Source organism: Passer montanus, unplaced genomic scaffold (genome assembly GCF_014805655.1).
Source record: "Passer montanus isolate IOZ18808 unplaced genomic scaffold, ASM1480565v1 scaffold6, whole genome shotgun sequence".
Lineage (NCBI taxonomy): Eukaryota > Metazoa > Chordata > Aves > Passeriformes > Passeridae > Passer > Passer montanus.
The window spans coordinates 9,373,253-9,445,341 of record NW_024371037.1 but is presented as its reverse complement, the minus strand read 5'-3'; the positions used below and the strand labels follow the sequence as shown (position 1 = coordinate 9,445,341).

Below are 72,089 nucleotides of genomic sequence, written 5' to 3'. Positions count from 1 at the left end.
TTCAATATGACTGATTTATAAACAGATAGCAACCTAGTTCTTGTTAGAAACTCCCAAGAGGTGCTGCTGCAACAGATGCTGGGGTTTAACTGCTGAGTCATTGTGTCGTATGATTATGTAAAAAGCTACTTCCAAATTTACAGTTTTATATCAAAATTAAAACAAAATCACTAGATACTTGTCAAATGCTTTATTCTGGATCTATATTTGTACAATAAAGCACTCAGGATTAAGAAAATATGCTCCAGACCTTTACAGAGAAGTGGAATATTTAGTAGGACGAAGTGTCTCAGCATCCTAGCCACTACTTGATGGGACTGTGTGTGCCTGTCTCTCCAGAAGAGACCTTATGCTAGGAAAGAGCATTCCTACAACTTAAGAAGGAAGAAAATTCTAGATGTGTAGCCTCAACTAACAGTCCTCAATGTAGAGAACACAGGTGATACAACATTTTTTGGCACTGCTTTCATTAGAAATGTATTGAGACAGATTTGCTTATTCAAAACCATACATTTTTAAATCAAATGCATGATAAGGACAGCAAATAGAATAATCAAAATAAATAGAAGAAAAAAATTATTACCAAGACAAAGAGATTATCAAAGTATCCATGACCTCTGTCCCTCCAAAATTACCTGAAAGAACACAGAAACTCCATAAAAACCCTGAAGGCTGGGTGCTGCCACAGGCTCTGTTTTCAGGACAGACAGGCAGAGGGGAATGTAAGATAGAGAGCACCTCCCCAGCACTTCCTGGAGATTGCCTCTCTAGAGAATAAAGAGAGGCAGGAATACAGCCTGCAATAGCTGGACATTTCCAGTATGTACCTACCAGTCCACGCTGATTATGTGCCTGCCTTAAGTAAACTATCTGTCCCACTTTTTCCTTCAAAGATGGAAACCTAATTTTCACCTTTGAATTTTCAACCTAATTTCCAATCAAGGAAATTCTAAGCCTGATGTCCTGTATTAGTTCCCTTGACTAATACATGCTCCATATGCCTCTTCTTAAAAAAAAAAAATTCTATGTGCTCTCCATTGATTTCTAAATTATCCTAGTCTAGGAGGAGAAGGAACAAGAATTATAAGAGAATAATTAGCCATGTTGCACTCAGTCAATTCTATCTTTGATCATGTATTGACAAGGAAATGACAAATTAATCACAAATAAGTTCCTTCTTGATGATAAATAACTGCATGTCATACTAGAATAGGAAAAATAACTACTTTTTGAGATTGCTGGAGTGAAACTTATACAGTGACATTCATGTTATCCTATTATTGGCTTGCAATGTTATTCATAAGGCTTATCATATAGCTAAAGTACAAAAATTATTCCTGCAAATTCATGTAGCTGAAATACAGCTGTAAACAAACCGCCCACTTCACCACACCTTCCTTCCAGGTGAAGATATGGAAGAGCATTAGACACAAGAATGTATTTCTATGACCAGTGTGAAGTCCATGATTCTTTCCTGTCTCTGAGTGTATTTAATATGGGCCATATGTGGTAAGATTTTGGCAGCTTTACCCTAGAGACAGCAGACTCTACTGCTCCCTAACACCACTGTCCTCAGCAGGCACAACCAGCTGCAATGAAGAACACACTGAAAATACTGGGTGTAAAGGCTTAGGGTTCTGGCTTCAGTGGGAGCTCACACAGGGAGTGAGGGGTGAGGCACCCAGGGATATTTAGGAGCAATCGTGCAGCAGTGCGCGCTGGGCTCAGCACGGCCAGCAGCCCTGCCCTAGCCCGCAGTCTGCCACTAGAGGGAACACGGGCATGCTGGAATTGGGAACGCAGGAAAATCAAACGTTTGCATTTTCATTCTTATATCCCTTTTTAGAATTCTTTTATCAAAATTGTCGCCTACATAATGTTTCTGAAATGTCCCCTACTGGTCCATTTCAAGCCAGAAAAATACAGTAATGAGGTTTTAAAAGAAAGTGATAGGGAAATCGTTTGAAGTGAAAAGAAGTCACCTGCAATTCAACTTTTTGCATTCTTAAAAAAAAAAAATTCTATGTGCTCTCCATTGATTTCTAAATTATCCTAGTCTAGGAGGAGAAGGAACAAGAATTATAAGAGAATAATTAGCCATGTTGCACTCAGTCAATTCTATCTTTGGAAATGACAAATTAATCACAAATAAGTTCCTTCTTGATGATAAATAACTGCATGTCATACTAGAATAGGAAAAATAACTACTTTTTGAGATTGCTGGAGTGAAACTTATACAGTGACATTCATGTTATCCTATTATTGGCTTGCAATGTTATTCATAAGGCTTATCATATAGCTAAAGTACAAAAATTATTCCTGCAAATTCATGTAGCTGAAATACAGCTGTAAACAAACCACCCACTTCACCACACCTTCCAGGTGAAGATATGGAAGAGCATTAGACACAAGAATGTATTTCTATGACCAGTGTGAAGTCCATGATTCTTTCCTGTCTCTGAGTGTATTTAATATGGGCCATATGTGGTAAGATTTTGGCAGCTTTACCCTAGAGACAGCAGACTCTACTGCTCCCTAACACCACTGTCCTCAGCAGGCACAACCAGCTGCAATGAAGAACACACTGAAAATACTGGGTGTAAAGGCTTAGGGTTCTGGCTTCAGTGGGAGCTCACACAGGGAGTGAGGGGTGAGGCACCCAGGGATATTTAGGAGCAATCGTGCAGCAGTGCGCGCTGGGCTCAGCACGGCCAGCAGCCCTGCCCTAGCCCGCAGTCTGCCACTAGAGGGAACACGGGCATGCTGGAATTGGGAACACAGGAAAATCAAACGTTTGCATTTTCATTCTTATATCCCTTTTTAGAATTCTTTTATCAAAATTGTCGCCTACATAATGTTTCTGAAATGTCCCCTACTGGTCCATTTCAAGCCAGAAAAATACAGTAATGAGGTTTTAAAAGAAAGTGATAGGGAAATCGTTTGAAGTGAAAAGAAGTCATCTGCAATTCAACTTTTTATAACCCAATCTACTCCATTTTCTTTCAGATTTGCGGAAAAGCCCAGCAATATCACAAACTTGTTTGTAAATTAATCTGGATGAGGACTTTTCAAGGAAAGCAGCCCAACAGAAAATACTCACTAGAAAATACTCACTACATTTTTTTTTTCCCGAAAGAAACTCATATTTAGACACAGTAGGTTCTTAATTTCAGCTTCCATGAAATTTCTGTGCAAAGAAAAGTGTAAATTGCAATACCAGAGAAGCCTTCCTTTCAAACATTCTTGCATCCCAGGTGAGAAGAAGTGCTCGCACATTGACTTGAACTATCTTACAGAAGCTGTTTCTGCTTCCATAAACAAATGAAAAAACCTGTTGAAGCAGGAGTTCTTTCCATATGAGTTCAATGCACTACACTAGAAGCATATTTACTGTTCTGGAATCTCTTTCTACAAAATATTTCTACCTTCTGGTCTATTCTAAGACAACACAGAGCACTAAAAGATCAGAAAATTCTGTATAACAGAAAATCTTTTCCATATTCAGATCAACACCCCCCAACAGCTGTCAAAAACAGTACCATATCTGGGGTTCACTGTCTAATGGGAAGCATACTTACAGAAATACAAAAATTCAGCTCTGCTTATAGTTGATCTTTCCTCCCTTGCACTTAAAAAGTCTGTAGCTTTAAGTCTTAGATTGTTTGATTCTACTGGATTTCTACTGGGCCAGTTACTGATATGTTGAAAGACATAGAGAACCTTACTATTTAATACGAGGATTTGTTTATAATGTGAAAAAAGTTTTACATGATCTTGACCCCTGCTGAAAGAGAAGGGCATTCCCTATGTATGGCAGCCCAGAGTACATGGCAAGACCAATATATCTTCAGAAGATATAGAAGCCATCAACAGATAAGCCTACATGTGTAAAGCAGTATAGTGGTAGGGAAGTTAAAAGCCTGTCATCCAGATTGCTAATGGGGTTTTAAAAATATTAATTTAGGATACTTAAATAATTTCCACAAAATAATTAATGTTTTCATAACATACAAAAAATATACATAATTGAAATTAATAAAAGTTAAAATTATGTCATTTGGGGTGTTAATACTTTCTGAGAAAAAGCACCAAATTAATCAGTTTTTAATTAAAAAGAATTTAGACTTTAAAATTTAAAAAAAAAAAAAAAACCTTGAAAAAAACCTTAGACAGGACAGACTTTTTCATCATCTACAGATTAGGGAAAATAATTTAAAGAATTTGCATAATAGTGCTGCACTACTTTTAGGAAAATAAATACTTCACAAGCCCATAAGGTGGCAGCAAACTCCTTTTTAATTGAAAACCGTAACTGTCCGCTCTTTTGCACAGTTGATGCAAGTGATGTGTTTTAATACCACCTCTTCATCGTCCAATTAACATTAAAATTAGTACACCAGTAGCATATGTATTCCTCTTATTTAAAAAGCTTTATTTCTCACTGTGTAAACCAGATGCTTTAATATTTAATAAAGTAAAACTAAACGATCTTTAGAACCTTGGGGAAAAAAAACAAACAATAAAACCTCCCACAATGAAGGGACAGAATGTGCCCCACTGTGAACTGACTGGTAGCTTCTTTTCATGATACATCAGCTGACCACAGTGCTCTGGCTATTGAATAAGCAGAACGAACAACATGGCTTATGTAACAGCTCATTGCAACAAAATCCCCTTCCCTAAGTTTTCACATTACTTAGCCCCATGCCTCATTAATACTCAGTGTCTCCAGAAAGCATATATTTTCAAGCAGCTTGGAAAATATGTTACTTTTCACAGACATGTTTACAGCTAAGAAATCTGTCCATCTGTGTGCTAGAAGTTCACTGTCAGAAATGAACAAGCTGAATTGTATACGAAATATTATCATTGTCATTGCATCTACAAGTCTATGTTTGAAACATGATATCTGTGGGGCTGACAAGTCTGAACGAGTGTCTTCTACCAGCCCTGTCCTGTTTTTCAAATCTGGTTGATGCCGGAAACAAGATGCCATATGTTTGGGGGTTCCCAGCTATATTTAATCTTTTTCCACTGAAAACATGTCCAGGCAGAGTCAGTGGTACTGTACATTTGTAAAGGATTGCAAATCACAGAGTAATGGCTACATGTCTAGCCTCACACACATCCCAGGTACTTATAGAATCACAAAAACATTTAGGTTGGAAAAGACTTTTAAGGTCACTGAGTCCAACCATTAAACCAGCACCCAAGTCCTCTACTAAACCAGGTCTCCAAGCAGCACATCCACATGTGTTTTGAACATTTCCAGAGACAGTGATTCCACTGCTCCACTGGGAAGCCTGTTCCAATGCCTGACCTCCCTTTCAGTAAAGGAATTTCTTCTGATGTTCAATCTAAACCTTCCCTGGTGTAACTTGAGGCCATTTTCTCTTGTTCTGGCCCTTTTTACTTGGGAGAAGAGACCAACCCCAATCTGCCCATAATATTCTTTCAGGCAGTTGTAGGGAAAAATAGAGCTCCTTCAAAAAGGTATTTCCCCCTCTGCACAGACATTCCTAAACTCAGTACACATACAATTCACCTGGTACTTCTGCAAGTGTTTGATTCACTGAATCTACATTTCACTGATATTTCCATCATTTCATCATACTTTCTGATCCTGTACAAATACTAGCCCATAGCACCCACTGTTCATAGACCACACTAACACACACACAGACAGACACACACAAAACTTAAGTGCTTATAGCAGACATTTAATTTTGGTCATAGCATACGCTAGCCTAACCACATTACTGGATTCTATATTTAACGATATAGACAAGCAAGAGCTTGTTTCTTCAGTTTCCAAATAAAGATGATTTTTATGCCTGCTACCTACAATCTGAACCTGGAGTTTTGCAAATCAAACTGTGTTAAAAGCTGCTCCCCTTGTAAAACAAAGCAAGGCAGAAGACTTGCTTTTATGAGTTGCCAGAGCCTTCCTTGGCTTCATCAACAAACTAATGAATGAACAAGTTGTGGACATCCATTAACAGTAAGACGAAGAAGACAGTGGAAGCAAACCCGAACTAGATCACATTGTCTCAGTCCACAGGGTTTACAGATGCAACTTTAACAACTATCACCATTCCCTTGCCAGTGAATGAGCAAGGAGCATTGAATTTACTGTTTCCTGACTTTCTCACAGGTGTTTCCTATTCCCAGGCCTCTCCTTAGTTCTTGTACATTTCAGTAGGCACTGTTTTCCCTGCTTCTGCTTCCATAAACAATGACTGAACATTGCATTTTGTCAGCTGAGACAAAAGAGATCAATGAACACTATGTTGATAAAGAAACCCCCAGTGTCAGGATATTCCTTTGACCTTCCAAAAAACATTCTTTTTATATGCATTTCATGTATTACTGTGAGCTGTCTGGTTTTACAATTTCCTGATCAAATAAGACTGTAGCTTACTTTGTCATAATTAATGCACCAATATTAATGACTATACATTACTTTAAATTAAAATAGTACAAGAAATTAAACAAGTCCCACATCAGCTCATTAAATACAATACCAGAAACTTGTCAGAGAACTGAGCTGATTTAGTCAAGAAGATTTATCGACAGAGCTTCCACATGGAAGAACTCTGACCTTTAGCTAGCACTATAATTTTTTCTTTGGAGTTTGATCAAAAGATAAACTAACCTTGTCTCTCATGGCAATGCAAAATAAGCAATAAAATGTCTTCTCTATATAACCAAGAATTCAGGCAACTGGAAGATATTCATGCTTTAACACATTCACATTTAGGGAATGGTTTAATAAAACCTAAAGAAATTCAGTGGTCTGAATTGTTTTATAAATTGAATACAGAAATACTTATACATGTAATAAAATTCATGGCATGAGAAAGATATGTCTTTATTCAGCACTTCTATGAATCAATGACAGAAATAAATTCTATGATGTCATGCAGTTTCTTCAGAGCTAGAAACAGATCTTTGGATTGCCTTTTTAGGAATAGAAAACGTGTTTTTTTCATAGTACTACATCTTGTATCAGTGGTTCCCTCATACCTCTCCCTTCTTCCCACGTGAGATGTAACATACTCAAGCTGTTTACATAATAAAGCTTTAGGAAAATTGAGCTTTTTAAGCAAGGCACCTCTTGGAGCTTTCATATGTATGCAATTTCAAATGAAATGGATAGTACACTTCTAGAACAGAGAACAGCACTGCCAGAGCTGCCCAATACCCTTTTGAGAAGTTACCATCCTCACTCTTTCATTCCATTTTGCTTTCTAGATACCTGTTGACTGGTGCCAATTACCTTGTTTTCAGAGCCACATGATAAACAAGCTTGTTGGGATCCACCCATGTGGGACATCCATCCTTGGAGATGTTCAAGTCCCAAGAGGACAAAGCCCTGAGCAATCCTCTGGCCAAGAGGCTGGAGTAGATGAGCAGGAGCACCCTTCCAATCTGAATGACTCTGTGAAATACTCTTTTCCCCTCCATCAATTGTATGCTGTGACAAATCATGGGTAATGTCTCCATGAATGAGAGTGAACACAACTGCAAATCCCACTCTGCAACTCCAAATCCATGCAGCATCAGCTCTGGAAATCTGATTTGGCTTTGAAAGTAAGAATTTCAAATTCAATTCTTACTTTCTTTATAGGCGAGAACCTTAAAAATTCTTACCAAAAAAATTTCTTTTTAGAACAGTTTCACTTCCCCTTGGCTGACCCCCAAATTATGCCCAGATTACAATCTGTGTAATTCTAAGATTACACTGTAGTTGGTAGTTGCATGATGTGCTACTCACCAGGTTCACTTACCCTTCAAAAAAGAAACAATCATTAATTAATACTCAAAAAAAAATCAAAAAAAACCCCAAAAATAAAACAAAACAACAAAAAAAAACCAAACCAAAAAAAAAAACAAACACCCAAAACCAAAACCAAACAAAACAAACCCAACAAAACCAAAAAAACAAAACCCCCCCCCCCCCCCCACAAAAAAAAAAAAAAAAAAAAACACAAAAAAATAAAAACCCCTGAAATTGTGATGGCAGTCTTGGTAGAATTTTATCCTTAGCTACATTAGAATCTCAAAGCAGAAGGTTTTTTCAGGCTATACTACACGAAGTAATGCAGAGTTTACAATTTAAATAATAATTATCTCTGAAAGCTAATTTAAAATCACTGGCATTTCATAATGATCATCCAAAAACACAGAAGTCTGCAAAGCAGCTACAGCTTTCTCAGGCTTTATAGCAAGACTACTTTTAATGTAATTACAGCAATTAAAACCCTTCTATTAATAACTTTCTTTTCAGATTAATAAGCCACTTATGTAGTACAATATAAAGAGGCTTCTAATTACAGTGACAACATTGTGATTTCTGAAAACTGCTTAATAATGTGTGATAAGCGACTGCCAACTTGCGTTAAGATGTTTTAGGAATCCTGCATGAACCTGATGTTTGATAATCCTGTTTTGAAGACATGATTTGAATTGCAAATTGAATTTAAAGGAAAATTCAGCATTCTCCTGCCAAAAGCAGTAGAATCTTTATTTTCAGGGCGGAAGAGAACTTTAAAAACATAGCAATGCTTGATAAAACAATTAGTTGTTGTTTGGTGTAGTTGGCCACCAGAAGCAAGGCACACTGGTGACAGAAAAACTTCGGTTAAAAGTATCAGTGAATCAAAATCTGAAGTGAATGATCTGGTTTAAACAAGGCACCCCTCAATAGGAAAGATAAGGTAATTCATAAGAAATTAATAAATATAAGTTATTTGACTTAACTAAAATCAGAAAACAGTAAGATGTTGAAACTGAATCTCTATTTAATTGCTCCAGAGCAAGGTATCTATTTCAGGTATTAATTAAGTTTGTCCCTTGCTGCATATAAAGCTCTTGGATTCTTGTTTTTTTAAATCCTTTTTTTTTTTCAACAGTCATATGGATCTAAGGAAGACTTATTTTTCATATTTTAGACATGAATACTGAGATACAGATTTTTCAAGAAATTAACTTAGCTGACTCTACTTCTGAAATTTTTGTCCCCAATACATTATTCAGAGTCATGTATCCTTTTCAGGTTACTGAGCTTAGAGTGAATGGTTGCTAAACTACATGGTATTGATAGGTTTCAAACCGTGACACGTTTTTGAGAACACAATTTTCCAAATGCTAATATTATTATTATTATAAGAGACTTAAAAATTATAATTGCCTTAAACGCTGTTAAGACCACCAAAGGACATTGCCCACTGCAGCAAACTGTGCAAAGAAGAAACTGCTCATCTACAACCACTGACGCCCAACACTCCAGATACACGCCTTCTGACGTCAGGAAAGTGGACAGTGAGTTAAGCCACCTGACAGGAACTCCAGATAAGATAAAGGCCATACTATTGTCCAAGTATCTCAGGTCTGAGGAGAAACAAACAAGACTGGGCAGCCCACAGACTCATTTGCTGAGGCCAGGTTTGCATGCTCTCCTCCCACAAACCAAGGGGGAGCAGGAGGAGAGTTTTTGGGGAGGTGGTGACAAAGCCTCTGGTCTCCATAAAACAGAGAGGTTGAACATCCATTGTTGAAGGCTAAAAGCTGAGATCTGGGCCAGATAAATGGTGACAAAGCCTCTGGTCTCCATAAAACAGAGGTTGAACATCCACTGTTGAAGGCTAAAAGCTGAGATTTGGGCCAGATAAGAAGCAGACCCAGCAGAGACAAAATGGTGCTTTTTACCATGCCAGTTGTCTTCCCTTCCAGCTGTAAAACTCTCCCTCCCACCTTCCCAGAAGGTCACATTTTCACAGGACATTCAAGTGCCTGACGTGAGCAGCAGCTGTCATGTCTAAAAGGTGTCACAAACCACCAAAGACCCAGAAAGCATCCTTACTCACTCCTGAGGAGGCCTTCCACCAGAGGATTGCGCTTGATTCACACCTTGCAACAGATTCATTGTTGCAAAAGGCAGTGCAAAACATCCCCCACCTCAGGGGAGGTGCTGGGGCATTCCCACCTGTACCTGAACTATATTTATCCACAGAACTCTGTGTTCCATGGGACCCCAACACTGACAAGCTCAGGGTGAAAAGGACCAACAGGACGCCCCCGGATCCACAGGGGTGGTGACTCTTTCTGCTTAAGTTCTACTTTCTCCTTCTCCCTCCTGCCCTCTCTTTCCTATTTCTTTTTCTCTTTCTCTATTTCACATTTACAGTTAAATAAAATCTGTACTATTGGCTTTGGCATATGGTCTCACTTACATCTTAATTTGAGCAGAGGCATCTCTCTCTAATAATCGTAATAATCATATCATAACAATTATACAGTCATAATTAAATTCATCTGTTCTTTAATAAACATGAAAAAAGAAATCCCAGAGTTATTTTCTGCAAAAATTCAAGTATTCATTGAGCAGATTATAAATATTAGAATTACAGTTGGATACACTTTTGGAGGGAATAATCAATTTAACAAAAAAGCAATTTTACATTCTGTAATGGCATCTATGATGCTGGGCTGAATCTGACAAATACACTTTATTAGAAAACCCAAACCAAAACAGCCATTTTCAGAGGTCATTTACAAAACCAGAAAAGAAAGGTATATTTTCTTCTCAAACTTTATCCACTAGTGCATAATCAAGTTGCCAGGGAATATAGAAATGGCCCCGTTTTTATATTCTAAGTGTGACTGGACTCACAATTATTCCACATTAAATGGAATGGGTAAATATCCCAAAGCAGGGGTTACTTCTTCACAGCAGGGATTCTGCGCAGAAAGGGATATATTATTAAAAGAACATTTATTTTCAAAGCTGTTCTGTTCCATACAAAATATTTTAAGTACATACATGATAAGACAGACTGTTGCATAACATCTGAGGTTACAGGATTTGTGTGGGAGATTTGGTATAAAAATAAAAAGTATTAGACAAGGCTGTCCCATACTTCAAGTACAGCTGAAGGACATAAACACAAGACTATCCAAGAAGAGATCAGTACATCCATTTAGGTTGTTTGCTGAATATAGCCACTGACTTCTATTCAAAATGCCTCCAAAATGAGACTCCAGCTGTCAGAAAAATTTTCAAGGAAACAGGCATAAGAATTGTTAGCTCTGGCAAAAGAAAGAAAAATATTCTTCACTATTCATGTTCTAGGAAACAATTATCTGGCATTAACAGGAAATCAAATAAACTTCTTTCTCTTCTCTAATGTTCCACATCTACCAAAAAAAAAATAGCAGTCAACAAATTTTAGAAGAAGAATGGAATAATTATGCTATTATACTTGGTAGGATGTGAAGCAGTAAAGCTTTTATCTCAAATGGCTGATGCTTGATAAAGTTATAACAAGCTAAAAACAGACCCTGTACCAGGAAGCATTGGCTAGCCTTGGCTCTTGGTATTGTATTTTGTCACTGGCGGAAAAATAAGCAATGAAATGAATGAAAAAAAGCATTTGAGAAGTAGGTACATACATGGGCACATTGAATTCTGACTTTCTTTTCTTGGGTACCTTTTTTGTATATATTGCCTTAGTAACAGACAAATACAAAATGCTATTGAGTTATATTAAAATACTCTTTTTGAGAATGGAAGGCAAAACATGGATGAGAAAAGTAAACTAAGACTTCAGTTGCTCCATATAAGGGAGTGGGAAGAAGATGGAAACCAAATAACAGAGCAGCAAAGCATAGAAAAAAGGCATACATAGAGAAGAATGAGGAAAATATATGAAAATCTCTAATCTGATGAACCATGTTGTTCATACAACATGGTTCTTCAGATTGGAGATTTTAATATATTTTTAATAATGTTTTGTGGTCTTTACCAGTAAAGGAGTACAGTTGTTGCATACCTAAAACAGCTGTGATAAATTGTGTTGTAATTTCATGCCTACTCTACACAGAAAAGAAGAAATACACCACACAGGCGATGAACAAGTGAAAAACTTAAAATGAGATACAACTTCAACAGTTTCTGTTTTCCTCAACACTCGTGCATCATATTCTATCCAACAGCTTTTGAGACACAATATACTCATTGTTCATTAGTACTAAATGTTTGAACCAATGAATGATACAGTTTTCAGTTCTTAGCTTTCACACTGTTGTAATTTTAATAGTTCCTACTGAACAAGCCAGAATCTGGACAGTACTGTAACTGAAGATGTGCAAACATGCTGATAATCTTTGGAACCAAACTCGTTTCTTGGTCTGTGGTATGCACAACAGACTGTTTCCCCATGATACTGTCCAGAAGACAGGAATTCTAGGGTGTTCCTGAGCAACTAGCCCCCCATGCTTGCCTCCATCTATTCATCTTCAAGGGCTAATTGCTAATCCCTTTTGGACATAATTTTGTCACAAAGCTGTCTCAAAGCTGTATTTAACAGTCCTTCCAATTCTGCTTCTGCAATAACTTCTCCCATTATCAGTCTCCCTCAATTCTGCTTCTGCAATGACTTCTCCCATTATCAGTCTCCCTCACTTTGAAGTTCCATGAGAACTTCTCTGCTAACAACTACACCATCATGCTCCTCTCCTGCTTTCTCTCATGTTTGATTTCTTCTTCCATAGCCAGTTCAGGTCTCTAAATTCAGCTCACTAAGAGGACATAAAATTAAATAATTACAAGATTAATACATTTCTTCTGGTTACAGAGTTGAACTGGCTACTCAAGGAATCAGGTAAGAACCAAAGGTGACAAGTAAGGTCATTAGACTGGGCAAAAGGAAGAAGGAAAAATCATATAGAACTTCTGCTTTAGCCAGAAATGGATGTTAGATACAACCAGTGTCTTCTCTCATTGCTCCTCAGCTACACAGCCACCTTTACTAAATTTTTTTAATCATGTGAAAATGCTTTTATTTCTCTCCCATTTGTTAATGTTATGCAAGTCATTATTCCACTTAATATCAATTTCACCATGTGGCTGTGTAAAGCTAAAAGCATAGGCAAACTACTTGCAGGACAAGCCCTAAGAAAGACCAAATTCAGTAAGCAAATATAAGCATCCACCTGTGGCAGAACTTATGCCTCTGTAGGCTCTTTGTCACAGGAAATAAAATCAGATTTTCTGAAAACTTTTGAAAAAAATTTTTATTGGTTGAAAAAGCAGTTTGCTCTGATTCTTGAGACAACAGCTGCATTCCTGCATATTGAGCCATGCTTTTCACCTGTTTCAGAGCTAGAAAACCTCTACACCCAAAGCTTCTAAGTCAAACAGCAGAATAAAATGGCCTAAGTGAATTATATGCCACGTATTTTCATTTTAAATGAAGGCACAGATGTAGGAAAACTATCTCTGTGGCTGATGTATAACTTTCAGCAAGCATCTGCTAAAGGATCAGAGCCTAAACTTGTATTTCAATAGAGGCAGCAAATGCTAGACTCATATCAAGGCCATATTATATTATGACATTGTTATATGAAGAAGGATTAGAGTGCAGTAGAAAGTCTTCCAGGACTGATAAAAACAGAAGTGGCAAGCCCAAGCAGGGAGTTTACTTACTGTAGTTCAGATAATTGTCCTAATTTTAATTTTTCTTCCTGTATACCATATATACCATCTGAAACAATAAATCATATTCCCTGTAACTAGTCCTTTGACAACCTGTAAGTTACTGAGTAAGAGCTCAAGTCGGTACCTTTTTGGCTGGGCTAAGAGTAGGTTTGATCAGTAAAACAAAGCAAGAGTCTTTGATCTATCAAAGTGGCAGCTTGGAAACCTATGACCCTAATGACAACTTTAGTCCATTTAATAGAAAAAAATAGTGCTTGCAGAACCAAGACAGAAAATTTTTTTGATGACTCTGAAAAGAGGCTGGTATGCAGAAAGTCTGATCATTAGAGCCCTTTTCCTAAGACTTTACAGGTTTGCTTTTCTCAGATGTGGGTGGCAAGTGTCACAGGATACTGGATTATGAACAGACACATAAAGAATTCATTTACCTATTAATGTTCCTTGGCATCTGCAGTCATAAAAGCATGATTTCATATACTATAACTACTTTCTTTCAATAGCATTAGACATCATCTCTCCAACCATAGGCTGAAGTTATTAAATACAAATTATAGCAAAAGAGTTGCTATGATTCTATCCAGATGGTACTTAAATTACCCTTCTCTAGACATATACACTCTTTATGTAAATTATTACTAATGGAAAATCTGAGAACCACAGAACCTCTGCTGGAGCTCTCTTGCATGGGAAAGAAGCCAAACAAGAGCTCATAACATTATATTGTCAGCAGAGCTGTATAGGAAATTAGTTCCATTCCACAGTTTTTTTGAGAGCATAAATAAAAAATTATCTCACATTGCATTGGAACAAAACCAAGAATGTTCCAAGTGAGAAACCTGACAGAAACAGCCTTTATCCTTTATTGAACTAACTACTCCCAGAGTGGAAGTATTCCCCATGGTTGCAGTCTTCTACACTGTGACCTAGGCAAAGCAGCATCAGACATTGCACTTCTGCAACTCATGTAGATACCTTAACCCTAATGAGATGGAATTTTTTTTGTGTTCTCTAATGTCATCAAAAATTCCACTCCTAGTATTTGAACTCCTGTAGAAAATTTTGATTTCAAAGAACTGCTCTGTTGTAATGACAAAATAAAAAACTGTTTTGCCATAAAATTTCTAAATAACCATAGTTTTCAAAATTTTTTTCTCTAGATGAGAGACCTCTGACATAATTCACAAAAAAACCCAAAAAAAACCCCAAAAAAATAACAAAAAATCCCCCACTTTGGCTTAGATGAAGTCCATGCAGCTAATAGATTAACATCAAATTTTTGCTCTCTCTTCAGATGGAAAATACAAGTATGTAGACAGCTGTTCCAAATCAAAGTATACCTGTTTCTTTTGCCCCAGGGAGCCCCGATCGGGACACAATAAGGCATTATCCAATAAGGCATTATCAGTGGATAGAGGGGAAGGATCACCCCCTCAACCTGCTGCCCAGGATATCCTATGTCTTTTTTGCCACAAAGGCAAATTGCTAGTGCATGATCAACCTGGTGTCCACCAATACCATCATGTCCTTTTCTGCAAAGCTGCTTTTCAGTGGCTCAGCCCCCAGCAGACAGTGGTGCCTGGGATTGTTCCTCCCCAGCTGCAGGACTCTGCAATTCCTGTTGAATCTCAAGAAGTTTCTGTCAGCCGGTTTCTCCAGCCTGTCCAGATCTCTCTAGATGGCAGTGGGGACCCCCTGATGTGTCTGCCACACCCACCTGTTTTGCATCATCAGCAAGCTTGCTGCAATATGCTCTGCCCCATCACCCAGTAATGAGGATGCTATTCTCATCTACCAAGCCAGTTGTCTCTTGGATGCACCTCAGGATCATATCAGGTTGGTCAAGCATGACTTGGTAAATCCATGCTGACTACCTTCGTTCTTTATGTGCCTGGAAATGATTTCCCGGATTAGCTGCTCCATCAAACATCACAGGAATAAAGGTGAGGGTGACTGGCCTGTAGTTCCCTTGGTCCTCTTTCTCCTGCTCTTTTTGAAGATAGGTGTGACATTTACTTGTCTCCAGTCTTCAGGCAGTTCTCCCAGTCACCATGATGAATCCAAAACTATCAGCTGGTCTCACAATGGCATCATCCAGCTTCCTTGGCATACATGGATACCTCCCATTAGGACCTACAGACTTACAAATGTCCAGCTTGCTTGTGTACGCCCCAGCTTCACCTTCTTCCACCAAAGGTATGTCTTCCTCGTTCCAGTCTTTCCCACTGGTATCTGGGATTTCTGAAGGCCACTCTTATGAGTAAAGACATGCCTTTTGCATGTCCATGTCACCAGGGCCACTTCCCCTGCTTTCAGCAGCATGTCCACACTTCTCCTACTCTTCCTTTTGCTACTTGTGTACTCAAGAACTTTATCTTGCTTCTTTTGACATCCTTTCTTAGATTCATCTACAAGTGGGCTTTGCCTTTCATAGGCATATCTTTGCACCAGACAGTGCCTCAGTATTCCTCTCAGGTTACCCATCCCTGCTTCCACCTTCTATAAACTCCCTTTATATGTTTGAATATGTTTTGCCAGGAGCTCCTTTTTCTTCCATGAATAAGTATGGAAACTTACTATAATAAGCTTTTCAAGGAACAAGAAGTGCATCTCTGGTTTTACTTAGTATTTTTCTGGTACCATGCATTTAATTTCTTATCATTTATAATACATTTTGAGTAAGTGTTTGAGTAGGTGTTGAGTAGGGGTTTTTGCCCAAGTAAATTTACCTCTATTAGAGATTTAATAATGCAGGAACCTTCTTCAGGTTGTAACTACATGTTGTAACAGGGACTGAGAATCAGAGATTAAATAATAGAATTAGCTCCCTTCTCCAGTACATCATATCTGAGTTATATCCAATAATTGACTTAGAAACCTAAAAACAAGTGACATGCTTAGTTTCTATGCTAGGTGACCTAAGGCACATAGAGGTCATGGAGCAGTCCCATAACTCAGAACAGACTCCAAGCCATGAAGCATACTGAGCAAAAAAGAAATTATAGTCAGCAAACAGCTGTTTCCCAACTTAGCTGAATCACCCATACTTGATAGAAAATATCTCTGCTTGTTAGGAAACAGAGACTCCTTCTATGCCAATTCTTTCAAAGAAAAGAGCACGGCCTACTCTTTCCTTACAGAAGAGGTTTTTCTTATATTGTTTTCTCCCCTTTTCTTTATGCTCCTAAAACTGTCCACAAAGTGGAAAAGTTCAAGTTCCTCTTCTGGTTGAAGGAAGTTTTGATTTTCTCAGCAAGTGTCATAATCATTAAGCTACACCACATTTTTCCACCATTTGCTTTGCCACTGTTTCAAGAACTGAAACGTCCCAGGCACAGTCAGGGAGAACAAGAAAGAGCACGACTGTAGCCTGTGTTAAGTGCTCTTTGGATAACAAGCCCTCATCTGTAAAACTGTAAGTTCACCCAAGATCTGGCCAGTGTACGCCTTGGGAGTGCATAGCCACACAGACAGATCCACTCTGTCACAGCACTTTTCCTCTTATGTACAGTGGAACTACTTTAAAAGCAGAGTTAAAACAATGTAGCCAAAGTCTGGTAGGTAGGCCACAGTCCTAAAGATGGAAGCTGTAGTTTGATTCCCCATCACGCTGATGAAATCTTAAGACTTTGTATGCTGACTTGGGGGAAGGTTCAATATCTACTCATGCTTTATAGAAAAAGTGGAGCAGAGCCTCTTCTTTCTACATTCTTTTAAAAAGGCAATGGCTGTTACCAAGGCTCTTAACTCAGCCTCTATTTTGTGCATGGTTGGAAACTTCCTAACATAAGAAGCCTGAAATGCTTTTTCAAAACTAAATTAGTGTGTTAAGCCACTTTGAAGCAAGACAGACTCCTTATATTTATATCACACTTCAGACTGTATTTACAGAAAAAGATCTTAAAAGCACAGTGTCATTTCTTCTAACATATAAAGCACTGAGAAAACAGCAAAACTAGAATTTAACTGGAAGCTAGTCTCAAGTATTTGCTTGAAAAGTTTAAACAGAAGAACTGTTTATTAAATAACAGCTTTACTGGAAACAAATTTTCAGCATTGCTCAGTTATGATACCTTCCATCTGAGGATGGACATATAAATCACCTATATAATCTACATATCTAATGTTTGGAGAAATGTAGTTACATTTATCATCATAGTATCTGAGTGCAAAGAAGATTGTAAAACCAGGACAATTATCTGACAGACCATCCACTCTCTGCTGTCCTTGTTCCCAGAAATGTATATGGCAGAAGTATTAGCCTTTTCCCATCTGCCTGTTGGCTTCATGAACGTTGCTGTGGGAAATTTAGTGCTGGGATACATCATGCTCTTATACTATACTGTAAATAATAATACTAATATTTAAAACATGTATTGGATATTTCTCAGACTGTTATAATAAAGCCTAGCTCTGTGCCCTGGCATGTCAATGTTGTTCTCCTGGCAACTTCAGAATCGTTAAGTAGAAGAGTCATACAGGATCATATTCATGGAATAGGCAAATTAAAGCCATAGAAAACACAGAAAACAGTTACAATCTTCAAATGCATCCTTTATTGATCTAGGTCTCAGAGAAAGTGCGTTCCAACAGCAACCTGCTGGTTTGTAAACCAGGTGTTTTATATTACTGTCTGCATTTTTCCTTAGATAGATGGATTTGTAGGCTTCATATGTGAATCTGCAGATAGGAGAGTTGTTAAAAGATTATTATATTCTGGCACTAGATGAAATATGAAATATTACATATTTCACAATTGAAATATGCACAAATCACAACCAGAGCATCTCCAACTCAAGAAGTTTAGGAAAAATATAAGCAAATGAAATTATTATTATTAACTAGCAGTGTTATAGCTTAGTAGGGAAAAAAAAGAAAAATTAAATTATCAAAACCATTACTATACTATTATACCCAGAAAGATAAGGATAAGCAAAATACACTTAAGCCATACAAGATTTTCTTTCACTTCTTTTTTGTTTCCTAGAATGAAAATATGGTCCTACATCCATTCCCAAATGAAAAGCATGCAATGATGACTGTGATGGTTTCATTTCTCTGCTTAGTATGGTCAAAAATACCTATCTAGTCCTCGTAATTGTTGGCATTCAACAGCACATTTACTGAACAGGAATAATCTCCTGCTTACTCCTTTGATCTTAGCCTGAGGAAGTTATGAGGCTTGATGGTATTCAAACTATAGGGTCCCAGGTACACCAACATCAGGCACTTTTAACTTCCCCTTCTCTTTCAGCCCCCAAACCACCAGGAATTAACCACTAAACCAAACAAAACAGAGTGAGAACCAGAAATGAAAACCAAAATGTCAAACCCAACCAAACAAAATACATGCAACAGTTCCTATTGTTCACTTCTAAATACAGCAGTATAACTTGGTGACTGTGTTCTGTCTTTTTTTTTTCTAATGATACAGCTTGACCCCACCCTCTCTTAGTTTTTATTGAACTTCTTGGTCAAGATCTGCTGCACAGATTTACCTACAGGAGCTGTTGGCCCATGCCATACACAACGATGCCAGTCCTAGCAGAAAAGTCAGTTTTGCTTTTATTTGCTAACAGACAACAAACAAACAAAAACATTTTTGCTTTGTTGCAAACATCTTTCAACAAGTGGTGTCAGACAAAAAAGTTAAATGCTGAAATATAAGTATATCTGGCCTCTGGGGAAGAAACAAAATTACCCAAGATCTACTTGAGAAAAGCTGGTAACTAGATTCTGCAAGTGAATGAAAAAAAAATCTAACAAAATTTTCACCATCACTTCCTAGGGTAGCTATAAAGTCTGTATGAATGCTTGCTACTTTTTCCAAATATAAAAGAAATATGAAACATTAAAATATTTATGGAAGTATTCAGTCTTGCAAATGCTTCAATTTTTTGTCATTTTGCATTACGCATACATTATAGGTAAAATACAATTTATATTATCAGTTCCATCCCCGGACTGAGCACAGCATACGTGTTTGAAGACTGGGATCAGAGTTCAACTTCTTTTCCGGCAGGCAGGAAGGGGGAGGCTGGGAGGCAGCCCTTGGGGCACAGCCCTGCCCAGGAAGTCGCTGGGAATTCGGGAGCAGGCTCGCCCAGGCGGGCCACGGTAGAACTTTGCCCCTGCTGCCTCCTGCTCCTCCTCAAGTCAATAAACCACAGAGTTGGCAGGGTTGGTAGGGACCTCTGGGGATTATCCAGCCCAATTTCCCTGACAAGGCTGGGTCACGTAGAGAAGGTGGCACAGGAACGTGGCCCGGTGGAATGTCTCCAGAGACTCCACGACCTCCCTGGGCAGCCTGTTCCAGTGCTCTGTTATCCTCAAAGTGACTAAGTTATTCCTTGCGTTGAGGTGAAACATTTTGTAGTTTAGTTTATAGCCACTGCTCGTCATTCTGTCACTGGGCACCACTGAGAAGAGCCTGACACGATCCAGCTGACAGCCGCCTTCCAGATATTTATATGCATTCATGGGATCCCCTCGCAGTGGTCTCTAGACTAAACAGGCCCAGCTGCTGCAGTCTCTCCTCATAAAAGAGATGCTCCAGACCCCAAATAACCTTTGTGGCCCTCACTGGACCCTCTCCTGTAGCTCTTTGTCTCTCTTGTGCTGAGGAGCCCAGAACTGAGCCCAGCGCTGCAGATGCCGCCTCCCCAGGGCCGAGCAGAGGGGCAGGAGCACCTGCTGGCCACGCTCCTCCCGATGCAGCCCAGGTTACCACTGGCCCTCCTGGCCTCAAGGGCACACTCGCGTTATAGCCCAGGATTTCCTCTTTTCTCAGCTTCAGGAGGCTCCGCATTTGCAGCGGTCCGTACCCGGCGGCCGGAGGCTGCAGCACCGGCGCCGCGCCCTCACCTCCCGCCCCGGCGGGGCTGACTCACGGCCGGGCCGGGCGGGGCCGGGATTGGCTGCCGGGCCGGCGGCGGCCGGCGGGGATTGGCTGCCGCGCGGCCTTTGTTCGGCTGCAGCCACTGCCGCAGGGCAGCGGAAGTTTGAGCGCCGCGGAGCGCGCGAGCCGGGACTCCGCCGTGGGAGCTGCCTCAGAGCCCGACCCGCCCCGCCATGAACCTGGAGAATAAAGTGAAGAAGGTAAGGGGGCTGCCCGCCGGGGTATCTGCCGCGCACGCCGCTGCCCGCTCTCTGGGGAGCGGCGGACCCGCCTCGGCGCTGCAGCCCCCGCGGGGACTGCCCTGGGGTCGCGCCTCGGGCGCCGGGATCAGCCGTTCCCGGCGCTCCCGGCCGGGCCCCGTGGCAGGAGGGCGGTCTGCCCGTGCCCCCTGCGCTCACGGCCGGGCTCCCCGCCGCGGGCTGGAGCCCCGGGAGGGGACGTACGGCTGCGCTGTCATGCAGGTAAAACGTGTGTGCGCTCCCCCAGAGAGCCCCCGGGATCTGGTGGTTGTTTTCATGTGCGTGCGCTGTGTATGCAGGTATGAAACGTAAATTACAAACAGCCGAGTCTCTGTGGTTATGTTAGTGATTCATTTCAGACCTGTGATGTGACTGACTCCTTACAAGTGTTATCAGCGTTCCTGTGGATTATCACCTTGAGCGAGAAGCCTGGGCTTGATTTTTCTTTATTTTTAAATGTATATTGACTAGTTAGTTGCATCAAACTGGCAAGAAACAAAAGGTAAGTAAAAGAAAGTGATAGGTAACCCAATTGTATTGAATCCGTTTCCAAAACTAACCATGTAAAACTGACTTCATGTAGGATAATCTTTTAAGTCTTTGCTTCTAGTTCTTCCACAAATTAAATGTAGTGCTAAAGCACTGACTTTTTTTAAAATTAAAAATTCATTTGTACTATCTGTTTTGATACTATTTGATAAGGGAAAAAGGAGTTTTAGATGTGAACATGGCTTAAATCTGTACATAATCTTCACTGATATGTGAAAAGTAGTCTTTTGAAATGCATTTTGTATGAATGTGTGGGGAGTTTATTCCTGAATTGTTTTACTTAAAGCCAGCGACTTGTTTTAAAATACACATATGCACTTTTGTATACCTGTGTGCTTTTCCAGCTTGCAGGCTAGAAACTGACTCGGGGGTGGAAGTAGTTGTGTAGTGTGGAAAGCTACCTGTTAAGGCTAAATGCTAGCAATGGGTGGCCTGGAATTACAGCTTGCTTCAAGTGATGTCACCATGTGATAGTGTCACTTGGGTGAGGATCCTGCTTTGGAGGAACTGCCTATCTCAATCCCCAGTCATCGTCAGTGTATGAATGGGTGTACTGAACACTATTGCTGTCTTTAGAAGCTGGTTGTGTGCACAGAGTTGTTCCCCTTCTGTGACTCCTTGTATACAGTGAAAATAAGCTTTTTGAGTAGATTTGCTTGTATTTTCTAAGCACAGTTTAGAACTTAAACTTGATAGCATCAGAGAGCTTGTTTGGTGGAAGGTTTTTGAAGTCCAGGAGGTGGGAGACGCATATTTGTGGAAGATAGAGCATTCTAATTCAGAATTTATTCATCTAAAGAGAAAATAAATATGGGGTGTGACTGATAAAATTCTGCTGATAATGGAGTCTTGATTTAAGTGAACTTGTAGCTGTTAAACATTTGCTTGAAATTACTCTGTAATTATTGGGTAGTTGTGTGTGTTTTAAATTTATTTGACTATTTTGCCATATTTTTCTTTCTTTTCTTCATCAACTTCGAAGATTCCTGAAGACTTTTCTGAACCCGCTCAAATAGACACAAAAGCTAGTGTCACAAAAGAAATCAGCAAAGCTCTGTTTTATTAAAGTAGTATTTCTATTCTGCTCTGCTTTAGTGTAAATATGCAGAGATATCTATGATTGAAAACCATCACGTTTTCTCTGTTTCTGCTACATGTATATTGAGAAAATTGTCTATTATTGCACTGTCTCCACTCCCTTGCTCACATCTTCTCAACTTCTTTCTCTTTGTAACTGGGATGAAGCTCATTTTCCAGGAGAATAGAAGAGGCTCTCTGAAAGTTCCTACAGGGAGAACTGGGAAGCTTTACTAGGTACCAGTGAGTTTGGTACAAAAGTCTTCTTTTTTAACTACCAAAATTTATTCAATCAAAATGTCTTGAATGTTGTACACCGAATAGAATAACAGTTTCTTGTCAACTTGCATGTCTTCCTTTTCTGTCCTTTAATTCCAATTCTCAACCTGTTTGTTTTATCTTTATGCTTCCCTCCTTTTTTGAGAACTTCCTTCTTTCTTGAAAGGTGGAAGAACATTCTGAGAACTGTCAAGTCAAGATTATCAGAACCAGTGAACTACTTGTCTTTTAGAAGAAACTTGTCCTGAGGTGGAGATGCCTGTATCAGATTTTTAGTCCATTAGCAGCAATGGGTTGCTTTACCACATTCTGTAGTTCTCACCTGTCTTTGTCTTGCACCCTGGAGCAAAATAGCTTGAGTTCTCCTCCAAAATGTACTTTATGTAACCTTTTCTTTTCTAGTGACTTGTATGTATTTGTTGCTTGGCAAATAACCTGTTAAATATTATGGAATGGTGAGTGGTTAATCTGCCTGTTGGGCAGGAATTTCCTGTAACACTGGGCAGAAGAAAGCAGGAATTGTCATGTTGTTCCCAGATAACTAATTCCATTGCATTTTTGAACTCTGAGTTTAGATGTTGGCTATTCTGTAGCCCTGGTGTTCAGCAGAGCAGAAGGAAATGAATGCCTCTTGGAACAGCATGTGGTGTGGAGGCTCAGACACTCAGCTGGTGCTGTAGAAAAGCTTCTTCCCCTGCTCACAACTGCTAATTTATAACTGTACAGGGTAATATGATGGAATGTTTTCCGTTTCTGGGAAACCTGATAGATGAAGTTTCCAAGGTGACATTCCTAAGATTTCTGTAAGTGTCAGTAATCCATGAGTCCATTCTTCATTTTTGAGCTTCTGTATTTTCTGTTTGGAAAGCTACTACATACATTTATATCTACATGTCTAGGTTTGTGCGAACAAAAAAAAGCACTCAGAGAAAGTCTGTTTTCATTGCTGATATTAGGTTTGGTGGGGTTTTTTTCTCCAAATGCAGCAGTACTATCAGAGTCTGTCTGATTGGAATTGCTTCCCTCCAGTACAAGACCACGAGGACTCCAACAATGTACCTGTTCTTTAGCAGGAAGAGCTACTGCCCCACCTTCCACAATTTCTAACCCATCCTTCCAGCAGTGGATACCTTACATACTTTGTCTCATGACAGAAAAGCAGCAGCCCTGTTGAACATACTCTTCTGAAGGAAACTTAAGGGCACAGTTACTTTGGCTCAGGCTTTTAATTTCTCTTCTGTTTGGTTTCTTTCATGTGTTGTAAAACTCATCTTGCTGTCTTAATAAGTGGCCAAAGGAATCAGTACTGCTGTGTAGCCAGATGTCTCGCTTGGTCTGAATCCTGGGCTCTGGACAGCCACAGCCTGCCAGAACAGAAATCTCAGCGTGAACTTTCTGCACTGAGCAATATGTATGCAGAACATATGCAAATGTGTGGTCATGTAAATTTTGTACTCTGTTCACCATGCCTTTTAGAGCTATTAAGTAACTGGCAAATATCTAGGCAGTGAATAGTGTCTTTTTGGCTGCCTTGTGAATACTAAGTCTAAGACTTTCCTGGTCTGTTACAATTTTCCTTTCAAATTTACGGTAAACTGTACAGTTTTCTCCTTTTTCTCAGGGGGAATTAGATTTGCTCTTGCATTTGAGGATCCTGAAGATAGCATTTGTATAAAACAATTGCACAACAGAGCTGAAGGGTAAGAACAGGATCTCCAGCTTGAAAAGTACTTGTGCAAGAAACAGACCACTGTTTCTCCCAAATACAATATATGCTGTGTTCTCAGACCTTGCTTTGAGGCTATTGGGAACATAAAGATTTAATGCTTTGTGTTGAATACTCTAGCAGAACTTTGTTCTTACAGCCTGGATTCCTGCCCTGTCTGCCACCTCTGTGAACTTGGTAAAATGAATCAGTAGGTCACGGTCCTGCTTTTCAGCCGTGCTGCCAGCACCGTCTCATGCTTCACTAGAGAAAATAAGAATCTGGCAGTGAGTCTGTTCTCTATAAACTTTCACAGTATAATACTTGCTTTATAAAAAGAAATTTGCCTGCAATGGAGAAGAGGCAGGGCAGTTTGGGGGGGGGAGGGTAGAGGTGCAACTCCTCTAGTGTGGAATTTGTGTGTGGCTGTTTTTCAATGGCGCGAGACTTAGTTTGTTCTGTTACAGTTGGAAAACCAAACACTGAGTGTTTTAGACATTGCTCCTATACATACTCTATTCACCGTTCATTTATCAAAGATCATTAAGGCTGATGACTTAGCAAAGTCCACTTTTCTGTGTTTTGCAAAGCATGATTTAGTAATGTCTGCTGAGCTGCACTTCCTGTTGAGGTCACTGTTTGTTTTGGTGTTACTGCTATGGAAACCCATTATAGTAGATCTTTTTTTGCTGTTTCATGTGTATAGTAAGATCAAGGAAGTGTACTTCTATTCAGGGGTGAGTTTTGCCTGAAAGTGGAAGAATGAAATCATTTTTGTAGATATGAGAAAATCTACTTCAGTTTTGTTCACAAAGAAACTAACTGCTTGCTGGATAAGTTGTGGGGTTTGAGGGTTTTTCCCCCAATCAACGTTTTAAAAAAAGTTATGTGAATAATTTTTTGGAGCACCTGTCTGAGTCCACACCTCTAGATATTTTTTTGTCCAGCATTCCTGGATAGCAGCTTGGCAAATATGGCAAACTTTCTGACTCTTAATATTTTTTTCCTATAGTAAAAGTACTCCCCTGGTGTCTGACTATAAAATATCATGAAATGCCTGAATAGCAAGTCAGGAAACTGTTTGAATGCAGGACTGCATGACTTTTAAGATCAGATGAAAGTTTCTTTGATAGGATATAATTATAAACCAAGTATTTTGCAGCAAGGAGGAAAATTAACTTACTTTGAGTTGCAGTATTCTGTCATAAAAGTAACAAAAATCAGACTCTGCAGTTGTTCTGGAAAAAAAAAGTTTGTTTTTCTCTACGTAAGTAATAGTAATGATGATTAGCAATTTTCAATGAAATTTTATTGGTAAAAGTTGCTTAAAATTACTTTTTTTACTTCAAGAAAGTATATTGAACATGTCATGCAAATTACTATCTTCTTCCTAGCAGATACAAAGTTCAGAGGGTGTAGATGTAAATATCTATAATGTAGTATATTTTAAAATTGCATTTTACAATCTAAATAGATATGTATGTTTAAATTATGTATAACTAATACTTATGTGTATGGGTTGTGTGTATATATATATGTGGATGGTTTTTTATAGGGATGTATATGTACAAATCCCTCACATACATAGTTTTTGCTGACCAAAGTTGATGGCGTTCTTTTAGGTCTTGGAGACCTTCAGGAAGAGCAGAGCTGTTAAGATGAGAGCATGTGACACATGTTAGATAGTATCTCAAACTTGGTCAAATGAACAGGGTAAAGGAGGGAGGAGGCTTCTGTCATGATACTTCCAGAATACACCAGATCTAACTGTACCACAGTACTGCTGTGTATGTATTCCTGGTTTTGTTGGGGAATTTTTTGTTGTTTTTAACTCTTTATTTGTGCCTTGTTTTCAGTGTGAGGTTGTCTAGCTACAGCTTTTAAAAGCAGAAAAAAAGCATGCACTTCCCTGCATGACTAAAGCTCCTAAAAATGAATGTGTAGGTTTCCAGGTCTGCTTCTCAAAACCTAATGTTAGAGAACACAACTGGGTATGAGTGTTGATGTCCAAACAAAATACATGGAGAATTGTGAAAATGCCTCTGCAGTTCTGCATGATGGGTAGTGTTGTGTTCAAGGTTTACAGATCATGTTGTAGTGTGTGTTGGCTGCATTCAGACTTAGCTAGTGTAATGCTGGACTTCGTGAATAACAGCACTTCTTTTCTATCCAGCTGAGCTGTCTTTGATAGCTCTTAGCCTTTTGAAGGTACACTATGTAGCAGTGTCTTAAATATTTAGCCTCTGCAGTTCTGCATGATGGGTAGTGTTGTGTTGGAGGTTTACAGATCGTGTTAGAGTGTGTGTCAGCTGCATTCAAACTTAGTGTAATGCTGGACTTCGTGAATAACAGCACTTCTTTTCTATCCAGCTGAGCTGTCTTTGATAGCTCTTAGCCTTTTGAAGGTACACTATGTAGCAGTGTCTTAAATATTTAAATTCTGAGCTATTTGGTATTTAGTAGAGGGTACCACAATAAAATAAATTCCTGGGACTTTTGTACTATCCAGCTACTTCAGCTCCTTGATTTATTCCTCTGCCTGTCTAGATCATCTTCCAAATATTTTTATTGGATGGAACCACTTTTTGGCATCCTTCTTTCTGTGCAAAATGGACTTCTGTACCCAGGGTTCTCAATTCCAGTCAACCTTTCCCTAAATCAAAACACACATTAAAAAAACAAACAGGGTCACACTTGCCATCAATTTTAATAGACATGCTAAAAACAAATATAAAGTGATTTCTAACATACTGCTCTTCGTTACAGATGTGATTTTTTTTTTTCCTTCTCATACAGTGTCTGTCAAAGTTTTTTACAAGCATTGTCCAGATATTCCTGTGTCTTTTGTAGTGTTTTGTTCTTTTTTTCATTCTGGAATCATAAGAAGTATCATTGCTCTTCTGTTTTTAAAGTTAAATGCTGTAACCTATTTCAATTTTCCATTTGTTGTGTTTCCCTGTTAGAGAAGACTTCTGATGGTACAGAATATAGTGATATTAGATCAGATCTCAGCAACAGAGCATGCACAGCAGTGAGATTTCTTATGTTTGGGGGTTTTTTTTGTTTGTCCTTCCTGCTTTACCTTCTCTTCTTTGAAAGTGCCTAAAGCACATTAAGATGTACTAGAAATCTGTTGTTCTCTACAGGTGCTTTCCCACTCAAACATCCAAATAGATCAATAGTTAACTAATCTTCAAACCAGAACATTCCTAGGATTTTATGATAAATCTAAGAATAGCTTTAGCATGGATCACTTCAATTCTGTGCTTGGAGCACCTTCAAGCACAGGAGAAAGCTCTGCAAAAAGGATAGTGAAGAGGATTTGGTTCTGATCTGAGGCTCACTATTAATTGCTGCAATCCATTAATGACAGCATTCTCAGTTAATGACAGCATTCTCACTGTATAGCCGCATCCTTTCAAATTCTGGAGGGATCTGTAACACTGGAAGGGTTTTTGGTCTTTTGCAGAGGCTAAGTACAAGTATTGTGTCTTACTGTCTGTGGCAGGGTGAAGCTCACCTGTCTGGTGGTACAGGAGTCCTCTTGGAGTGAGGAAGGAAAAGCAGCTGAAGCCTGAGCTAATTCTGGTCTCATGGTGGGACTGAGGAGATAAAAAATGTTCAATAAACTTAAGAATATGCCCTTCTGATAAGTCAGGTTTAAACTGTTTCATGGAAACTGCTGTTTCTCTTGCACTTCTGAACAAACTCTTAGACACTTGAATATGATCATTTGGGTTTTTAAGATGATAGTAAGCTTCTATGCATGACTCCCTCCTTACAGTAAAGTGAGCCAGCTTTTGTCACTAGATTCCTGTGTGAACTGAAATGGACAGTCTTTCACCAATTGTCACTTGGCTGTAACCACTTAAAGCTTTTTGCCCTTGGGTACTATGGAATCTTGAAGCAGCGTGCAATGGATGATTCTCAGTCATCGTTACATCATCTTCTGTACTCAGGCTGTTTAAATCAGTGCTGGGTATTTTAGTAATACCAGATGGGTTTTGTTAGCTTTTGCTGTAAAATGAAAATTAATGGTGGTAGACAGACAGGTACCTTCGCCTTCTGGTGGGATTCAGCTGACCTATCTGTGCCATTTCTCCCATAACTCCATTTATAGGGAAAATGGGTTCCCTGCTGTTCCAGACATGCATTACCTCTCCAGGGCTCAGCTTGCTCTGTATCTCTGGGTGTTTCTGCTTGGAGCTGGCCATGTTCTGCAGAAGACATGGAGATAGATATGGGTAGCTCTAAAGAAGGATCACACTGAAGTTTTAGGCTTTCTGAATTTCCTAAACTATAGCTGAACTGGCTGCTGAAGAAGAAAATTTCTGAGGCTGATGCTTTCTTACAGCTGAAGGATGTCCTGTTACAGGACTCTGGTGGATAACAATACCCCACAGTGCTTTTGAGTTTGGCTGTTTTATATCTTAATTTTTGGCAAGCAACCATGTAGTTTCTCTGTCAGAACAAAGGCTGAGGCTGTGTGTGCATCTAGAATCACATCTAGTTTGGTCTTTAATGTGCCTTTCAGTCATGAGCTGAACCTTTTCCATAAGGTGCCCAGCCATTGTGTATAGAAAGGTAATTCCCTTCTTTCTGTTTCATAGCAAACTGAAAAGCCCGTTTCAAAACAAATCTCTCTCATTTGCTAATTCAGTTTATTTGTCTGGAGCTACACAAGCATTTACTTAATGGTGTGCTCTTTATTTCTGGGGAGGGGATATAGAATGCAGTATATCTAAAGAAATCTGTACTAAGACTGCAGGCTGTGAAAGTGCAAGTAGGCTGACTGGTTGTTGTCCCTGTGGTCTGCAGAGGGTATGTTCTGGGTGGAGCATTTAGACAGCACATATTTCCTCTCCTTAATTTGTTTCTGAAGAGGGTTTTTTTTTAGCTTAAATAAACCCTTAAATGTTAGGAGGCTTGGAAATTGGTTTTTGCACTTTTTTTATATTTCTTACATGAATTTTAGATGCTGCTTTGGGAATTCTTGAAATGCCAAGCTTATTCCTCAGTAGTATAAAACAGTATAAGTGTTACAAGTGATCCTATGTTTCTAAATATAATTGCAGTACTAATGAATTTATGATTATTTCTCTTTCTTCTCATTCCACTCTTTTTGAAGGAAGGGAGAGCCTGAGCATAAAGAAGTAATGACAGTTTGTAACTGAAGCAACAGCAAGAGAGAATGAGTTCATGTTGTCTTTTTTGGGGGGGAAGAGGGCAGATTGGGGTTTTGGGGGAGTTTTGTTTGTTTATGAGGGCAGTGCAATCATATTTTAAGTTTAACAACTTTTTAGAGAGGATGACACTAAAATCAAGGACAAACACCACCAAATGAAAACCAACCTGTCTTTTCCTCCTTCCCCTACCACCCCCTCAAAAAAAAAGAAGTTGTTTTGTGTTGCTTTGCTTTATCTTCCTTTTTTCCTTTAGAAAACATCCTGGTCAATATCTTATTCTCTTTGAGTGTGAATTGGGAAGAGTGCTCAGTTTTTTTGTGATTTGTGGTGTGTGTGTGTGTGTATGTGTATATGGGAGATCTCTGAATTCCAGATGAAAAGTGTCCTATAAATGCTCATCTTCAGATGAATTTTTATTAACCAATTAGCTCAAAAGCGTAGTGAATGAAGAACCTAATCTTCAAAGTTATGCTTATTTTACACATATACTGGTAGGATTCAGGTTAGCACCTATAACATGTGGACTTCATAAGCCCTTAGGTTGATGAAGATGTCACCATGATCACAGCCAGCTTGTATTTCATCTTTCAGATATGGAAGAAATAATGTCGTGACCTTCTGTCCATCCCTGCAGTAGCTTAATAGCTGCCAACATACCTCATTCTTCTTATTTAGACACGATCTTCAGGGTAGTTTTCCTCAGGGATGTCTGATGATTGCTGAGGCAGTGATCCTTTTAATTATAAAGTAACCGAAAACATGGTATTCCCTGCATTTTACCATGTGTTCTGTTTTAAACAAGTGGTTTGTGAATAATCTGTTCTTTATTTTGGACAGCAACCAAGTTGAAATGTTGTCCTGGTTTATATCCTTGTTCATACAACAATAATTGTATGATTTCTCTCAGTAAATGGAAAACTTAATAATAAAACACTATCACCACATATAATTAACTTTGACATTGTGTTGTTGCCAGAACTAAAGTTAGTACCAGAACTTGTCAGTTCTAGCTCCATTTCCATTCATGGTAAAAGCTAAAGTGCAGGCGAGCTGTTTCTACCTGCAGCTAGTTGGGAGCACTCCTCCTGCTGCATGGGGTGTAGGGATGGGTTCCTCTCTGCATGTTGGGCATGAGCCTGCATACCCAGCTGTGGCCACATTTCCATAGTCCTTCATCTGTCTGATTTGAGAGCCGTGTTCCTCAAAGGTTTTAAGTGCTGGAGTGAGACACTTTAATTTTACTGTGTTATATGAATGTGTAAGTTATCATGCTTCATATTTATCACCTCAAACTTACAAGTGGCTGTTACTCAGTTAAATTTGGCGATGTGTTAATATATTGTGTGAACATTTTTACTCTGCACTGTTGTCTGTGATATTTCCTCTGCATTATGAATTGGTCATCAATCCTTTTGAAACCCTTCACATACCGCTTCTGGTCATTGATTTTGCTAACTGTGCTGTTTCTCTTTCCCCTCAGAAAGTCAGCTGGTATGAGTCCAGCTGAAATGTAATTGTAAAAGGTATATGTTACTCTCAGTCACTATCAGAGTAGCCTCAAATATACTTGGAAATACTAGACAAGCCACTTAGTTGTTTCCTTTATTCGAGGTTAGTGCAACTAAATCTAGGGTCTGTTTATTTCTTGGTCTCCTGTATTTTGCCAAGTCATATACTGTAAATTACTTTGTCCAGATAACTGGATTAAATGTCCTTTGACTTGAGGTCTTGTGACCTCAGTTACTCTGATTCACAGCCTTAGACCTAAGGAAATGCTGCAAAGAATCTGCTTCTTTGCTCGTGTGAAGTTTGTAGAGCAAGTTGGGTTGGGGAGAAACATCACCAGAAAAGTACTAAGGCTACCTCTGCCTTCTTAGCTCAGTCCTGTGTAGAGGATTGAGTGGCCACTGCTACTTGTATAGGTACAATAGGAAGGTGAGTGCACCCCACAGGCTGTCCTTATGTCAAATGCTTAATCTTTTGCTTTAGCTGTCGATTTCCACTGCTACTTGTATAGGTACAATAGGAAGGTGAGTGCACCCCACATGCTGTCCTTATGTCAGCTTAGTCAAATGCTTTATCTTTTGCTTTAGCTGTTGATTGCAGATTATAAAGGCATCAGTAAGATCATTCATGCACCATAATACTTGAAGCTGACTGTAGTCATCTTTATCTGTACACAGATGGGCTTGGGCCATGAGGAAGGATTTGGTGCCCCCTGCTTAAAATGCAAGGAAAAGTGTGAAGGATTTGAGCTTCATTTCTGGAGGTAAGTGACACCAAATGTATCCTAAGCTGTGATTCAGCAATGCAGACCTTGACATGTGTATGCAAATGTCTAAGTAACTATTTTTGTTCTCTCTCTCAATTAAACTGTTAAGATGTTTCTAAAAAGCTGACATGGTTCAGGGCCAGAAATTCTCAGATGCATTACAACAGCAAAATGCAAGGAAAAGTGTGAAGGATTTGAGCTTCATTTCTGGAGGTAAGTGACACCAAATGTATCCTAAGCTGTGATTCAGCAATGCAGACCTTGACATGTGTATGCAAATGTCTAAGTAACTATTTTTGTTCTCTCTCTCAATTAAACTGTTAAGATGTTTCTGAAAAGCTGACAATGGTTCAGGGCCAGAAATTCCCAGATGCATTACAACAGTGTATCTAATCACTTGTGAACATGCATTTTATCTGCCCTGAAGTGAATGGTGGTACTTCTACTGCAGCATTTGCTTTAGCTGACTAAACAATTGAAGTAGATTTGTAAAAATGTCCAGCCTTACTGTAAGAGACATGACAGGGAAGAAGTGTGTTTTCTCTCTGTAATAAAATGCTTTTCAACTCCTGACCAAATACATAAGCTTTGATCTGAGATGCTATGTAAAATTATTTTAAAAATATTTGTAACTTTGTGTACACCTATAACTTATTAGATGGGGAGGAGGTGTCACTTGTGTGTCACATAAATTCAGATAAATTAGATAATACTGAGCTTTGGATGGTGTACTGTTCCTAAATCAGTGAGCTGATGATCACAGTAAATAGTCTGTCCTTACTTTTGCAGAAACTTTCTATTCCATTAAGAACTTTCTTGCTTTACTGAAACAATATGTATATTTTTATATTAATGCATTTATGTATTGCTAGCCCATTTCACTCATAATACTGGACATGCTCTAAGATGAAGCTTAGTAATTCTGATTTTTTAGAAAAAAGGTCCCTCTCAAAGGGAAAAGCCTGAAAAGAACAGAAAAATAGCTGTTAATAATACTAGCACATACTATCAATGAAAATTATTGCGTTTAACCAGTGCTACCTAGCTGGAGTGAAAGTTGCATTTGCAGTAGAATTTTGTTTTGTTTTATGAGGTAGCTGTAGTGACATTAGGTGCTGATAAGGCCTAGGAAATTTTACATCTTCACCCAAATATTTGACTGCAGATGAGACTGCTTAGAAAATAATCAGGCAAAAAAACCCCAAAACCTAGCAAAAAAGTGTTATAAGTTGATACACAATGAAGAAGCTGTATTCTTATCTGTAATATGTAGCTATAGAAACAACTAGAAACAACTTACAAATACCAAGAAGTGTTTATGCACTAGTAGGTAAATGTGATCATCTAAAGATAAAAGAAATAATTTATGGAAGGACTTTTTCAATATCCACTGCATCACTGAGGGGTCATGTGTAGAAGTAATATTAAATAAAACAGAATTCATGTAAGTACTGCAATAAAAGAGAATTTTTCAAAAGTGCAACAGTTAATAGTGTTTATCCATTGTTAGATGAGAAATTGTGTTACTTTCTACCGAAAGTAGAGTAAATAGTTTTCAAAGGGAAAAATATATTAATATGCTCTGCATGATGCATACATTTCCTTAGTTCACCACTTGAATGGATCACATTGCTTCCCAAATATCTTTTTACTTAGTTGTTAGCCTTTAAATCTGAAACTGTTTTAAGTAGGAACAAACTACTAGCACAAATGGACAGAGTATTGTCTTGTAACATGAATAATCAAAATCAGTTCAAGTTTACCCACTTACTTAATTGCTACTTGTAAGACACATGTTGAAGTAAGAATTGTAATTAGAGAAACAGTTACATGTTGGGAGAATAATTGGGGGTAGGGATTGACCTTGGTCAGCACCCATACACCCATACAACTGCTGACTGTCTGTCCCAGACATCAGGGTGGGAGACAAAAAAGGAGAAACAAAAGTGAGGTGACTCATGGGTTGAAATAGTCAGTTTAATGGGTGCAGTGGTGGGTGAGCAAGTGCTGCAAAGGGAATCACTGGCCCTCTCCCACCAGCACATGGATGCCCAGCCAGTCTCCAAGCAGTAAGGACTTAAGAAGTCAGAAATGCTGTCTTCATCCTCTATTTCTGTTTTATCGCTTTTCATTATAGAGTATTTAAACCCTGCTGACCAATTTGAGTCAAACGTGCTCCTTCCCAGCTTTTCCACTTGCCGAGGTGGGGTGGGGGCAGAGTTCAGAAACGGGGAAGCCTTGACTTTGTGCCGGAAGTGCTCAGTACTAACAAGTCCTGTCAGGGCTGTTTTAGCCAGAAGCCCAGAGCACAGCTCTGTAGGGCATTGTGAAGACAGTGACCTCCACAGGAGGCGGATGCAGCCCAGCCAGCGGGGCAGTAGCGCAGCGTGTGCCGGGCGCGGAGCTGCCGCGGGCTGTGCGAGGCTGACACTGCCCTCTCCTGGGGACGGCCGAGGAGCTTCGGCACATCGCGCAGCTCCTGGTCTGATGCAGGAAAATGCTGCTCCTCAAAGAGCCAACGTGTCATTTCTTTTTGTACTTCCATACAAAAGACCCTCAATTTTTCCTCTAGGGAGTCAGATTGTAAAGTGCACAAAAAAACCCACATGTACCTATCTAGTAGCAGAGCTTTACAAGGAGTTACTACAGCCTTCTTCTGTATACTGAGAGTATTTGGAATAGATCTCTCCTGGGATGGAACATACTGTTTTAAGACATTTGTGCTATAAATCTTGCCATGCTGTATGGGCAGGTTTTCTAGGCACAGAGCTGTAAATTGAGGCTAGTATAGAAATAGTGGTAAACCAAGCCTTTAGTAAAATTTATTCCTAAGTTTTGAAGTTCTGATAGCCTCAGTGTTGCAAGCTGAATAAGAAATGAATAAAATCAGAGATGTGATCTACAATGGTAGTTGAATGGTTAACAATTGTCTGGTTTATCTTAGTGTGTTAACAGCTTTTGCTTTTAAAATAGTCTTCATAATCATGCTTCTGTCCAAGTATAACAGCAGCAGAAGGTGGAGAAGGTATTTTTAATTTAGGTGTTAGATTTATTTTAGGCTGCAAAACAGCCTCCACACATGTCCAGTGGGTCAGGCTGGATGTAAGAGATCGCTTCTCAGTTACATATTGCTCTTTGGGAATGTATTTCCCACTAGAGGGAACTATGGGGACAGGAGTGAGAAGTTGCTGAAAACAGAAGAGAAGGTTCTGATTTATCTTGGTTGCATATATACCAGAAAGTGGTAACTGTCCCCTCTGTGACTTCCCAAGATGTTAAAATAAATCTCTGAAAACAAGACTCTTAAGCTTGGGAATGATCATTTTCATCATGTGGCATCTCTGCACAGATAGAGTATGTGGAAGGCAGGAGAGCCATAAGTTGGCTTTAAGATTTTCTGATACTACAGCTGACAGGGAAGCAGTGAGATGCAGTTCAAAGCAGTGGCAATTACTTATAGCTACATAAAGAGCAAGAAAACATAACAGAAGGAATCATAAAATCATAGACTTGGATGATGAAGCAAAGTGCATTCTCACTGATTTCACTGATGATGCAGAGCTGGGAGGAGTGGCCAATATGCTAGAATCCTGTGCAGCCCTTCAGAAGGATTTTGAGAGGTTGGAGAGATGGGTGGAGGAAAACCATCTGAAATGCAAAGGCAAATGCAGGGTTCTGCACCTGGGAAAGAAGAATGCCATGCACCAGCGCAGGCTGAAGGCTGACCTGCTAGAAAGCAGCTCTGTGGAGAAGGACCTGGGCATCCTGTGGAATACAAGCTCTCCCTGAGCCAGCAGTATGCTCTGGGGGCCAAGAAGGCCAGTGGTGTTCTGAGGTGCATTCTTCATGTCCTAGTCTGTGCTTCTCAGTACAAGAGAGACATGGAGTTCCTGGAATGGGTTTGGTGGAGGGCAGCAAAGATGATTAAAGGGCTGGAGCATCTTGGAGCAAGTCTCTCAGGAGGAAAGGCTGAGGGAGCTGGGCCTGTTCAGCTTCAAGAAGTGAGGGGACCTCATCAATGTCTATCAGTATCTTAAGGGAGGGTGTCAAAAGGATGGAGCTATGCTCAGCTTGGTGGTGCTGAGCAATAAGACAAAGGGCAATGGGCAGAAACTGCTGCACAGGAAGTTCCACGTAAATATGAGGAAGAACTTCTTTATTGTGCAGGTGACCAAGCACTGGAACAGGTTGCCCAGAGAGGCTGTGGAGTTTCCCTCACTGGAGATATTCAGACCATCTGGATTTCTGATTCTGTGATAGGAGGAGATTAGCCATTCTGCATGGAGGGCACAAGCCTCCAACTTGCCAGGTCTTTGTTGAGGATTTCTCTGTGCTTGCAGCTGCTGCCTCCTGTCACCAGGAGCCAGCATAGAAAGGATCATGATCCATCTTTTTCTTCTCCATACACTGAAACGTAGGCAATCAGGAGGATGACTTATATTTGATTTTGGAGAAGGAACTGGAAGTCTTTGATCCTTCATGTCAGTAGACATTCAGGACACAGGAATTCATCACTAGAGAGAATGGAATCTCCATACCTTTCTTCCTTGTTCTTTCTAACTACTGAAGACCTGCTATCAAGGCATTACCTAATAGACCTGTCTTTACAGCGATACCAAACTTTTCATTCCACAGATTTTGAAGTTTTCTCCCTATCTTCCATGTTTTGAGTGAGAAAAGCTTTTTAAATTGCTGGAATGGGGGGGACGACAGGATGTTGCTGTGCTTTGAGGTCCCGAGAGCTGTGAAAACAGAAGGAGGAGTCCCCAACACCTCCTTACTATATACTAGATACCCCAAAATATACAGTAAAAAAAAATTACCAGCCAATCTATTCTAAAGAGAATTCATTGGCCATATACCTTCTTCAGAGGGGACAGTGAGTGACTAATGAGCAGGATTGTGCTGTGGCAACTAGTGAAGAAGTTAGGACTAAATTGTGAACAGTATTGTTCAGGAACAGTTATGTATGTATCAACTGGATATCTTCTCGTGCAGGAAATTATTCAAGAGGAAAGATTATAAATCAGGACAGGATACTTTTTTGGGCTCTTAGCACCTGTATGGACATCTTCATGTGGCTGAGGTCCAGGGGGAATGTTGGGGAGCATGGGAAATGGTAACAGCCATGGGGGATTTGCTGAGATATGCTGACATCGGTTGTGACTCAGCATTCTCCATATTCTTTCTGTATTGTTTTGTCCTGTATTGAGAGGCATAATGGTGCACAAGTTCTAATGCCAAGGCCACTATTACGCTTGTAACATATCCCCTGTGACAGCTTCTTGCAAACCTTTGCAAAGAATTATTCATTTCATTTTGAAAGAGCAAGGAGATTTGATTGAAATGTACACAGTCAAATTCTTAATTTCAGTGGGTTCCTAGTGGGGAAGATTAGGGAGTACCTCATTATTTTCAATGCAAGTATAAAGCACAGTAGTTTTATGCCAGTTTTCACAGTGAGTCGCAGGAAGGACCTAAAAATAAATTGCATGCTTTCACTTCTTTACCACTACCTCTTTATGAGGAAAGCAAAAAAAAAATCTCTCACAGATACTGCAGTCAGTGAAATGTTAAGCCTTCTTGTGAGACCAAGAATAATAACAGTAGTGAGTTACAGTGTTCATCTAATGGAAAGTAGAAACAGGATTTCTAAGCTATTCTGAAGGAATACTATTAGGAGTAAAGATGCAATTTTGTGACATAACATGAGCAAAAATAAGGTGCTCTTATGGCTTTCCCAGCACACATGAAAGTCTTAGGATGAATTCCACCACAGCTTGTAGAGGGTGGTCTGGTCTTTCACTGCTGTCAATGCTGCTTTGCTGTGGTTGGATGCTGTAGTGGGGGTAGAATGTGCAGCCTGTGTCATGTGGCACTTTTGACCACACAGGCAATACAGCAGTATGAACTGTTCTTACTGAGGTCTGTCTTGCAAGCAGAGCAGTTCTGGACAGCATGATTGTACTTCAATTGCATAAGTCTGTGCAGGGAGCCAAAGAATGTCTGGTCTTCACCAGTGTTGTTAAATCACATCCTATCAAGACACAAGACTAAAACTGAGTGTTACTGTTGCTAAAGACTTAAGTTATAAGAGTAAATAAAGTGTTTAGTTTGGATGGACAAACTGCTTCAATTCCAGTGGCCTGTGTGCTTTGAGGCATAAAGCTGCATGGTGATCATGATGTAAATCACTAAATCTGCAAAAAGCAAGGTCTGATTCTGTCACCTGGTATTAGATCTCAAAAAAGATGTGACTGAGAATTGGTAATAAGGTATAATCACATGCATGCCATAAAAGATGAGCAAAGTGAATATGAATTGCTTTATTAGTATATTAAATAGTCTTTAAGTATTAGCTATGTAAAGGACTTGTGTAGACAGATGTTGAAGATCTTGAAAGATTTAATGTTTCGAGTGCTTGAGATGCATAGTGAAGCTTAAGCTTAGTGGGAAATGCTAGTTCATGCTGGAATGTTTTGGTAAACTGGGAGATTGCAAAGTGATTAGTGTATAGTAGCTGTTCAGGTAAGTATCAGCTTTGAAATTCTGTACATCTTTCCTGTTGTGAAAATGAGTTGGAAGCTGAGTCTACATCTCAGTGATCTCTTTAGGTATTTGTGTTGCAAAGTGAAGTCACTTCTACTTAACATTCTTATTTTTGCATGAGTGGCTCATTTTTAGAGTTTAGGTATTTTTATTTGGAGTGGGCTTTATAACTGAAATTACCACAATGTATGTTTTCTGTGTATCCAAATGACCAGTGCAGCATCCACCACACTGAAATGTTAGTACCCCACATTCTAAACTGGTGTTCACATAGAGAGCATATGTTTGGGGCTGGCTGTGTATCACTTCAGGTTGCCAATTAAAGGTCCTCCTTCCTTTCCCATTACCTCAGGGGCTTGCTGTAGTCATGGCATGGTCTTGTTGTGTTCCTGTGATATATCTTAAGGTACCTAACCTGCCTTCAAGGCCATATAAAGCAAGATGCAGAACAATGTTAGAGTTTGATGACTTTTGGCAGGCAGGATTCAGAAGCATTTTATAGCTAATAGTTTATTCTATTTGTTGTATGAAGGATAAATAATGGGGTGAAACACTGCTCATTCCCCTTCAAACTCTAGAGATCCAGAAGGTTGGTATGTTTTCTTAGTCTGTAATAAGAACCTTTAGTTAACATCTAGTTTCACTGATTTCTGGCTGACTGCTTTGAACTGAAGTTCTGGAGGTGCTGTTAATAAATAGTGAACTAGCTTGTCTAATCCAAGGTTCTGTTCATTATATGTGAATTGTTTAATTATACTTCAGGTAACAAATTACTTTCTAATATTCGTTAGCCAAAGCAGTTGAAGTATGTTGTATATGAAAGAATATAATTTATATCCAAGGAAGTAGATATACTTCTACCTTTTAAGGCTGTTTTCTGTGAAAAGTCTCTCTGCAGCATGTGCCAGAGTACTTCTGACTTGGTTCAGAGCTGTTTTGAAAGCCTTTATCCATATAAGCCTTTAACTTTTCTTTCATCTTCTCTTTAAATTCTGTGCTTTGAACAGAACTTGATGCAATTATACTTTTCATATGTCTATGCATTTTCTTCCTTTCTTGGAAATATTTGTTTCCAGGCAATAGCAACCCAGTGATAACCAAATATCATGCATACAGTGAAATACATATGAAGAAAATAGTATAGTGCGTGTAACTTTGAATGTATGAAGAGCAATTGAAAAACTAAAATCCCAAGCAAATGATTGCTGGGGGAATCATGTTGATGTATGGAGTTATCTTACACTAAATCTGGTAGGTGACTGATAATGGATATGTATGTGTTTGATCCGTACTGAGATGTAACTGAAGAAATTACATAACTTCATATGAAAAATGCATTAGTGTAGTTGACTGATATCTATCTGATAACAGTATCTGTAAATAAACAATGTAAATAATACAACAGGACACATGAAGGAGGTGTTTGATATATTGCAGAAAAAGTGTATATTTCCTAAACAAAGCACTGAAAACAAAGGTTTGGGTTCCAGTGATGTTACTACACACCAAGATGGTGTGAGATTGTAATTTTGTTGCTGTTTCCGTGAATTTCAGGAAAATATGTCGCAACTGCAAATGTGGCCAGGAGGAGCATGATATCCCGTCAAGCAGTGAGGAAGATCGGAAAGTGGGGAAACTCCTTGAGGATACAAAGTACACAACCCTCATTGCAAAGCTGAAGAATGATGGCAATCCCGTGTATAAACGCAATGTTATGATACTGACCAGCCCAGTGCCAGCCAAGAAGAACATAACCATCGATACTGTGACTTATGAGTGGGCTCCTCCTGTTCAGAATCAGACACTTGTAAGTCCAACTCACATTTTTTCGTGTTCAATGCAAGAGTTGGTGGGAGATAAAGTAGTAAAGCTTACTGGAAGGATAACCTTGCCTCTTGTAGTCTTCCTTTCTTCCTCCTCAAAACTGAAAATAGGGTGCCTGTTTAATGAGTCTTGCATCTGTCATCTTGCTTTATGGAAGTTTTTCTGTAGAAATTCTTAAAAACCTGGGGAGGTGAGGTATTTTTTAATACGCAGGATTAAGAGTTATCTACTAAGTCCCTGGAGTCCAGTTTCTGTAACTTGCTCTCTTTTTTATTTCCTTTTTTTCTTTTTTTATTTTAATGAAGTTGAAACATTTGCATGGAGTATAGGCTTAAAGGGAAAAAAAAAACCAATACCTAACACCACATCAATTTATATCATTGTTTGAAGTTAAGGGGAACATTTAGTCTTGCTTATGGCTTTTACTGTATATGGCAAGAACAAGGTCAGTGTTGACATCTGAAAGAACAGCTCTCTTCCAGTATATTTTCAGCTGAAGTAGATGAGATGGTAGATAGCCTTCTGAGGATCTTGCTTCACTTTTCAAACTTTGATTACTAATTTATTGTACCAAAATGTTGTGCAGTCCATGTCAGAATTACATTATCTGAAATTATTCCTTTTCAGTGAATTAATCAAACCTTGTGCATCTAAGACTTATTTAACATTCAGTTACCAATTTGATTTTTAGCCTTGTCATGGTTTTATTTAAACTAGGGGTTTTATTTTTTCTCTTGATTTAGCTAGAGTTATTTCTTCAATGAGCTGTATGCCCCAAGCAGATTATTTCAGTTTCTACTTTTCTAAGACTGTACTCATGATCAGTATTCATAGATAGAGACAAGGTGCCATGTAAATGTTATTTATTCAGAGAAGTAATAACTCTTTTCTGTATGTTGTAAAAGGCTTAAAAAGGAGTCTTTCTCTTACTCTGGGAAGAAGCCAGTTAATGCATCTGCTGTATTTTATCTCTATTACTTTTTCAGGAGCTTAATGTTTATGGAAAAACTTGTTTTTGACAAATTTGACTGTCGCTAAAAACAGTAGAGATTACTTCAGTTGTGTTTGCTTATGAGAATGGGTCTGTAGCTGAAGTGCCATCTGATGTGTAATTCCTCCTGATTCAGGCTAAGCAGTACATGCAGATGTTGCCCAGGGAGAAGCAGCCTGTTGCTGGCTCGGAAGGCGCGCAATACAGGAAGAAGCAGTTGGCAAAGCAGCTGCCTGCTCACGATCAGGATCCTTCAAAGTGCCACGAGCTTTCCCCCAGTGAAGTTAAGCATATGGAGCAATTTGTGAAGAAGTACAAAAAAGAGGCACTTGGTGTAGGAGATCTAAAGCTCCCTGGTGATGTGGAAGTGAGAGCTCCTGATGAGAATAACTTGAAAAACGGTGGTGGCAGAGGTACCTCATCTGCTGTTGGAACAATGGAAAAGTCCCCAAATCAAAAAGCATCTCAATATGTAAGTATAAGAAGGGAAACATAAAGCAAGGTGTATATGTAAAGGTATATTATCATCTGATATACTTTCTATTTGGTCATTTTAAACCAATTAGATTGCTTGTTATTTTGGAATAGCAAAAATCTGGGGAGGGAAAGAAGGAACTGGAAAATGTTGTGAATGTCTGCATAGAGCCATGGGTTCTGATAGTATTTAATACATTGCAGCAAATAACTTCCTAGGTGACACTTATATCCTCAGTGCAAAAACATGTTAGCTTGGAGATAGTATATTAGGGTGGCTTTTATGGAATAACAATCAAAAAGTTTGTGTCATCTTATGGACTAATAGTTGCATTCTTTTCCTCTTGAAGAGTTAGTATAATTTTAGAAGCTTGTTTTTGCCTCTTTTTTGTAAAAGCACTGAAATTACCCACTTGATAAATTTGTCAAGTGAAATTAAATTAGGGAATAATAAAGTAACATGTCTCCATCCTGTGTCCAACAAGTTGAACCATACAATGGCTCTTTTGACTAGCCTTCTTTTCATATTCAGCTCCATTTTCTTACAAGTTTTTTTTCTTGTGTCATCTGATTTCTCCTTCTAATAGCTCTACAAAAAACAAAGTATATAAAACTACCCAGTTTTCATTGATATTTCAAAAATTATATCCTTAATTAAGTATTTCTGACATAACTACTGCTGTACATACCTCAACTACCAATTAAAAATTCAAAATAGGGGTAGGATTACTGAAGGAACATTAAATCAGTTTAGTGGAGGTAGACATTACTTAGGAGTGTGAAAAGCTCTACTATAAGTTGATTTCTAGAAATGTTGCTAATATGTGTATGAATCCTTAAAAACATCTGTCTGCAGGTTGCTTACAGAAAATTAATATACAAGTTCTAGATGCAAAAAAAGGTTTCCTTAACATTGGTTGTAGAATGTAGCTTTTGGTATTATTGAGGGGAGTGATGTGGTTTTTGTTGTTTGTTTCTGATCTGACAGTATATATGACTACTGGTGTGAAATATAAAATCAGCACTTAGGTTTTAGCTTTGGACATGACCACTTACCCTAAAAATTTTCAAGCTGTGCCATTTGGTTACCTGTAGCTATTTTGGTTTTTTTGTTTTGTTTTGTTTTTTTTTGTCGCTGTCTTGTTATGGAAAATCTAAGAAACAGGTTATTTTACCATGGCTTGATTAGGTTACTGTCATTCTGTCTTACATCAGCCTTTCCTGCTGGTTTAGTGTAGTTTCACAGTAGCAATTCTTAACTTATCTCCTCAAGGAAGACCTACAGAAATGACATCTTGCATTGTGCCCTGCTGACAAACTGCTTTGGACTATAATAAGTCAATAGTAGGAGGCACTCTGTCCTCTTGAGTAATTGTGTCAGAAGGTGCTTTGCTTTTTACATTGCCCCTGTTTATCACTTCCAAAATTTTCTTACTCCAGTACCTGAGTATTCTTCCTGCAGTTTAAGCCAAGCATGTATTATCACTGTGGGCTGTGATTTAGAAAGAGGCTTGTAGGTGCTTTATAGCATAAGTGAACATTTGGGTTTCTTATCTGTTGTTAGGTACTGAGTTTACACTGGGTTAAGTAATCAGGATTTAGATGTTATTTTTAAGTATTTGGCGGGGGGGTCTAATTATTGCAACAAGATTTTGTTTCAGCTGTATGATTTAGTATTATCTCAACTGCTTTTTGACAGTTCAGCATAAATTGATACAGAAGAGCTCTTAAATACTTAGCAGAAGAATGCCATCCATGTCTACACTTTTTTTATTGGTTCTGCTTTTTTGCTCATCAGATTTGCTTCTCCTTTGTTTCTCAGACTGAGTTTGAAAGCTGTATTCCTGTAGCTGTGCTAAAAAGAATTTCTTGAAAAATTAATATTCATTAGGGAATAGACTGCACTTCTTTGAAACCTGATAAAAAATAAAAAGCAAACCAAACAACACTAACAACCAGGTCTCCACTATTAATGTAAATATACCTCCACTGTTAATGTAAATGTACCTATAGTAATTGTCTCAGTGTTTACAAATACAAAGCTTTTTCACCATGACTGAAACCTGAATTAAAGAAAAATAGGTACTTAGCATATTTTCATCTTGTAAAGGAGGAAATTTTTATGTACCTTTTAACTACCAAAGCTGGTACAAAGTTGTGTAAATGGTAGGCAAGTGGATCACATTGCCTAGACTTAGGTCTGGGCAGCTACTTAACCTTCCAGTGGACTTCTCATGGAGTATGAGGTCTAAAGTAGAAAGGTCAGAAACCTTTATATACATGTATATTTGAACTTTCCCTTTCATTAATTTCCCTACATTCTGCATTCTGTTTCTGTTCCAAGTTGTTCTTCTATTGGTGGCTTTGTCTATATTTTGAAATTGTCAGGCATCTGAGATCTGATCAATATGCCTTGTAGCCGAGGCACTTTATATGTATTTTATTTTTATATGAACACACAAAGCCATTTGTGGCTGATGTGAGTCATAGAGGAAAACCTTCCCAGGATGTTCAGCCCAGTCCACAGACCAGCTGGAGTGCAGGAAATGCCAAACTGGTGATTAAACTGTAGATAAAAACATTTTGCTTCAGAAACATAAATCATCTGTGGTTTTTTACTTGATGGCACGACCCTCTCTGTAGGCAGGTACAGGGCAGAACACTGATTGTGAAGTCTCTGGAACTATTTGTAGTGTAGCTGTGTATGTGTGCTTTGTAGTTTATCCATAGTCACGCTCCTGTCCTAAAATCACAGACTGTTGGACAGCAGCCATGAGTGACTAGCATCCCTAAAACACAGCTTTAAGCAGAATCAGTTTAAAATATTCTCTGTTTTTTTTATTTTCCCCATCAGTGATGCAGATATGGCTTGATCCTCTCATGACCTATAAGTACAGCCATTTCCTTGTCATGCATTCTAGCCATAGTTGTTAGCTTGGATGGAGGATCATTATTCTGTCCTTGTTCCTAAGCATGTAAGGTTTACAGAACATAACATGAATTTTAATTGCCTGTTGTTTTCTTTAAACACTGCTCTGCAATTGCAGAATGTGAATACAGCAAAGTACAACAAACCTTTTAAGAAGCACTAATGCTATGACAATGGATGTGTATCCTCTTGAATGGCTTAGCTAAACCTAAACTACAATACAGGTATATCCTCAACCACTGCTGTCTACTTGTGGGATTAAACTAATGCTTTAATTTCGGTCTGGAAAGATGGAACTTATTAAATACATCAATAGTATGTAATTTTTATAAATATAGCTCTCAAAGACTTAACTAACTTGGTAATAACCTCTTTCCAGTCCTGCTATCACTGCAAACGGAACATGAAGGAAGGTGACCCAGCTGTCTATGCAGAACGTGCTGGATATGACAAATTGTGGCATCCAGGTTGTTTCGTCTGTTGCACCTGCAGTGAACTTCTAGTAGACATGATCTATTTCTGGAAGAATGGTAACCTGTATTGTGGGAGACATTATTGTGACAGTGAAAGACCCCGCTGTGCTGGATGTGATGAGGTAGGAAATATCCTAGTCCTTTCTTCTAGCACAAAAGTTTGCTCCCCTGATAAGTGTTTAGGAGTTTTATTAAAACATTTCAGTGCAGGAAGATGATACGCCTTCACCAGTATAGTTGATATTTTAGTTGCAAAGAACTGAAACCAGTATGGACACTGCACATTCAGAAAAGCCATAGTTTGCTTTGGATTTAGTGGTGATTTTGCACAATCTATAGGGACATAGGATGTGATATGTGAGGGCAAATTCTTCCAAGAAGTCACACTTATGCAGCTGTTTCCTTATCAGGGACACTAAAGGTCAAACTGACCCTGGGCAGGAACAGGGAACAGTCCTCCTGGGGTCTCTGGCATCTGTGAGCTCTTGGGAGCAGCATGGAGGCTCTCAGGAAACAAACAATGGTGGAACCACTGGGAGTTCCTTGCAAATCACAAAACATCCAGAGGCTAGATTTATTGAAAGGTACACTGTTCAAATGAATGTACTTGTTTACTTGTACACTTGTTTTGTCTTCCTCATAGCTGATATTCAGCAATGAATATACTCTCGCGGAAGGGCAGAACTGGCATCTGAAACACTTCTGCTGTTTTGATTGTGATTGTGTTTTGGCCGGGATAACCTATATAACAGTGAATGACAAGCCAGTCTGCAAATCCTGCTACATGAAGAACCATGCTGTGGTAAGGTCCTTACAGATGTCTTGGTTTTGTGAAGGAAGGGAACTTAAGTCTGTGGAGCTTCAAACTTTTACTTTTTCTAAATCTGGGAGTATCTGAAGAGTATAATTTGAATATTTAGGCTTGAGTCAGTTATCTTCTTCCCCTTCAGGAAAAAGAAACCAAAACCCACAACTTTAGGCAGGCAAGTTGTTAAATACAGGCCTGTAGTTAAATACTGCAATTCAGGTACTTTTGTTTCGTTTATTTCTACCCACACATGTTAAAAAGGAGTGTGATGGACAGGATAAAACTGGAAGTTTGGAAAAGAATGGTAATTCTTGATTTGTGGTTATGCTGAAAACTAATTTAAGATGATGGTCCATTCATAGCTATAAGTTAGCTAGCTACTAGTTGGGGCTCAGTCTAATGTGCACCTAGGTGATTTATATAGTGAATAGAGGAAAAAAATAGTCATCTCTAGTTGGCAGTTAATATTCTGAGGTAGGTGTAAGGAATTGTTTTTTTGGAGAGGCTTGTTTTTTTCCTCTTAACTTTCTCAATCTAAATTATAATTTGTGAACAACTAGATTTTAAGATAAATTGCATTCAAGACTTTCTCATAACCCTTAATTATTTGGCATAAGCACAGAGCTGTCAATGTACAGGAAGACTTGCAGCTAATCTCTTCACATATTTAGGTTAATATATGAAGATCTGTGCCATTTGACATAAAAGGTTTTTATGATTATTTGGGTAGTGGGAAATCCTAACCATCCTAACTGTCTAAGCTTAGTCCCAGCAGCAAATAACTTGCATGTTCATTTTATTATTCTGTGCCCTCAGCTGAATTTGAATCAAAACACTTCAAAAATAAAGACAATAAATCTAAAGCTGGAGACTTTTTTTAAAGGCTTCTTTTAATACTTGTCTCTCTCCTCCAAAAACATTTAGGAATTCCAGTTTTTATTGCACCTGAAGAGAGCATGTGTGTGCTTCATTTCAGTGTTGTTTTATTTCTCACCAGATCTGCCAAGGCTGTCACAATGCTATAGATCCAGAGGTTCAGCGTGTAACGTACAACAACTTCAACTGGCATGCTAAGCGGGAATGTTTCTTGTGCTCCTGTTGCAGCAAGTGTCTAATTGGCCAGAAGTTCATATCTGTGGAAGGAATGCTTTTCTGCTCAGTGGGATGTAAGGAAAAGATGATGTCCTAAAAGAAGACATGCACAGAACTAATCAAGTATTGCTGTGTTCCAAAGGCTCTTGCATTTCTACTGTAAAATATATAGTGTCAGGGCATTTAAAATTATTGAAAGTATTAAATAGCATTTCCCAAAGATTTTTTTTTAAATGTCTAAAACTTTCTATGTAATCCTCATTTCTTAGCTATAATAATATTTTCTCTTTTGGAATACTGTTCCTGAGTCTTACTTCAAATTACTTCATATCACAGAAATGTAAGAGAAAAATGTGTTACAAACTCTGTACATTCTAAGGGAGCTCTTCACTGTGAAGAATCTTTCTGCTGTATCTTGTCTAATGGAACAAGAAAATGTGAAAATGCTCCGATTTATCTTGTTTTGTATGATAAATTTAACTCTTCCACCTCTGGTTTCACTAATTTATCATTTTTATAGGTTTTCTGCTTTCATCAAGCACTTTAGACAAAATGATGAGTTTTACTGCCAAGTACATGTTTTCCTGACTAAGTATGCAGGGAGAATGACACTTAAAAAAAATTGCCTTCAATAATTTCTTTGGTTTCGAGACGTGAGTTCTTGGGGAATAGTAACTTCTCATGTCTAGTTTTGAAAGTAACTCCACCAGTAGAAAAATGTTGGCTCATGGTTTTTTTTTTTGCAATTGTTCATGTCTGGAAAAGCTTTAATTTTACAAATACTAAAGTTTTGTTATAGATTGGGTGTGCGGGGTGTTGGTGTTAGAAAATAAGAGCAGGTCTTGCTTAGATCAAAAAAAAAATTGCCAGAAGTAGTGGGTGTCACTTCTAGCCTTTCAGAACTGGCTTCTGTTTTATATCATGAATGTTCCTTTCCTAAGTTGTGCCTTCTATCAAGAGGAATGTGGCACATAGTACTGTATGCATTTCCAAGAATGTATTTATGCAAATGGGTCCTGCTTTTGATTTACAAGTTCTGAACCAAAGCATGAAGAAGTCTTTCCCAGAAAACTTCCAGTATTTGTGTGAAAAAATTCATAGCTGTGTATTAGTTTTGCTTACTAGATAAACCAAATGTGTGGCTCTTTCTTTTATTTAATAACTATAGACCTACAGTGAAGCTTCTTAGACGTCTTTGTGCCAAACACTGAATGGGGAGTCTTTGGCCTGAAAAAAATAATAAAATAATTAATTTTTAAAGAAAAGTCTATGCAAGTCTTATGTTCAGTTCTTGTAAGTTTTATGGTGATTGTATTGTAACACCTATAAATAAAAATAGTGATTTTCACTTTAAATTGTCTACTAATTCTGTTCTTGTTCAGTCCCCTTCAGGAGAGGTGAGGAGAAAAGGCAATATTCCCATACTTTAGCTTTGACATTATAAGACCCACTGAAATACATTATCATTTTTATATGTTGTCTAAGATGTAAACTTTACATCCATGTTCTTGAAGCCTGTGCAGCTTTTCTCTGAGATCCTCAGGCAGTACAAAAAAGTATATTTCAGCTCATACCAATAACTTGTATCCTTGCCACGTTTGCAGGTTTAAACTAAGGAACACCAGAATGTCTCAGTAAGAGAAGGTTTTTCCATGTAAGTGCTACTTTACCTGCACCATTTATATACTTTAACCTGTACAGGAAATGCTGTGAGAATGGTGTCTGGGGGAGGGATAAGGTCTTATTTAATGGCTGTCCATAAGATAGCTTAATAGTTACTGGAGTTTATGTGTCCTGAGTACATCTGTCCACAGCCACTCACTAACATAAAGTCAGCTGCACCTTCTGAAAGACGCCGCTGACTTTTATAAAGAACTGTGAAAAGATCTTTTGCACCTTTCCTTGCCCTTTCCTTGCCATGCTGTGCAACAGCTTTCTCATTAATGTGATTAGTTGGACTGTTAGCGGTCATACTTTTCTCTTTAAATCTTGTTTCAAACAGTTTTGTGTATTAAAATTTATTATTGTATAAACTTCATTTACAAAGCTGAGCAGGAGAACCCTCAGGGGTTACTTATTCCATCAAGACACAATTGCTGAGAAAATTTATGTCAGCCAAACAATTTCAATAGTTCATCAACTTGGACTAACTTTTTCCAGGCTTCTTCTGAAGCATGTTGGCTTGCTGGCTCTAGCTAGCACTCGAGCATCTTCCCTTGCCTGCTTGATCCCCCTGGCTCCCCTCCCTGGTGTTTCTCCTGTGGGGTATCCAAGGTTTAATTTCTGTTCATGCAGTAATTGGAAAGGATCATGTCTTAAGAGCATCAGGTGTAACATACAGGTGATAAACAGAGTAAAGATAGTGCTGTGTGACTTCACAATAGGTCAGAGATGATTAAGAGTGCTGAGCTGTTCTAATGAGCTGAAAAGGAATTTATGTTCCTGCAGATAATGCTTTCTTTCGTTAGCTGAAAGATATGTCAACATACTGGAGCTCAAAAACAAGCATTAAGGAGAGTTCATTCTGTCACTGTCATAATAAAAATATTGGCAGTAAAGTGTTGGGGTTTTTTCTCTTGCATTTTTTGGCTATTTTATTAGAAGTCCCTTTGGACCTATTTATCTTAATAAGCTAAGAATAGAAGCTGGAAGCTTTTGCATACTTCAGTAATAAAAATATATACTTTCCAGATGAAATTGTGTCCTCTCTTGAATGTTGAAGCTCTTTGCTGAAGAGTAGAACTTGGTAAGAAAGTGTTATAAGCAGTCATTTTAATAGCTAAATCTTTTTATTTAAGGAAGAAATATCCTGTGTGTCTGTAAAATTGAGGCAGGTAAAAGCTTTGCAAAAACTTTAAAAGAACAAAGCTAAGGAAACGCATCTTTGAATTAGTAACATATTTATACATGTTGGGAACAATCTAATTTTACTGAGATTTGGATTACATTTCAAACTTTGTATGGTTATACATGTGCTATAAATAAAAGAAAAACATCTTTTAATCTTTTACCTCTGGAAATGTAAAGTTTATGTATTAAAAGACATGCTAAAGAGCAACTACCACAGCAACTTCCCATTTGCTTCCAGAATCATAGGTTTTGAATCTGAACAGAGTTAATGATGTGAAGCAAAATTATCTGACTTTGTAGTAGTAATGACCATTAGCACAGAAGTGTTTGCTTGCAGAACTAGAAGTACTTGGACACTCCAGACCCTCTGTTCCCAGAACTGGTGAGGGAGGAGTGGCAGAATGGTAACATTTTGCTCAGTAGCCTCTGATAAATTTAGCATGGGTTTGGGATGCTAGAGCTGGGAATGGGTGGCAGGAAGGAGGCTGGCAGTCCATGAAAGGCTCAGCAATTCACCCAGCAGCCAGCTCTGCAAGGGACCAGGGGCACAATGGCTGTACTAAGAGCAGGCTGAAGGCAGCTACTGCATGTAGCAGTTCAAGGGCAGAAATTCAGAGTTCAGGTAGGGTGTCCTCAGGTCCTGGGCATGCTCTCCCACCACAGCAGCATCCCATACCTTGTTGAATCTCAGTGGAAAGCCATTTTAAAAACCACCTCCACAAGAGTAGTCCTGTGCATGCCAAGTAGTCCTCCTTTTTCAGCCCCAGCAAAACACTGACAAAGATTCCAGTCTGATTCACATCAATATATATGAATGGTTTTGTGTGGTGAAAAAGGGTAGAAGAGGCCAGGAGAAAATCTTTTGCGAGGTCCCCACACCTCTTCATGTGTCAGGACTGGGGAGTGCCCTGTTTTATCCTAGAACTGACAGGAACATACACTCCAATTGCTCCTCACATACCCATCAGTCTCCATTGAGTGCAAATGTTATTTTCTTTATCATTTTCAGTGTGAAACACAAGCAAGACTTGTTCACCTTCTTTTGTGTCTCTGAATGAGTGAAGTATTTGCTTACAGAAGTGGGAAGTCTTAATTAAAGGCTGTCCTCAAGCATTTTATCTCCAAATTCTCCCTCTCACCTTCTGGGAGAATATCCCAGCCATGAAGCTGTGGTGTCGGCTCCAAGTAGGAGCTCCATACTGTAGATAGACCAAAGCAACTTCATAGTCAACTAAAGTACACATGATACTATGTGTAGCTAGTACTACACACAGTATAAAAGCTAATTATTTTTAAAGTTAACTGAAAAACACCTTTGAAGTTGTATTGCTATGCTGTTAGCACTCAGTAGTGAGAAGGATCACACAGAAGTAGATTTAGTGATTTTAGTCTTGCAAAGACAAAATCTCTGCTTGTAAATGGTATAAAGTTGGAGCCTCTCTGCACTCATTGCATCTACTACCTTATTTCTTCAAAGTGCTGAGGCTGAAAAAGTCTATGGGCCAGGGTCTTCTATCTCTGCCTTTACTCAAGCCTTCAGCCAAAAAGTAGATTGAGTTTGTTAATTAAGCATAAGGCCAAAAAATGGTACTTAGTAGAGTTAAGTGTACTGCCAAAGAGGCCCTAGAAGTAAGTGCTAAATGGAAAACATATCATTTAATTATCAACAAGTACTGAAAATAACTTGTTCATTTTTTCCATGTCCTTATTAACATAAAATGATGGGTAAAGGAGCTTTAGGGACCTCAACTCCAAAACCATCTGAGCCAGGCTCAGATTGTAGACTGCCACCCTGTGTTCACTGCCTAGCTCACAAAAGCTGAGCCAGAGAGGTTTTACCTCTGGCAAGCACCGAGGCAATACCTGCCTCAGGGTGCCACCACCAGAGCTGCAATGTCGGATTCAGTGACTGCTATGAGCAATCACGACAAAGTGTTACAGATCAGTTTCCCCCTTTGCCTCCCCGCTAAACAAGTGAAAAAAAAATAAGAGGATGTTTCTGCTACAAATTAAGCCCAGCATTGTTCAGTTTTGGATTCATGCCCAGCATTGTCATAGAAAACTTTTGCACCCAGTTTATGAGAAACTATCAAGCTTCATATATTTGTTAACTTTTCATTTGTTAAAAAAAAATTTAGTGTCACAATAAAGCATTGAGGCTATTTATTGGCTGCCCTGAGTTGTTTACATGAGTCAAGACTTGATTTTTATGTTGGCAGTAACTGAATTCTTGGAAGCAGGCACCTGGTGTTCCTCAGTCCCCCAGCAGATGCCGTCTGTGCTGCGCTCGGCGCACGGGCAGCTGCATCCACAGGGCAGGGCTCTGGAAAACAGCAGGAAAATAAGTCTTGAACTGAAAGATGTTCTGAAGGCTTTAAGGAGTGAGTCTAGAAGGCAGTGCAGAACTGGAAAATAGCATGACCAGGAATTTGGATGGGAGAAAGAGGTACAAGGAAGATATTTTAGAATTAACATGAATAGAGCAGGAAAATAGAGGGAAAACATGTAATAAGCCATGTAATCATGGAAGGACTGTGAAATAGTTTTGACTTACTAATAAAAGCTAAAAAATATGGAGTGCTGAAGTTCAATTACTCTAGAAAAGGAAAATTGATGATGCTGTTTGTAGGAGTGTAGGAGAATGCCCCCTAATGACAGAGTGGCAAACTAGCCTTTGTCCCCCAAAAAAGGAAAGAAGCCCAGAAGTTTCTCCCAACGATCAGGTGAAAAGCCACCTTATAGGACCCCAGAGACTTCACTAAAACCTTGGGGTCACCTAATTGGATAGAAGCCAAAAAGTCCTGCCTGGGCCATAAGGTAGAAAAGGAGAGAACAAAAGGACCACGAGGCTTTTGTGAACGTGTTTTCTAGCAGGAGCAGACCTCTGTACCTGGCTCGGATTTTCTGTTTATTATTTTGCCTTTTATTAAACCTTTTTGTTTCAAACACTGCAGAAGAAGCCATCCTGCTCATTCTTCGCCTCCAAAAGTAATAGCTAAGCTATCCTTGGGTGTATTAGGTTCCCTTTTGAGGGCTCATAAAACCCTGACCCAACAAAACAGAACCTAATAGCTGTTTAATTGCTATGGGTAGAAGTCAGACCCTAAGGGTAAGAACCAGCCTGCAATAATCAAGGTTGTGAGATAAGAAGAAGAGGACTTCAAGATGACAGGTGATGAGGAGAGGTGGTTCTTCAGCCCTGATGAGGCATATCTGGAGTGCTGTGTCCAGTTTTGGTCTCAGTACAAGACAGATGTGGAGCTTCTGGAGTGGGTTCAGCAGAGGACAACAAAACTGATTGAGGAGCTGAAGCATCTCTTATGAGGAAAGCCTGAGGGAGCTGGGCCTTTTCAGCCTTGAGAAGAGACAGCTGAGTGGGGACACCATCAATGTCTATCACTACTGAAGGGAGGTTGTCAAAGGCACGAGAACCAGGCTCTGCTCAGTGGTGCTGAGCAATAGCACAAAAAGCAACAGGCAGAAACTGATGCTCAGGAAGTGCATCCTATATTCACCTGTATATAAGAGAGTACTGTGCAGGTGACTGTGCACTGGAACAGTCTGCTCAGAGAGGTTGTATTCTTCCTCAATGGAGATATTCAAGAAGCACCTGAACACAATCCTGTGTCATGGGGTCTGGATGGCCCTGCTTGAGCAGGGAAGTTGGACCAGATGACCCCTCTGGTCCTTTCCAGTCATACCCTTTCAGTGATTCTGTGATTCAGCATTAATCCATGCTTCTAATGTTGCACACTTAACATCTAAAAAGTTACGTGTTACACCTGTATGGTGATTAATAAGTGTGCCTCATTTCAATAAAGAAAAAGTGGTTTTGTGTGCTAATAGTCAGATGCGGTGTGCTGAAGTCTGCTGCCTCAGGTTGGCTTTATGACTCTTCCTAGCAAGGAGATCTGTTTCTGAGGAATTTCACATCTCATTAGGAGGAATTAGAACACTGGTAACAGCTAAGCAACATAAATGCAAAATCAAGGGTCCGTCTTTCAACTGTGAAATCAGTGTTTGAGGGCTCATAACATCACACGAATATTTAAACTGAAGAGACCTCTAGGAGTCATGCAGTTCAATCCTCTGCTGAAAGTGGGATAAAATTTGTGGGTTCATTGTTACTCAGGGCCTTGTCCAGCCAAGTCATAGTCACAACCTGCTTATTCCAATGACAGTTGTAATTTAATTCTACTTATCTCCTGGCCTGCTCTGGTTTTCACTGTCACACATCACTGAAAAGGTACCTACCTTTCTCCCTCCAGCAAAGATCATAGCATCTTCCTTACGACAGCCAAAGCTTTTCCAAATACCTGAACCAAAGCAGCTTAGCTCCCAGAGGTTTTGTGATTAATTGACAATCTAATTGTACTATATTAATTTGCAGCAAGAGTTTCTCCTGTAGACTTCAAAGAATCTAATTGGGAAACCATACTTATAAATGTATTTATGAGTTTTATTATCATCTACATTTACTGTGTAGCAGAGACTCCATAAAGGCAAGAACTCTGAGCGTTTCTGTGGCTTAATACATACTCTGACTAATGCATTTCCCATGATTAGGGAATTCATTAGATCTTACTTGCCCCTGTGAAATTTATGTTGCCTGTTAAGAGTCTGAGGCTCAGCAGAGGTTCAGCATTAACAGACAAAACTTGTTTTGCAAGTTTTTTGAAACTTTTAGGAACTTAATATTAGTTGTCTATCCCTCTGCCAAGTTTGGCTAAGGTTACAGGAGAAGAGGCTCCTCTGTCTCACACACAGACCGCCTACATGGAAAACACATCCACACATGACTCAATCTGAAGAGTCTTTCCAAAAGTACCTTAACTAACACTTCAGTGTGGTCTGCACCCATTTCTATCTGACACTAGCAAGCTTCAGAACAGGCAGAAAAATCCACGTTCAGCATTTGCAGCATTTCCTACTGGTGTGTTTTGGTGGCGTGACCCTCTGTCCAGCATTATGGCTCTAACCTTTACTGCATTTCAAGTTCTGGACCCAAAAATGGCACATTCTGACAGACAAGATTCAGGTACTGACACCTTTTAGTTATTTTGTGTAGAAATTTGACTCAATGGAAGCTATTGAGGCTTATCTTGTCTCAGTTGGACGCATATTCATCAAAGAAAATATGGAAAAAATCAAGAACATAGCTTAAAGTTCCAGCTGAAACAAGGTGGGAGGTATTTTTAATTAGTAATTTTGGTGGTGTATTCAGGAGACAAATCAAGACTAATCAGTAAGAATAAAATCAGTAAACAGTTCATCAGTTCTTAGAAAACATTTTAATGACCTTTCAGAATAGGGAGCCAGAACATTGTGGGCAGAATGCAAACAGCATCTCTCTCATTCCAGGAATTCAATGCACTTTTTTTCGCTTCAAAAACTCTCAATATGATAGGCATTCAGAAGTTTTTCAGACCACTTTTGTGGACTTGTATCTATTCCATTTCTTCTCAGTTTTATTTTGTTTAGGGTTTTTTTAATATATTAGGGAAATTATCTCTAAAACTGAATATTCCTCTATAAGTTTCTTAATCATAGCAAAGAGACAGGTTCTAAGCCCACCCTAATTTAACAGCAATGCATGGAAAGTATCAATATGCACTGCTTGGAATCCTTTTTATCCTTTTACCTCTTTCTAAAAGCATAAGGAATTGGCATATTTGAGCAGACTGCAGAGTATGACTGCAAAACAGAAACAGCCAACATCAAATTCCAGTCGCCGGCTGAATGCAACAGACATTGTCTAAATTCCTTGGGCATTCTGTTCCTCGATTCCCATCCTATGTGGGATGGGTGTAACAGCAACTTCACCGTGACATTTTGAGGCCTGGTTCACTCTAACCAGTGAAGTTTATTGAATCTGTAAACTGTATAACTGCAGTGCAGTTCTATAAATGGTTGTAACAGTCTTTTCTGAAATACCTTTTCTCTTCATTTTGAAATTCCCATACAAAACTGCCAAACAGAATCTGCGCTTTATATTTAGGAAGCCTGTAATCATTCCATAAAGTTTAAGAAATCTGGCAGTGATCTGGAAAACTTAGGAGGTTAGAAAAGTGGAGGAATGCAGAAGTGCCTTGTATGGTAGTGGAGAGCAGAAGCAGTACATATTATGATAATACAGCACAGCTTTTGTCTTTGGGGTGGGCCTTGGTTGTATAGCTCTGCCTGCATCTGAAATGCATGGCAGTGTAAACATCACACAGAGATTCTCTTAAACATTTGTAAATAGTTCAGCAATTTTGAGAAACGGGGTGGAGCCTGCAGATGGCTAAAGAAAGAAGCATTATTCTCATGCTTGCTGAACTCACTGTCCCAAGCCCAGTTCTGATCCTAATGTAAACCACTGCCACTTGCCTTGAGGCACAGTAGTACAATGTGTGTCTGACCAGACTTGGAAGGCACACACTGTTCCAGAGAGGGCTCTGCTGCATCCCAACCTGACCCAAATGTGATACCCCAAACTGAGGATTTCTTTCTACTTAGCAAGCAAAACTGCAGTATTGAGTATATTGTAAGTGGCTTGGAGGAGATGAAACTTTTTTTACCAAAAACTAGTTCTGGAAACCAGAAATCCTGAGGTATCATCTTGAGGCTGGGTTTTCTTTCTCTCACTGCTAATCACTAAGAGATAGTGAAACCTTTTCTAGTTCTGTGGTTTAATTTTTTTAATTAGAATGGCAGCACCAATATTTCTGGAACCTTCTGAAATTAATTAATAGTTTTAAAATAACTTGAAGATGAAAGATAGTAAATGTTTACTCCAGGTGACTGTGTTCTCAACATTCCAGTTTCACAGAACTCAATATAGAAATTTGCTTGGCCGACAGTATCTGGCTATTACATGTAGGCCTTGAGGCTCTAGTTGCATGTTGCCACTCAGCTTCCCTGCTCTGAATCTTGGCTCAAGGTGTGGTGTCTTTTATTTCAGAAATACCCTGATGCTGTTACTGCAGGTAAATTTTAGTTCTCCATTCAGCCAATTGAACTTGTATACTGAGTTAACTGTGGCTATTTATTTATTTACCAGAAGACAACATTTAAACAAAGAACCAAATCAAATAAAAGTTTAAAAAAACCCAACATCCTTTAATCCAACATAATTCCAAATGGTCTCATTAGGATTGCATGACTAGACGTATTATTTGCTATAGCAGTACTATGCTAGTCTGCACTACTAATCATTCAAAGAACATCTATGGGTGGGCAATCTCATTAGTGCAGGAAAAGGTTGTATCAGCAAGTGCTCCATCTTTCAAACTGATAAGAACAGGTCCCTGCTGACAGAAGTCTGTGGAAAGGGAATAGGATGTGGAATTTTAGGCTCCCGTTTCTGAGGAGCCTGCCAGCAGTCTTCATACGTGGTGGTACACAGGTCTCAGTCCCATTAGCAGAGGTAATAGGAAGGCAGAGCTCTTTGGGAGGGGTTCTCTAGGGACTCCAGTAACAGGACAGGAATTAGAAGCCTCTGAGGAATGTCAGAGTCCCACCCCATTAGCTAACCCATATCCTTCACTTTACTTTCATAGGGATAGGGCTGACCTCCACAAGCAGGGCAACACTGAGTCATCAGCGTCATCTAATCTAGCAAATTACTTTCACAGGATTCCCCACATCTCAGAAAGCAGACAAGAAATGTGGAGGTGTAATTTTTTGGTCAAGCATGGTTCTTTCACCCAGGCCACTGACATAGTTTCTTCTATTGTTAATAGTGACCTATACAGGAAACCTCTCAGAGAGAAGATACAGAAGTGAGACCTGGCCAGCTGCCTGCTCATACCAATCTGCAGCCAATTCAGCTGACTGAGAGTCACAGAATGATCACAGTTGAAAGAGATCTTAAAGATTTTCCAGTGTAACCATCCACCCAGCACTAGCACTGTACCCACTAAACCACATCACCCAGTGCCACATGCAGATGCCTCTTACACATCTCCAGATATGGTGAGTCATGCACCTCCCTGGGCAACTTATTCCAATCACCCCAACAGTGATATTTTTTTTTTCTAACATCTAATCTGAATCTCCCGTCTCAGCTTAAGGCAATTTCCTCTCACTGGAGGCAAGTAGAAGAGACCAGCCACCACCTCATGACAGCCTCCTTTCAGGAGAGGGTGATGAGCTGCTCCCTGAGTGTCCTCTTCTCAGGACTAAAAAAACCCAGTTCCCTCAGCCACTCCTCATAAAACATCTTTTCTAGACCCTTCACCTTATTGCCCTTCACTGGATGGGCTCCAGTGTCTCCATGACCTCTTTAAAGTGAGGGACCCAAAACTGAATTGTACTCAAGATATGGCATCACCAATGCTGAGTACAGGAGGGAAGTTCTCAGGTTTTGGAGGGGCTCTTTTCTTTTGGGGCATTGTGTTTTCACCCCAGCCAACAACCAAGCCCTACACAGCTGCTCACTCACTGCCCCACTACCAGGACAGGGGGTAAAATCAAAAGGGTAAAAGTTCATGGATTGAGATAGAGACAGTTTAACAGGGAATGCAAAAGCCATGCACACTAGCAAAGCAAAACAAGGAATTAATCACTGCTTCCCATGGCAGGCAAGTGTTCCACCATCTCCAGGAGAGCAGAGCTCCATCACATGTAATGGTGACTTGGGATGTCAAATGCCATCATTGCAAACATTCCCCCTTTCCCCTTCATCCTCCCACTTTACATACTGAACCTTATGTTGAATGGTAATACACGGAATATTGCTTTGGTCAGTTTGAATCACTTGCCCTGGCTGTGCCTCCTCCCCACTTGCCTTGAATCCCCAATCTTCTCACCAGCACTGGTCAGCAATAACAAAAACATCTTGACATTATCAGGACTGTTTTCAGCACAAATCTAAAACACAGTGCCTCAGTCCACCATACCTCAGTTCAAACCTGCACATGGACTTAAGTCAGAAAATGTTGTGAGGGAAGAATTTGCTTTAATAAGGACAAAAGGCAAAAAGCCCATTGTCCAGAGTATCTGCATGCAGCTGACACTTCCTCTAGTGTTAAAAAAAAAGATTTATAGATGTTCACATTATCAGGACTGTGCAACAGCTTACTTTGAGCATAACACTGAGTCTGCATGCACTCTATGCCTATAAAAGTAGTATGGGACAATTTGTAGTTAAGCAATGATGTAAAGTCTGGAGAATAATAATAGAAAACAGAATTGGAAAGAAGACAAAAGTTATTGTCTTTTGGAAAATGTTGCTTTTGGGTCTCCAAATTGTCTCTTAGTCCACTAGACTGTGCTAGGTGTTGTCTTATAAGGAGCTGCTAGAAGATCCACAGTTTACTTTAGTAAGCACGTAAGAATAAGGTAACTTCTTTAGACTAATAAGTGATGCTTCACATTAACAAATAGATCAAGGGAGTAATTTCTCTTCCTCTTTGTGTAAAAAACTGGTTCATCCTTCACAAAATTTCCTTTTTTCTGGAGCACATCTCTAGCACACTGACCAGTCAACATCTGCCAACTTAAGCAGACATTTCACTTCCCACTATGGGTGGAAGAGTGGAGATTTAGGCCACCATCTCAGGCAGGACTTTTCTCAGAGTGAAGTGTCACCATGATATTTTTTGAAAAATCCCTTTGCCCAGGATTCTTCTCCTGAGAAGAATCCTAAGTGAAGAGATTTTTCATAAATTATCATGGTGATATTGAAGCTATTTGCTCACAAAATATGTGAGTCCATCTTGAATGAGCAGCAATGGTAAACATGTATTGTGGCAACTAGAGTCAGAGAAGAAAATGTAAAGTCCTGTTTTATATTAGCAGCAAATAAGTATGTAATAGTCTTCAAACTATGAAATGTTTTCTTTCCTTTGTTTTGACTAGATTTGTAATGAGTCAAACAATATAATAAAAGTCAGAGCAGAGCTGCTAAAGCCAATCCTCTCTTTGGCCTAAAACAACAGTAATGCAGGCAAGAGAAGTAGTTTACTCTTTCAGTCATTTTGGAAACTAAACTGGATGGTTAATTGAGTCAAAGTTTAATTTCCTGAATATTTGTCAAAAATTCAGCATTTGTTTTTGCCGGATGATAATGTGCTATACTCACCATGTTCAAAGTCAAGGCACAACATTGTTTAGTAGCTTCTATTTTATCTTTGTGATATGAACATGAATAGTCTCTATGAGTTAGCTTCTCACAGTTAAACTGCAACACAGTTTATGCAAGCCACTTATCTGGATTGCTGTGAAATTGTGCTGTAAAAGATGGTAAATACCTCCTGAAAAACATTTTTGTGTTGCTTAGACACAAGACTTCAGTGAAAGCAGGGTTTGCTTGCCAACTTGCAGGGGAGTTAAATGGGCTCAAAAAGGTGCTCTCTGTTCTTTCAATGTCTAATTTTTCCATGTGTACTTTATACCTTGCCAGGAAACAACCAGGCAATAATGTTGCAATTAAATAGCAAAATAGGTAACATTGGAGGTTATGGGCAGCTAATCCTGATGTTCCCACTGTCCCTTTGAGTGTCTCTTCCGACTGACTGTAATTGAATCTGGATTCCTAAACTTGCATTTCCTTAATTGCACCTAAGGTAGATGCCTAAAGCAAACACAGTATATCACTGTGTAAACATAATAATTGTATGTTACATCTATTCCCACTTTAGTGTCTCTGCTTTTCCCTTTTCCTGCTTTTTTAAGATAACAAAAGAAAATAACTTTCAGATGCTTAGTACTCAGCCAGATGTGAGGTATGCAAGCTCTTTTTCCTACACCTTCACTTCCCTCTGGTAAAGGCAGATTAGACAAGTGGTAAACAAATCCTTTCAAATCTGATCCTTACATTTTAAAGCTGTAACTGCAAATTAGAGCAATGTTATTGATAGGAATTTTGAGTGCTAAACAACGTTAGAGATACAGTATTTAATCCTGCAAACTGATGAGCACTCTTGACCTGGCCCAGCACTACATTTAAAAAGATGTATGGCAGGTTTTTTACATAAGATTGCTATTCAATGCTTTGATGCATTGGGTGAAAATAGATAATGTCAAGATAAAGTTCATGTTACCTAATTTTAGCCATTTAACAGTAAGATGTCAATCTGAACTTAATCATCAAAGCTCAGCCTGGTTCTAAAGAGAGGAGGTAAAAGCATCTCCAGAGGGTGATTCTATTTTAGACATTTATTTATGAATGACTGAATTTTCCCCACTCATTCCTCTCTTTCTTGATGGTAGCCCTTTGACTTAGACTACACATGTGACTTTCTGAGAGTTAAAGTAATTCAGTCTAATTACCTATCCATTTCTGAAGAATTTGTAATGGTTTCATTTACTCAGCTTAAAATATTGATACAATTTGAATGCAAAGATCAGGTCTGTGTCCCTCTGTTATTTCATGTAAGCAGGAAGAGAAAATAAATGCTAACAGCCTCTTAAACTCTTTTTTTTTTTAATATTACACAAGAATGAAATCACTTGGCCATGAAATTGTCAGAGAGAAATAATTTATTCTCTTTTTATCTACTACTGTATCTGCAGATTTCTGTCACACCCACAGTGATAAATTTATACCTAGTTCTCTGATGGAAAGAATTCAGGCAGTGAGAAGCCTGTTAGGAGTGGAGCTCTTATCTAGATGTGGAGTCTCAGCTAAAAATGAATTAATAATTTGTTGAGAGAAAAAAAAAAGCACAGCGCTTCCATTCTTATATATTAGAAAGTTTTTTCAACAAGTGTATCACAGCTAAAGATCATCAAAAGGCAGCCACACAGCATTGTGGAAAACTCTGTAGTTGAGGTTTGCCAAAGACCTCCTTGTGTGGTCTTGAGATTCTCTGAATTCTGATAAAAACCATTAAAAACTGTGATAATATCTAAGTGCACTAAGTACTGAAAAGAAGAAATTGAAAGCTTGATCATAAAAATCTAGAATGAGTGAAATGTGGATAGGAGATGAAAACTTTTGCACGGTACCTGGCTTTATTTTAATTTCCATGTAATATCAATAAATAAAACTCATCACAAATTGACACAGTATATTTTGGAGTGAAGGCATTTCAATGATATGTTCTCACAAGCTCAAGTTAACACATCTTAATTGTCTGTCAGTCAAAGGGCAGTGGCTGGATGTGCATGTGCTCCCAGCCCATTGCAAACAGGCAGCTTACCAACCTTCATGGGTGACTGCTTATAAACCCAGTTTCATTTGCAGGCCAGGAACACACTTGGAGCAGTCAGACTCTACCAGATCACTGAAAGCCAGTAATAGCTTGCAATCAAGAAGGCAAATTGAATTAGAAATGGGAGCCTGAAGAGCTATTGATTCTTTCACCAGTGGATTTTGAGGGGAGGAAATGGTAAGATTATCCCTTTGACTACATTTTTCTTTTTTCAGCTAGAAAATAATTGTTTTACAGTGTAAGTCTGAGCCACAGTTTGATTAAATTGTTGTGATTTTCTCCCACAATTTTGGGCTATATTTGTACAAGTCATTGCAATTCACACATATTTCTTCTTAATAAATTATTACAGTGGGGCTGATTTACAAACTATTGCAAACTATTTACATCACCTCCAGGTCTTTCTTTTAATCACACAGAAATGCCTTTTTTTGAAATAAAGCTACTTATGCACCTTTTTTTTCAAGACCTGTGTTTCTTATGTATCTGATTTGAGCTTACGTGGATACCTTTTCTTTTAAAGGTGACACTTTTTCTTTTAAATTACCCTGGTACGTTTCAATTTATTAATTGATGTCAATTTAAATGTAATTTTCCTGTTGGGAGAAGTGACAAAATTGAAGTGTACTAATTAAAAACCATACTATACTAATTCTAAAAGGTAATGCACTGCCCTGCAATCTGACTAGCCTGTATGGACTCAGAGAGGTCACTGGGGTTCTTGTGAATGCAGGAGTCAGTGTGGGGTGCAGGGCTGGGGCAGAAATATCTGTTTGCTTTACCTAGAAAATAGATATTAAATATTCCTGGGAGGGCTTTCAGGAACTGCCCAGATGAATGTGTTCCATCTTGAAGATGGATCATACTGATAACACACAGATGTTGTTTATTTGTAGAGACCCATTTCTTAGATTTTAGAAATGTCAGGGGTATACTGAGGAAAAAAATTTCCAGTGTGGTGCAGCCTACCGTTGGTAATGAGGAATTTGATCTCTTCCATGAGCTACAGTCCCAGCAACTGACTCACAGAGAGTCTAAGGCAGATAGAACCACACAGAACTGCTTTATCTGCAGGGCCAAGAGATTCTGGGAAAAGGCATCTCTGGAAACTACTTAATAGCCACAAAGCCTACACAGCATCTACGAAAACTTCCAACAGCTCGTGGGTTAGATCTCCAGCTGCTGTCAGAACATGTTCCCCATAACATTATGGCCTCGGGACAGTGGTAGTAGGTCACAACAAACCCCATTTACACCAACATCCTGTCTCCAGCAGTGACCACAAGGCAGTGTCTAAGGAAGGGTCTGGGAACAAGGAAAAAGAAGATATGTCACTGAAATTCTTGAGTAATTTTCAATTAAAATAAACCCTAAGTGCAATATGGGTATGTTGTAGGCTTCATTTTGGGTGTTTCTTGGGTTTGTTGGGTGTTTCTTAATTTGGCGCTATTTACTGATTTCTTACCCATGGGCTTGTCCAGTTTCCTTTTAATGCTCTGTAAACTTTTACCATTCACAGAACCCTGTGGCAAGCAGTTCCCAAGCTGAACTATTTAATGAAGAACAATAATTGTGCTCTTTGTTTCTCATCTATGTCCCTTAACCTAGAGACAAAACCATGGACAATTGTGGCAGTCCATTGAGATTTTTCACAGTGACACTCATTAAGACAGTACTAAGCTCTGCAGCTGTTTTATCACCTTTGGGTCCTGGGGTTTTTTGTTGTGCTTTTTTTTTTTTTCACTGGTGCCACTTGTGTCCCCTCCTGAGGAGTAGCTGGGGTCAGTTCCCAGCTCTCCTGCAGGATGCCTCTGCCCTCTTGGGTGACCTTATCTGTATAACCAAGTGTGGAAAGTACTGGAAGTTTAATCCCTTAAGCTTAATTTCCACATTCTTAACAATGGTTTGCTTCCCCCACCCTTTGCTTATCTTGTATATATACACAGAATGGTTCACTGGAAGCGAGTCTGCTTTTTTCTTAGTATACAGAGACCCCAAACCCAGAGGCAGGACAAATAAACTTTCAGGTTGACTTTGAAATTGAAATACTTAAATGAAAAAGAAAAACAATCTGTCTTCTTTCTAGTCTGCATCTGGTTATGAACTCTAAAAGTCTTCCTTCACATTATGTGAATTAGAATCTTTTTTTTATTAAGCAACAGAAGAGCCTCTCACATGGCACAAGAAAAATCAGGGAAAAGAAGGCTTGAAAAACACCAAAAATCTTGAAAGCTATAATCAAATCATAAATATCACTAACTACAATCACTTTATCTTTACACAAAAATGGCATGTTATTTTTCTGTTTTATTTTTGACAGTTGCTGGTCTCAGGAGGATTATGCTTCTGAGGAAAAGAAACTGGAAGAGTAAAGTACACTTGTGTGTCTGCAAGTAATTTTCTCCTTGGTCTAGCTGTATTCATGATTATTTTACTGCAAGATAGCTCACACTGTGAAGTTCAAGAGCATTTGCTTTGGGAGTATTTCAGGTGAAGCCACACTAAAATTGTGGTCACAGTGGTGTGTCAAGGTATTATCAGGGTCAGAGTGAAGAATCTTGGAATGTGCCATAAGTACATTCTTCAAGATAAGCACTTTATGTCTTCTGTTAAGTCAATAACACTATAGCTTTGAGAATGAATTGGGGTCTAGTCAAAGATGCATTGACTTCCAACAGAAATGAAATCAATCTTCTTTCATGTCAAATAATGCATCTCTGAATTCAGACCAACAAACATGGTTTCCATCATTTTATCTCTCCCTTGATAGATAAAAACAGAGTGATGAAAGATCTGTCAAGATATCACCTTCCACTGAAACCATTCCCCACAGGTGATTGTTTATCCTGCCTGCAGATCCCAGTGAAAAGAAAAAACCTGCAGCATCCTTTGGTCATCTGATGTCACTCATTGACCATACACTGCTAAGCAAAGCACGCTGTTTGCTGACAAACACTCTCAGTTTGGTAATTTGGAGATCTGCTAATTAAGGAAGATCTTTCTTAAGAAGGAAATTGTTCTGGAAGCTCTTATTGCAATGCCTCCAACCCAGCTAAACTGATTGGGCAGTCATGCTTTATTTAAAATTAATGCAAATATTTCCCATCTCAAACTTGAAGACTTTTAATACCCTAGAAAGTGCTGATTTGAAAGAAGTGTGGGTTACTTTGCAATGTACCTTTTCAAGTACTTAGCTGGAGGAACTAGTGCTTTTCTAACTTTTCTTCCTAGCACAGCCTTCCTTAGCCGAGGTTCTTAATAAACCAGCACATTTATAACGTTCACAGCGTGGCAGCACAGAAATGCACTGAGGACAAGAAGCTGTCTCCTCATGGGTGCAATGTTCAGAGTCCCACCCACACCAGGGAGGCCGGTGTCCCCCTCATGGAAAGGGCACTGCCAGCCCAGCCTGCAGGGCCCCACTGCAGCTTCCCTGGGCACCCAGGGCTTCCACAGCATGTGAAACCTTCTGCTGGCTACATGCAGAAGGGAAAAACGTTTAGAAATAGCCAGCTTAGAAAAGCATGTAACAAATGCAGCTCTAGTGAGGAATAATGGTTGTTGGCATTCCCTGAACATATTGCAGATCATTTACAGGTCTCAGCAAAATTCCTACAGAGCGCCAGACCCAGGAGTGAATTAGTGTGCTTCATGCTCGTGAAGCCATTTTCTTTAAAAAAATACAAACTTTAGGAATGGCAGGAACTTTCCAAACGGTGTTTTCTCCTTATCTGGATAATGAGCAGTAACCAATTTATAATTTCTGGTTAGTTATGCTTAGCTTATTCTAATTTCTTTCAGCTCCAATATTATTGAGCAATTTCTAAATGTATTTTAAGTCTGTTAGGCAAATTGCTGTCCTTGAGTTGCTCACCAGAGTCCCTGACTGCCATCCAAAATTTTTTTTCTTGCAATTTGCATGAGATATGTCTGTAATCTGGCAGGATGTACTCTATCCAATAGCCAGGCATGTTGCAAAAGCCTCTTGTTATTTTTGTCCAGCTTAGCAAAGTTATTCGAGGAACTTTCAGTGCCTTAATGTTAAATGGTTATCTAGGTATCTGTTAAAAGGGAACAGTGTTTCCTGACTGATTCTACAGCGTATGGATTCCGCTTTATTTGTCATAAATAGCTTATTTCTGCTCATGTAAAAAGGTTCCTCGGACCAACTGGAATAATAATGTGGCATGCAGCTACAGTGCTAGCAGCCAGCCAACCAGAGCATGATTCTTTATCATAGTTTTGCATTGTTCTGCTAACTGCATGATGCCAAAAAATAATAATAATAAAGAGAAATCCTTTGTTCCCTTTCACTAACCTAGAAGGTCACAAAACAGACAGTTCCTTCTTGATTACACTAAATAAATAAAAGTCTAATTCATAGAGGGGAAACAATCATCTGCCAACTGCCAAACCCTATAAAGGGTAAATCTGTTTTTACTTTGTGAGCCAGATTGATGAGTCACCGAGGCTATGACTACTACCAGCAGGAATTAAGATGTACCCAAAAATATAACCTCCCTTTGTGCTACACAAGGGTACCTCAAGAGCCCCAGAGCAGGCACCACCCCAGCATTCACTCTCCAGAACCAGAGGCCCTCCCTATCACAGCTACTGACATACTTTTGCTTTATTCACAGGCATAAACTCACCAAGGGAGATGAATAATTAAGTTCTTCATTTGGCAAATCAGCCACTATGGAAATAAACACCCACCTCTCCTCCCTCCTCCCTGCCTGGGCGAGCTGCCTCCAGAGCATGCCATGGCCAGAGGTTCCTCCCGGTGACGCGCACTCGGATGCGGACAGGAGGGTTCTCAACAGGGAAACCCAGGCAGCCTCGTCCAGGGAAAGACAGAGGTAAAGACTGGGGGGCTTTTTTGGATCTTCTTGAAAAGCATACTCTCCAAGAGGCTGAAGAAAACAGGATGAAATTAACTGGTCATTTAGTAATTTGAACATTATGCAATAAAAATGTTAAAATAATGACAACAAGAATAAAAAGGATTTGTTCATTCATTTCATTTCTTTAATGGGTGAATTTGCAAGTCCATTGTAGTCACTGACAAAATTCCTGTTGATGGTAACTGTGCCAGAATTTCACCACCTGCACTTATCCCCTAAATGCATGTTTTAGTTACTTATCAAAACTAATGCTGTAAGACTTTTGGTTTTAAGTACAGATCTTTCCACCAAGACACATCATAACTCAACAGAAACAGTCTTCAAAAACATAAGGTAAATCTTTGTCACTTTTTAATTCAGCTATGTTTTACTTCAAAAATTAACTCCTGCATCCTCAGTCATGCATGCTCAGGGTACACAGATAATCCTTAGAAATTACACAAAAGAAGAAGTTTAAAGTAAACTAAAATGAAACGAGGAAAAAACAACTCTTGCCTATGAATGAAAGTAGTTGTCAATTCTCAGGTAAACATCTGTATTGTCAGCCTGACATTTGGGACCCCTTGCAGCAAGACTTATCATGGAAAATCATAGAAATCATTTTGGTGATGATGTACCAGTGAGAAGAATAGAAAGAATGACACTGTATCAAACATTGAATCATTAACAGAGAAGAATGCAAATACCTGCACACTTTCTTTAGGCTTTACATGAATCTAAACAGCAGAATAATGTCAACCTGTACCAGAGTGGAAGAGCTGCAATTCATGTTCAAAGCTGGTTAGAGCAGATACTTCTATGTTCTCTATTGCACCATAATTCAATGCTGTAACTTTGGAGAGCAAGGTTACAAGTGCTGAACTGGAAAAGAGTACCCTATTTTTATTGAATATTATTTCGTTTTCTTTAAAATTCCATATATTATTCCTTTTTCTAATCCAACAAAGTGTTTACTTTTTATTAAATCTTTTAACTTAATTTTATTTTTATTACCACTTAAAGCACGAGCCTGTTAAAGATAGTGAGATTTTATGACTAAATTTTGAAATTCAGCCCTTAAAAAATTATATGTATAGCTCCATACATTTAGTAAATTTTTATTGGGACACTTTTCTTGGGAACCCAGAAACTTTATATTAAAGCTACTTTTTTTTTTTTTAAGTGCTTTGATCTTGAGACTGAAGAGAATGAAGAAAAAGGTATATAATTCCATGTTTATTCTACAATTTCAATCTTTCACCATTATTTCAATCTTCCACTAACAGTGACAATTGGGTATGTAATTAAATATAAAGAAATATGCAAATAAGCACAGAAACATATTTAGCCTATGCAGTCACAAAAAGGTAGGAGAAGTTCAGATTCCAAATCCACCTGTCTTGCCAGCATCAGTTTAGATATAAATATCCACCTTTTTTTTTTCCTGGTGGTTCCATCAGAACAAATTAGCATAAATCCCTTGGGAGAGCAGGGTTATAAGCTGCAGTCATATTCCTGTCTATGAAACCTCTGAATAATACATGTAATTTGTGACTCATATGCCAAGAATCCCAATTCAATGTCTCTATCAGCAGTACTAAGAGTTCTACTTTTTTATTAAATGAATGAAATGTTATTTTGTGTATATATATATATATCTGTAAAAATGGGGGAGGAAAGTCAGTGAAATGGAAATGGGGCAGAGTCTGAAAATCCTTCCCTAACCTTGTGCAAGTGGCTAATTTTTCTGCGTCTCAGTTTGCCAGACACAATAAACTCCTAAGCATTCTCTGGCTTGGAGAAGTGTTGTGATGACAAATCATGTTTATATGAGAAGTTTATACATGCAATGACGAAGGCAGCCATGAAAATAAGCAGGCAGATAACAGTGATTCACTGACTGAAATAAAATGATGCTTGTTAAATTAATTTCAAATTTCATCTTCTTGTCTGTGTATAGAGACCTATGGTACAGGAAATAAACCATGGGTTTACTGCTGAGGATCTGACCTGAAAATAAACCTTTTTCTCGTTTCCATTATTCTGTTCATCTTTATTGATCTCAGTCACTTGACTTCATTTTTCCATGTTTCACTGGAAATTTCAAATTTGTTTCCATCCCATCCTCTCCTCCCAAACTAAATATCTGGACAGATGTGTGGTCACACACAGAGGGCTAGGTGATAGAGCAAGGTGGAGCATGACAAGGCTTTGAGTCTTTAAAGGAGCAGGGCTGTGCCCAAAACTCAAGAGTGATTGCAGGGGCAAGATCACAGATGCATAGAGATGCACAGAGGAATCTGACTTGAACTTAGAAAAGGCCTGGGAATGGGGAGAGATAAAGCCCAAAATACCAGTAATAGAAAAAGTTATGTCCTGTCTTACAGCTTTGTATGAATGGTGACCTACTTCTACATCACAGTTGAGACAGCCACAACACACGGAGTATCACCACACAATTTCAAAAAGCTCAGAGCATTCACCCATACAGAGTAACACCTTATTTCATCAGAAGACTTCAGGCATCTGCCCACAAAGAATAACACCATATCACTTCAGAAGCTTGCAACCATTTACTCCTTTTGTTCTTTAGCCCAACCTTCTATACCCGTCATGTTCATGCATTGCCCTGTGTGCCCTCTGCTCCCTTTGGTTGGTCAGTGCCCCTGGGCACTCCAGGCTCATTGCTGTCAGTGCTGCTCACCTGTTTCTCACAGCTGTGCCCACTGGGGATGAGGCTGCAGCCCCACTCCCAATTACCACAGACTGTGTGCCTACACTTCTATGTTATTACAGTGAGGATTAAATTATAGGTTTTAGAACTTTTTTGGCTACTATTTGTTTCAGATGTCAGAAGCCCCTGAAGAGCTGCACTGTAAATCCAGATAATGCACAAAGCTGCAGGGCTTCAAGCTCTATGCTGAAATTGTCACCTGGATAACACTGAGTGTCTGTGGCTCAGAAGCCCCAGGCTTCCACCAAGAAGAAGCAAACAGAAGAAGAAAGCAGTACATGCAACCAATGTCTAAATGAGAAAAGCAGGAGAGCAGTGTGGATCAAGGGAAGCTGAGGAGTGATCTCTGCATACAATAACCAAAGAGAGGCAGCCTAAAGGGTAATATAAGTAGAATAATGATTACTGCAGCATATATAAAGGAAAAAGAAAAAATAAACAAATGGGGACACTCACAAACAAAAAGAAAAGAAAGTCCCCCACTGAAATTGTGCCAAACAAAATTTAGCTAGATCAGTCTTCCGTCTGCAGAACTGTAAATTCCACCTCTGCATGTGTGACACAGCAAGGCCCCAGAAACCTTAATCAAGCCCAATAATCAGAGAGGAGAGCTTGGAGTAACATTCACTAGTGGTAACAGTATAAAATGTACAGCTAACACTGAACTAATTGACTGCCTTGAAGTTCCTTTCTCTTTTTTCTTGCTTTTGTTTCTCCCTTGCCTTTGAACAGTTTGTTGAGACAAGAGGATTCTTTTGGGATGCTTAGAAAATTAAATAGGGACAAAAAGGGGAAAACACAGGGTGGCATATCATATTCCTGACTTAAGTAAATGAAATGGAAAGAGGCACATTAGCTTTCTGAATTGTTCTGTACCACAAAGTTGTGAAATTGCAACGGAAATTAAAAGAAAGGTAGAAAAATGAAGAGTTTTCACACCTTCATTGAAGGGTCTAGCAGAAGAGAAAAGCCATATGTCCTTAATATATTCTTTAAAACATTAAATGCAAAACTCACGACAAAAGAAGATTCCTACATATGTAGTGAACACAGAGATCAGCATGACACCAAACTCAATCAAACTATTTCTATAAGCAACCAATATATGTGATTCATCCTTTTGTAATGTAACAGTAGTGGGATGAAAGTTAAAGAACATTTAGAGGAAAAATTGAGCTGTAGCTGTAGGCAAAGAGAGTAGTGTGGAAAAGAATATGGAGTATTCAAATCACTGTGTACATGTGAGAAAACATGAGAACTGGAAACATATTGCAAGGGCTCATTTGAATGGACACTACCAGAAACATAATATGAAAAAGGACTGATTAATAAGGTTCAGATTAGGCCCTGGCACAAGGAGAGGGCAGTGGCAAGGAAAGAAAAAATAAATTTTAAAGCAAACAAAAGGAGCAGCAACAGCAGTGTTGAAGTACTAACAATTTGCCTCAAGAGAAGAAAAGAAAATGTAATTAATTAAAGCCAACTTTGAATAATATGATGACAAAGCCAATTATTAATAAAACAAAATAAGCTTACATATTACTGGTTTTATTGCTATTTTTAATTGGGCTGACTCCAACCAAGTATATTTTCAAACTTGATATTGGATTTTTGCAGATTTGATCCATGGTATAATTTTTGAGTCTAGATTATAGTGGCAGGGGAAGAAGAGCAGAAAGAAGAGCAGATCCTGAGCATATTTCTGCTTTTCACTTTGACAAGCACTTTTAAGAACAAAACCAAGCTCTGAACAAGGGCAAGCTACTGCTGGGGGAAGAAATTAGGTGACAGGTTTCTGCAGGGGAAACACAGACATTGATTACTGGAGCCATATGTGTTCAAAAACCCTGTCTGTACAGCAGAAACAGCCAGGATGAGAGAGGTGAGCAAGCAAGTAGAGTGTGACATAAGGGGAAAGGCCAGAAGAGGCTTATTTTAGAGAAGCTGCACACTTTAGAAAGAGAAAACTGTCCCCCCCTTGTTCCTCACTGATTTCAGGATTACAGGATTTTTCATGCAGTCTTTGCAACCAAACCAGACTTCCATTAGTAGGTACCTAACTTTCCAAAGGCAATAACTAGAGAGGTCTCTAAATACGTCAAGTCTGGACCAATGTAATTTATTGGCCCAAATGTTGCATGTAATGCTGCAAAGCTTTGTGTAAACTCATAAGAAGACCGTTTATATGGAATTTATTCTCTGCAAGGAACACCTTTCAGCTATGTGTGATTTACAGTTTTAAGAGTATCATGCCATTTTTGAAGACTTATGCACAGTTTATAAATTCACTTGTGAGTGCTCAGCCTCTGCCCACTATAAACCATGGACCTATACCAAAATCAGGGTAATAATCTGGAGTTCCTGATTAATGGGAATCATGTTTCAATATTTTTTTCATTTGTGTAAGCCACTGGCATGTGTGTGTAACTGCTCCAAAATAACAGAGGATGAGATCTTGGAAAAATTATTAATTTACCAGCTCTTCAGTTTAAAGAATAAAGATTTCTGTCTTTAGTTGAAAAAGACACGGGCTTATTTGCTGACGTTAACCAAGGTAAGATTCATGCAGCCCTGTCTGAAATCTAGTGTTCTTTTCAGAGGAGAACAACAAATCACTGGGGATGGATTATACATGAAAA

General features: G+C 39.0%; 1 protein-coding gene across 2 annotated transcripts; it reads left to right on the top strand.

The window, feature by feature from the left end:
- Positions 1–20,468: 20,468 nt before the first annotated feature.
- Positions 20,469–48,192, top strand: TES (testin LIM domain protein). 2 transcript variants are annotated; one of them, XM_039726982.1, is made up of 8 exons: positions 23,719–24,240; positions 24,406–24,532; positions 31,615–31,700; positions 39,807–40,059; positions 41,204–41,539; positions 44,850–45,065; positions 45,587–45,745; positions 46,749–48,192. In XM_039726982.1, the coding sequence occupies exons 3-8, from the start codon at positions 31,615–31,617 to the stop codon at positions 46,938–46,940; spliced, it is 1,242 nt and encodes a 413-aa protein (XP_039582916.1). In that variant the 5' UTR covers positions 23,719–24,240; positions 24,406–24,532; the 3' UTR covers positions 46,941–48,192. The 2 variants fall into 2 exon arrangements, with proteins under 2 accessions (XP_039582915.1, XP_039582916.1); XM_039726981.1 differs by lacking the exons at positions 23,719–24,240; positions 24,406–24,532 and adding an exon at positions 20,469–20,596.
- The last annotated feature ends 23,897 nt before the right edge of the window (positions 48,193–72,089 follow it).

What these genes read in the sequence shown, in the direction of transcription:
- TES (XM_039726981.1), top strand. Translation starts at nt 20,570, where the DNA reads ATGAACCTGGAGAATAAAGTGAAGAAG. An exon ending in TGGAGAATAAAGTGAAGAAG is followed by an intron (nt 20,597 to 31,614) that starts GTAAGGGGGCTG and finishes ATCTGTACACAG; the next exon opens with ATGGGCTTGGGCCATGAGGA. An exon ending in ATCAAAAAGCATCTCAATAT is followed by an intron (nt 41,540 to 44,849) that starts GTAAGTATAAGA and finishes ACCTCTTTCCAG; the next exon opens with TCCTGCTATCACTGCAAACG.